Raw genomic sequence first — 72,089 nt, 5'->3', positions numbered from 1 at the left:
ATTCCCTGCTAACTGGTCCGGGGTCACATCACATCACTCCTGCCCCGAAGCTTTGACCCCCACCAGTTTGCGTACAGAGCGAATAGATCTACAGAGGACGCTGTAGCCACAGCTCTCCATGCTGCACTGTCCCACCTGGAGCAGCGGGGGAGCTACGTGCGGATGCTCTTTGTGGACTACAGCTCTGCCTTTAATACCATCCTTCCCCACAAACTGGTGGACAAACTGGGGGACTTGGGACTTCCACACTCCACCTGCATGTGGATAAATAGCTTCCTGTCGGGTCGCAGCCAGAGAGTCAGAGTGGGCCATCACACATCCACGGCCCTCAGCCTCAGTACCGGCTCTCCACAGGGCTGCGTGCTGAGCCCCCTGCTCTACACCATCTACACACATGACTGCACCCCCGCCCACCACAGCAACACCATTGTCAAATTTGCGGATGACACTACGGTGGTGGGACTCATCTCCGGGGGGGACGAGTACGCCTACCGGGATGAGGTGGAGCAGCTGACAGTGTGGTGTGGAGAAAATAACCTGCTCCTCAACACCTTAAAGACCAAGGAGATAATAATAGACTTCAGGAAGAATAAAACGGACATGGTACCATTAATTATCAGAGGGGACTGTGTGGATAGGGTGGCGGATTTCCGCTTCCTGGGAATCCATATTGAGGAGGACCTGACGTGGAGCGTGAACACCTCTGCGCTGCTGAAAAAGGTCCAGCAGAGACTGCACTTCCTGAGGGTGCTCAGGAAGAATAACATCACTCAGAGACTGCTGCTGTCCTTTTATCGGTGCTCCATTGAGAGCATCCTAACATACTGTGTATGCGTATGGTACACCAGCTGCACAGTGGCTCAGAGGAAAGCGCTCCAGAGGGCCATTGACAACGCCCAGAGGATTGTCGGCTGCCCTCTCCTTACCTTGGAGGACTTACACAGTTCCCGTTGCATCAAAAAATCCCAGAGTATTATAAAGGACATTTCCCACCCCGGACACTCCCTGTTTGAACTGTTACCGTCAGGCAGACGGTACAGTTCTACAAGGACAAGGACAAACAGACTTAAAAACAGTTTTTACCCCACTGCTATAAAGGCACTAAATGTAGCCGCCAAGGAACACAGGGGCGATACATACTAAGAGACTGTGAAATCGACAGAAGGATGTAGGGCTGGGTGTTTATGCGTGCTATTTTTATGATATTTATTTTAGTTGTTTATCTTTTTTAAATATTTTACCTTGTATGTATCGTTAGCTTTTAGAAATGTTTGAATGGTGCACTGACTGGCTGACATTTTACAATTTTGTTGTACATGGTTCATGTTACAATGACAATAAAGAAACTATTCTATTCTATTCTATTCTAAAAGACTCTTAAATGCCAATATCACATCTGCCTCCACCACCACCCCTGGTAGAGTGTTCTAGGCACCCGCCACCCTCTGTGTAAAATATCTTCCCCTTTGCGCTAACTATTGTACTTGAGTTTGGTTGGATCGTATTAACGTAGTCTTCTATATTTTGTCCATTTCCCTCTACGGATGCTGCCTGATTCTTCCAGTATTTAATGTTTCACTTAATCTTCCAGCATCCGCAGTCTCTTGAACTGATTGTATTCATGTATGGTATAGCTAATCTGTTTGGATAAAATACAAAACAAAGCTTTTTACTGTACCTCGGTACATGTGACAATAATGAACCTAAACCTAAAATATTGTCCTGCACATATCCTTTAAACTTTGCGCATCTCACCTTAAGGTTTATGTATAGGTTGATTACTCACTCGTGCCGAGGTACAGTGAAAAGCTTTGTCTTGCAAGCTATCCAACACATCAGATAATACTATACATAAATACAATCCAATCAAACTCAAGTAGAATAGATATACCTATGTCCTTATGTCTTCTGCAAATTTAATTTAGTAAGTGTGAGGATGGATCAAATCAGAATAAATATTGACAAGTATTGAGCGTTTGATGCACTGGAGTTTAGAAGGATGAGGGGAACCTCATTGAAAAATACCAAATAGTGAAAGGCTTGGATAGAGTGGATTTGGAGAGGATGCTTCCATTAGTGGGAGTGTCTAGGATGAGAAGGCACAGATATAGACTTAGACTACCAGAGACAATTTACCAAAGCCAATTAACCTACAAACCTGTACATCTTTGGAGTGTAGGAGGAAACTGGAGTATCCAGAGAAAACCCATGCAGTCACAGCGAGAACATGCAAACTCCGTACAGACAGCGTTCTTACTCAGGATCGAACCTGGGTCTCTGGCGCTGTCAGGCAGCAACTCTACCGCTGCATGACCGTGCCACCCAATCTTGATTCATTCTTGATTAGTACCAGGGTCAAAGGTTATGTGGATAAGGCAGGAGAATGGGGTTGAGAGGGAAAAATAGATCAGCCATGATAAAATGGTAGAGCAGACTCGATGGGCCTTATGGACTAATTCTGCTCCTATGGCTTATGAACTTATGAAATCTTCTTTTCGTAGCAATTGCTTTAAAATATGTTTGGTCTTGTGCTGTGCCAGTCACACTAGCCAGTGGGCAGTAGTGGGAAAGCACGGCTCCCACACGGCCAAATGACACCGCGCCAGGGTTAAACGAGGGGAAATGAGATGCGGCGCAGCGGCTGAGACACTGCGTTCTGCTGGGAAGCTACGTGACAACAGTCTCTGCAGTAAACATTGCCTGTATTAGCGCTCCCACTAACTCCTCATAAACTCAGCTGACCCCTGTGTGTGTAGTTGAACTTGGGACTGGATAGTTAGCCACGTAGGCTCTGCTTGCCAGTTCATTATTAAAGCTTGTCATTAAAGGCAAGAGTTCCTGTCCCACCCCCTCGCTGCCCTGCCTCGTGATGAGAGCTGTATTAATTTTGGAATGCAATGCCGTTCTCCGAGTGGTTTGCAAACAAGCAGCAGAGTGTGTCTGATCTTTCCAGGCCCTGATCTCATTCTTGCTCTCTCACAATAGATATCAAGCTTGGAGAGTTGACATTCTGGGCTGGTTGGATCACGGTGGCACAGCGGGTAGAGCTGCTGCCTCACAGCGCCGGAGACCCGGGTTCGATCCTGACCTCGGGTGCTGTCTGCGTGTGGAGTTTGCACGTTCTCCCTGTGACCGCGTGGGTTTCCTCCGGGTGCTCCGGCTTCCTCCCACAGGCCAAAGATGCGTGGGTTTGTAAAATTGCTCTCAGTGTGTACGGAGTGGATGTGAAAGTGGGATAATATAAAATCTAGTGTGAATGGGTGATCGATGGTCAGTGTGGACTTTGTGGGCCGAATGGCCTGTTTCCATGCTGTATCTCTAAACCGAAAAAACATTTTGGACTGGTTGAAGGCGAAACCTCTTGTTTACACATAGAACATAGATCTGTACAGTACGGCACAAAAACAGGCCCTTCGGTTCACCATGTTTGTACTGAACATAAGGCCACATTAAACTAATCTCCTCATCCTGCACGTGATCCATATCCCTGTGCTATCCTGTGCATATCTATTTAAACACATTTGTTTAAGCCTCTTAAATGCCACTATCGTATCTGCCTCCACCACTGTGTAAAAAAACTTGCCCTGCACATTGCCTTTAAACTTTTCCGCTATCCTTGATGGGACTTTGCTGGCTTTACCTTGCACTAAACATTATTCCCTTATCATGTATCTGTACACTGTGAATGGCCCGATTGTAAGCATGTATAGTCTTTCCGCTGACTGGTTAGCACGCAACAAAAGCTTTTCACTGTACCTTGGTACACGTGACAATAAACTAAACTAAACTGAACTCTCACCTTAAAGCTGTGCTCCTGAATCTTTCACATTTCTACCTTCGGGAAATGATTCTGACAGTCTACTCTTTCAAAGCCTCTCCTAATTGAAAAAGCTTCTATCGGGTCTCCACTCAGCCTCCGAAGCTCCAGAGAAATATTTACGTTGAAAACCTGGATTTAATTTAGATTGTTGATGATGAAGAAAAACATTTCCACTGGAAATATCCCTCTCCTTTGAAAACGGTCATGAATCGATCAGTAGATTTTCTCGGTCAGTATTTAAACAATTGTTGGCGAATGTTTCTTTTGTGCCATATGTTGTTTTGCTTCAGGTTTAGGTCTATTCTTGTCACGTAGATCTAGCTGCAATGAAAAGCTTTGTTTTGCAAGCTATCCAAACGGATCAGATAATACTATACATAAGTACATTCAAGTCAAACTCCTGTACAACAGGTAGAGCAAAGGGGAAGATACAGAGTGCAGAATATAGTTCTCAGCATTGTAGCGCACCAGTTCCATAGACGAAGTCCAATGTCCGCAATGGGGTAGAGGTGAATCGGACAGTACCCTAGCTTATGGAAGGACCGTTCAGAAGCCTACCTTTAATTGGACATTACTGGAATTTATCTTAATGATAGACACAAATAGCTGGAGTAACTCAGCGGGACAGGCACCAGGTCAATTTGTCCCTTGCAACCGCAGGAGATGCACACCTGGCCCATTATCTCCCCCCCCTTGACTCCATCCAAGGACCTAAGCAGTCTTTCAAGGTGAGGCAGAGGTTCACCTGCACCTCCTCCAACCTCATCTACTGCATCCGCTGCTCCAGGTGTCAACTCCTCTATATCGGCGAGACCAAGCGCAGGCTCGGCGATCGTTTCGTTGAACACCTCTGCTCCGTCCATCTTAACCAACCTGATCACCTGGTGGCCCAGCACTTCAACTCCCACTCCCATTCACAATCTGACCTTTCTGTCCTGGGCCTCTTCCATTGTCAGGGAGAGGCATTGGAGGAACAACACCTCATATTTCATTTGGGTAGTTTACACCCCAGCGGTATGAACTTTGATTTCACTAATTTCAGGTAGTCCCTGCTTTCTCCCTCCTTCCCCCCCTCTTCCCGGCTCTTCCACAGTCCTACTGTCTCTTCCAACTTTCTTTTCTTTTTTCCGCCCCCTCCCCCAAATCTCTCTGAAGAAGGATCTTGACCCGAAATGTCGCCTATTCCCTCTCTCCATAGATGCTGCCTCGCCCGCTGAGTTTCTCCAGCATTTTTTGTCTACTTTCGATTTCTCCAGAATCTTCAGTTCCTTCTTAAACTAAACTAAACTCAGCTAAACTAAACTAAATCTGTTAATAGAGGGAAAGAAGCTGTTTCTGAGTCTGGTGGTTCATGCTTTCAAGCTTTTGTGCTGTTGAGCTCAATATGGATAATCGCATTTATTTTAAATATATAAACCTCCGTACGTACAGTACGTACAGGGAGGCAGGTTTATAATGTTGCCTCCCTGACGTACTGCTACCCAGAGTAATGGTTGATGCAAAATACAAAGTGCTGGAGGAACTCAATGGGTCAGACAATATCCATGGTGGGGGAATTGGCAGGTGATGTTTCTGCAGACCAAGAAGGGTCGTGACTGAGCTGGGCGCTCCAGTGGACAGTGGGCAGTGGGCACCAGTGAACAGTGGGCTTCTCTGCATCTTGCCAGCTCTGCTGTGGTTCTCAGGCTGGCTTGCAGTGGCAACCTGGTGTGAATAAAGTAGAGTTTAGTTTAGATTCATAGAGTCACACAGTGTGGAAACAGGCCCTGCGGCCCATCGCGCACACCAACCAACATGTCCCATCTACACCAGTCCCACCTGCCTGCATTTGGCCCATATCCTTGTAAACCTGTCTTATCCATACACCTGTCTAATTGCTTCTTAAATGTTGCAATAGTCCCTGCTTCAACTACCTCCTCTGGCAACTCGTTCCTTACATTCACTACCCCTTGCATGAAAAAGTTACCCCTCAGATTCCTATAAAATATTTTCCCCTTCACCTTAAACCTATACCCTCTGGTTCTCAAAGTTTAGTTTAGTTTACTTTACTTTATAATGCAGTTTAGTCTAGTCTAGTCTACGTTAGTCTACTAGTCTAGTCTAGTTTAGTCTAGTCTAGTCTAGTCTACGTTAGCCTACTAATCTAGTCTAGTCTAGTCTAGTTTAGTCTAGTCTAGTCTAGTCTACGTTAATCTAGTCTATGTTAGTCTAGTCTAGTCTACGTTAAGGGCCTGTCCCACAAGTACGCAACTGCATGCGGCATGCGCGACCTAACGTGGTCGCTTGAGCCGTACGGCCTCGCGGGGCCGGTCCCGCTTCGATCGCCGGAGCCATATGGAGTTGTGCGGAGCTGGTCCCGACATCGCGCGGGGCTCCGAAAAACTGACCATGTTCAAAAATTTCGCCGCCAATGGCCTGCCGGCCAGCAGCCACATCGACGCCATACGCAGCGTCTTGACGCCGTACGTCACGTGCGAACTTCCCGCGGACTTCGCTCGAACTTCACGTCACTCACTCGACCTCCACGTGGCCCCCACTGCCGATTTGGTCGAGCTCGCCGCATGCAGGCGCATGCTGGTGGGACCGGCCCTGTACGGGGATCACTCGACCTCCGCGCGGCCCCCGCTTCCAGTTTGGTCGCACTTGCCGCATGCAGGTCGCATGCTCGTGGGACCGGTCCTTTAGTCTAGTCTAGGTTAGGTTAGTTTAGTTTAGTTTAGTTTAGTTTAGTTTAGTTTAGTTTAGTTTAGTTTAGTTTAGTTTAGTTTAGTTTAGTTTAGTGTAGAGTTACAGCATGAAAACAGGCCCTTTGGCCCACCAAGTCCATGCCCAGTTACATTTCCTAAGATGATGCCACAAACTCTGTTATCTACAGTAAAATCTATCTTTGATGCATTTAACAAAATTGCATCCCATTTACGCCCCTTGTACTTCGGCAATCACAGTCAATATTTTAGTTTAGAGATACAGCATAGATACAGGCCCTTCAGTCCACCAAGTCCACGCCGACCATCGATCACCCTTCCACACTAGTTCTTTGTTAACCCATTTTCAAATCCACTCCGTACACTCCAGGGGCAATTTACAGAGGCCAATTAACCTACAAACCCGCACGCACATCTTTGGGATGTGGGAGGAAACCGGAGCACCCGGAGAAAACCCAGACGGCCACAGGAAGAACGTGCAAACTGCAACCAAATGGCACCTAAGGTCAGGATCGAACCTGGGCCTCTGGTGCTGTGAGGCAGCAGCTCTACTAACTGCGCCACTGTGCAATAAAGGTAAATCACCTTGGAACATTGGTCGTTTAAAAACACAAACCATCATTTTCAGCACAAAGAGAAATAACTTTGAATACCAGCCCCAAATATCCATTCTACCAGAGAAAACAAGCAAAGAGGGATTTTCAATGCTGATGAAAAATCGATTCTAACATGGTTGTGTGAATCTTCCGCGGGCTATTTAGAAGGAATTGGATTTGCAGAACTCAAGTGATTCAGAAGACCACTGGAAACACCTAATACGTCAGGCTGCAAAAGAACTGCATTCAATGTCTGCCTGACTTGCTCAATGTGATCAGGTTTCCTGGCTGCCGTTCAGTCACTGCAGTGTTACATAAAACAGCCTGCTGGAGGAACTCAGTGGGTCGAACTGCATCAGTGGAGGAGGGGAAGAAGGAATTTAGTTCAGTTCAGTTTAGTTTGGTTTACAGCGCAGTGCAAACACAGGCCCTTTGGCCGACCAGCGATCAGCCCGTACACTATCACTATCCTACACACTAGGGGCAATTTACAATTTTTGCTGAAGGTAATTGCCCTACAAACTGTATTGGTTTATCATTGTCTTGCGTACTGAGTGAGATACAGGCATCCCCTGACTTACGTGATAGGTGACTTACATAAACTCGCACTTACATAAGCAGTTCTTTAAGCCCACTGCTTTATTTGTGAATTGCATGTGTCAATGGTGTCAGGAGCAGTGGGCTCCTGCCGTCACATCCACGATCCAGTCAGCTGTGAGAGTTCAGTTTATTTTTAATTTAGTTTAGAGATATAGCACGGAAAAAGGCCCTTCGGCCCCACCGGGTCCGCACCGACCAGCGATCCCCGCACATTAACATTATCCTACACCCTCTAGGGACAATTTTTACATTTACCAAGCCAATTAACCTACAAACCTGTACGTCTTTGGAGTGTGGGAGGAAACACGAGCAACCTGAGAAAACCCACGCAGGTCACGGGGAGAACGTACAAACTCCGTACAGACAGCACCCATATTTAGAATCGAACACGGGTCACCGGCGCTGTGAGGCAGCAACTCTACCCACGCGCCACCATGCCGCCCATGTTGAAGTTTCGGGTCGAAGCCCCGAATCAGGATCGAGAGGGGACAGAGTCGTAATGTGGAGGAGGGAGTAAAAGGTGGGAGACAGGGGCCAGAGGCGGACTGAGGAGGGGTGAAGGGTGATGAGAAAATTCATGTTCATAAGGTCAGAAGTGATAAGAGCAGAATTAGGCCAGTCGGCCCATCAAGTCTACTTCATGGCTGATTTCTCCCTCCTAACCCCATTCTCCTACCTTCTCCCTATAACCCTTGACACCCGTACTAATCAAGAATCTATCTATCTCTACCTTAAAAATATCCATTGACGCGATTCCTCCTAATGGATAAATCAGACCAATTCATAACGAGTTGGTCTCCATTCGTCGTTTTTTTGGAATCATATGGTGCAATACAATTGTAAAAAATAACTGTTTCAGGATTGGACGAGGGTTGGTCAAGACTATAAATAATGATCACCTTTTCCTTTTTTTTTTTTTTTTTCTTTTCTTTTCTTTTCTCTATTCTCTCTCTCATCTTTCTTCATTTACTCGTTTTCTTTTTTCACACACTATATATTTCACATCTTTCTATCCTTTACTATCTAACTTCTTTTTCTTATTCTAATCTTTTTTCAGTGTAATAAAAAAAAAAAAAAGAAGTTGTACATAAAATGTATTATGAAAATATATATTAGGCACGTTGGTGCCATATGACTGTACTTACTTCTAATAAAATAAAATATTAAAAAAAAAAAAAAAAAAAATCCATTGACTTGGCCTCCACAGCCTTCTGTGACAAAGAATTCCACAGAATTCCACAGATGCTGTATCTCTGAACTCTACAGTCTGAAGGTGAGATCAGTTTAGCTTGGCATGTTGTTCGGCACCGACATTGTGGGCCGAGTGGTCTGTTCCTGTGCTGTGCTTTTCCATGTAGCATGTTATATAAATGATCTGCCTGTGGCAGGGACATAGAAAAGATTGCAACACCCTCTGGCCGAGCTGTTCGAGAAATCTAGTCCCTTGCACATTTTCAAAAATCCCGTTTGTGCAACGACGTGTGAATCGGAGAAAGATATGTGGGTTGGCAGAGTCCTTCAGCCTGAAGACAGACACAAAAAGCTGGAGTAACTCAGCGGGATTGGAGTGAGGGAATGGGTGATGTTTTGGATCGAGACCCTTCTTCAGGCTCTTATCCACTGTGTACTTGGTATGTTGCATGTCACTGCATACCAGCCGGCTTGTCTTCAAACACCATGTCTCCATATCCTCAGCTACAAAGCTGCATACTCATTCACCATATCTGTAACGTCCCAACTTCCTGCAGCTGATAGTTAGAACCTACAGAGACCAGGTTCATACATTGTGAATCCAACAAAATTAAAATGTTCGATATTCATCAACCTTTTCAAAAGTGTCTGCTTACTAACTTGAGAATGTGACATTCAGTTATATTTACACCTGAAAGTGCTGAATGCTGATAAACTGATGAATATTTTGTCTTACCATACAGCACGGAAAAAGGCCCTTCGGCCCAACTCGTCCATACCAACCACGATGCCCCATCTAAGCTAGTCCCATTTGCCCGTACTTCATGACATCATAAGGTCATAAGTGATAGGAGCACAATTAGGCCATTTGGCCCATCAAGTCTACTTCTCCAATCAATCATGGCTGAACTATCTCTCCTTCCTAACCCCATTCTCATGCCTTCTCCCCATAACCCCTGACACCCGCACCAATCAAGAATCTATCTATCTCTTACTTAAAAACATCCACTGACTTGGCCTCTACAGCCTTGTGTGGCAAAGAATTCCACAGATTCACCACGCTCTGGCTAAAGAAATTCCTCCTCATCTTCCTAAAAGAATGTCCTTTAATGATGAGGCTATGACGTCTGGTCCTAGACTCTCCCACAAGTGGAAATATCCTCTCTACCCAAACCATATCCTCTAAACCTTTCCTCTCTGTGTACCTGCCCAAGTGTCTTTTAAAAGTTGTTAATGTACCTGCTCAACTACCTCCTCTGACAGCTGGTTACATATACCCATCACCTTCTGAGTGAAAAAGTCGCCCCTCGGTTTCCTATTCAATCTTTCCCCATTCAACTTAAACCTATGTCCTCTGGTTCTTGATTCACCAACACTGGATAAAAGTCATGGAGTCATCCAGCATGGAAACAGCCCTTCGGCCCAACTAATCCCTGCAGCCCAAATTGTCTTACATGAGCTAGTCCCGTTTACCCGCATACCCCTCTAAACCATTCCTATCTGTGAACCTGTCTGAATATCTTTTTAACAATAGACAATAGACAATAGGTGCAGGAGCAGGCCCTTTGGCCCTTCGAGCCAGCACCGCCTTTCAATGTGATCATGGCTGATCATCCCCAATCAGTACCCCGTTCCTGCCTTCTCCCCATATCCCCTCACTCCACTATTTTTAAGTGCCCTATCTAGCTCTCTCTTGAAAGCATCCGGAGAACCTGCCTCCACCGCCCTCTGAGGCAGAGAATTCCACAGACTCACCACTCTCTGTGAGAAAAAGTGTTTCCTCGTCTCCGTTCTAAATGGCTTACTCCTTATTCTTAAACTGTGGCCCCTGGTTCTGGACTCCCCCAACATCGGGGGCATGTTTCCTGCCTCTAGTGTGTCCAAGCCCTTAACAATCTTACATGTTTCAATGAGATTCCCTCTCATCCAACTGCTCCATTCTCTCAGCATGTGACAGTCCCGCCATCCCAGGAATTAACCTTGTAAACCTACGCTGCACTCCCTCAATAGCAAGAATGTCCTTCCACAAATTGAAGTTGTACCCCTCTCTCCCACTTCCTCTGGCAGCTCGTTCCACATACCCACCATCCTCTGTGTGAAAAACCAGCCTCTCGGGCCCCATTGAAATCACTCCCCTCTCATCTTAAATCTCTGCCCTCTGGTTTTAGACTCATCTAATCCGGGGAAAGGATTGTGACCTTGCACATTATCTATGCCTCTCGTGATTCTATAAACCTCAGTAAAGTCACCCTGCTACCTCCTTTGCTCCAAGCAAACTAACCAATCTCTCCTAATAACTCAAACCGCCCCAGTCCCTGTGAAGTCCTTGTGAACTGTATCTGCACCTATTCCAGCTTAATAACACCCTTCGTATAACTAGGCAACCAGAACTGCACTCAATACTCCAAGTGTGGTAAATGATAGTGGCGTTTAAGAGGCTTTTCAGATAGGCACATAGATAGATATAGAAACATAGAAACATAGAAAATAGGTGCAGGAGTAGGCCATACGGCCGTTCGAGCCAGCACCGCCATTCAATATGATCATGGCTGATCATCCAAACCCAGTACCCCGTTCCGGCTTTTTCCCCATATCCCCATATCAATTGATTCCCTTATCCCTAAGGGCTAAATCTAATGCTCCACAAACAAGTAATGGAGAGATATGGATCACTTGCAGGCAGTAGAGACACATTTAACTTGGCATCATGGTTGGTATGGACATTGTGGGCCGAAGGGCCTGTTCCAGTGCCATACTGTTGGTCTATCCAACATCTTGCATCGCTGTAAGATAACATCTCAACTCAACTAACACACACACATCACGCACAGACAACTAACACACACAACTAAGTTAGGATGGGGTAGAAGCCCAAAGGGTAGGATGGGGCTGAAGCCCAAAATTTAATGCCTGGACTGTTTTTTCGCCGATAGTTATTGGTTTTCCAGGATCTAGTTAATTAAATTACTTTTCTTTCATTTCACAGTCACTAAAACAAGTGGTATTGTAACTATGTACTTTTCAGAGGTGATCTACACATTTTGTTTGTTACTTGTAGGCTTACATGTATGCAATTTTATATTAAAATGTAGCTTAGATCTGTTTGGTCCATTCACTAACTCGCAGGCACTTTTTAAGCGCACATTTTGATTACTTTCCATTCTACCACAGAGATATAAAGTCTATAATAGACTTTATTTGTATTTCTATGATTCTACAGACTTTGGCTGGGAATCTGGGGCTCAGCAAAATTCTTCCCAATTGGGCCCTGCACCTCCTAAGGCCGGCCCTGCCTCCACCCATTCCTTCTCTCCAGCGATGCTGCCTGTCCCGCTGAGTTACGCCAGTATTTCGTGCCTACCCACCAACTCCTATCCTACCCATCCTCTACGCCCCCATATACCGGCCATCTTTCCTCTCTCCACCCAGACCTGATGCAGGGTTTCAACTCAAAATCCCTTTTGCCTCCACAGAGGCTGCCTGGTTCCTTTCAGTTCTTCCAGCCCTTCATATTTTGCTCCAGATTTTGGTGCATTCTCTTAGGCTTCTAATTTTTCAAATACATGGAGCTGTTCAGTAAAATAGCAATGGCATTTTGTATCAGTTATTAAGTGCTGCTCTGGTTAAATTAAGGTTACTATTTACAGCGTGATGAGGCATTTAGACATGGGTAGATAAAATTGCAAACGGGCCTGTAATGAAAACAAAAATAACCCTTAATATTAATAACTCTCAACATTCTGCAGACCCTTCACGATCTGGAAGTGTGTCAAATTGTTGAAGACTTGGAATTAAGAGTTGGCGATGACAAGAACTACTGAACTACTATCTACCGCTTGAACTATCCTTGATCGGACTTTACCTTGCACTAAACGTTAGTCCCTTATCATGTATCTATACAGTGTAAATGGCTCGATTGTAATCATGTATTGTCTTTCTGCTGACTGGTTAGCACGCAACAAAAAGCTTTTCACTGTACCTCGGTACACGTGGCAATAAACTAAATTGAACTGTAGAGTTTCAGCTGATGTTGATATGTAGATTAATAGAAACGTTTCTAATTTAATACATTTCTGCATCGTACATTAATCTTTGCTTTTATCTTGCCTTGCTTGCAATCTGCCTTCCATCAACACTAAATTAAGTTTTCTTCCTTTTCATAATCGGGCTGCACTGATAAGTTTATTCCTGGCAGGCAAGAGTTCAAATGCAGTGCGTGAGACCAAGCACATGGAAAGTGATGAAGTGTGAGAGTCATGTTCTAACAGATTTTCTACCAACCGGTGGTAGCCAGTGACATCTTCTTCACTGCCGAGTGCTGGGGCAGCAGGGCGAAGGCCGCGGACGACAATAGGATCAACAAACTCATCAGGAAGGCCGGCTCCATCCTGGGGAGCGGAGTTGGAGTTGGATTCACGGGAGGTGGTCTTGGAGGGGAGGATGCTCCTCAAAACTGCGGAGCATCCTGGACAATACAGCTCACCCCCTCCATGACACACTGGTCAACCTGAGGAGCACCTTCAGCAACAGACTGGTTCCACCAAGATGCAGCACAGAACGCCACAGGAGATTCTTCTTCCTTGTGGCTATCAAACTGTACAACCCCTCCCCCTTCTGTCGTGGGGTGGACTAAGACTGACTCCCCGTCCCCCTCCCCACCCTCCCCCATCACTTTAATTTCATGTTTCATGTATTTTGTATTTTTATGACTGTTTGCAGTTTAATTTCCCTCATGGGATAAATAAAGTTCTATCATATCGTGAAGCTTAGTTTAGTTTAGTTAAGAGATACTGCGTGGAAACAGGCCCTTCGGCCCACCGAGTCGGTGCTGACCAGCGATCCCCGCACGATAACACCATCCTACACACACTGGGGACAATTTTACATTCATACCCAGCCAATTAACCCACAAACCTGTATGTCTTTGGAGTGTGGGAGGAAACCGAAGATCTTGGGGAAAACCCATTCAATCTTTCCTACAACACGGTGCCCAGAACTGAACACAATACTCTAAATGCGGCCTTATACAATTGCAACAAGACTTCGCAACTTCTCAATACTCTGACTGATGAAGGCCAATGTGCCAAAAGTCTTGAACGTCACTCTGGTTCCTGATCCACCACCAGCCCACGGCGAAAATGATAACGGTGTTTAAGAGGCTCTTAGAATGGAGGGATGTGGATCATGCGCAGCTGGAGGAGATGACTTGACACCGTGTTCGGCATGGACATTGTGGGCCGAAGGGCCTGTTCCTGTACTACACGGTTCTACGTTATCTAAAATATAAAAGTGGGTAAGTCTCCAGGTCCTGACAGGATATTTCCTAGGACATTGAGGGAAGTTAGTGTAGAAATAGCAGGGGCAATGACAGAAATATTTCAATTGTCATTAGAAACGGGAATAGTGCTGGAGGATTGGCGTATTGCGCATGTTGTTCCATTGTTTAAAATGGGTTCTAAGAGTAAACCTAGCAATTATAGACCTGTTAGTTTGACGTCAGTGGTGGGCAAATTAATGGAAAGGATACTTAGAGATAATATATAAGCATGTGGATAAACAGGGTCTGATTAGGAACAGTCAACGTGGATTTGTGCCTGGAAGGTCATGTTTGACTAATCTTCTTGAATTTTTTGAAGAGGTTTCTCGGGAAATTGATGAGGGTAAAGCAGTGGATGTTGTCTATATGGACTTCAGTAAGGCCTTTGACAAGTTTACTCATGGAAGGTTGGTATAGAAGGTTCAATTGTTGGGTATTAATGGTGGAGTAGCAAGATGGATTCAACAGTGGCTGAATGGGAGATGCCAGAGAGTAATGGTGGATGGCCGTTTGTCACGTTGGAGGCCAGTGACTAGTGGGGTGCCACAGGGATCTGTGTTGGGTCCACTGTTGTTTGTCATGTACATCAATGATCTGGATGATGGTGTGGTAAATTGGATTAGTAAGTATGCAGATGATACTAAGATAGGTGGTGTTGTGGATAATGAAGTAGATTTTCAAAGTCTACAGAGAGATTTAGGCCATTTGGAAGAGTGGGCTGAAAGATGGCAGATGGAGTTTAATGCTGATAGGTGTGAGGTGCTACATCTTGGCAGGACAAGTCAAAATAGGGCATTCATGGTAAATGGTAATGAGTTAAGGAATGCAGTTGAACAGAGAGATCTAGGAATAACTGTGCACAGTTTCCTGAAGGTCGAATCTCATGTAGATAGGGTGGTAAAGAAAGCTTTTGGTGTGCTGGCCTTTATAAATCAGAGCATTGAGTATAGAAGTTGGGATGTAATGTTAAAATTGTACAAGGCATTGGTGAGGCCAATTCTAGAGTATGGTTTACAATTTTGGTCGCCAAATTAGAGGAAGGATGTCAACAAAATAGAGAGAGTACAGAGGAGATTTACTAGAATGTTGCCTGGGTTTCAGCAACTAAGTTACAGAGAAAGGTTGAACAAGTTAGGTCTTTATTCTTTGGAGCGCAGAGGTTAAAGGGGGACGATAGGGGTCTTTAAAATGATGAGAGGGATAGACACAGTTGACGTGGATAAGCTTTTCCCATTGAGAGTAGGGAGATGGATGGGAAAGGAATGGAGGGTTATGGTCTGAGCGCAGGTATATGGGACTAGGGGAGACTATGTGTTCGGCACGGACTAGAGGGGTCGAGATGGCCTGTTTCCGTGCTGTAATTGTTATATGGTTATATTATAAGGTTCAAACAAGAGGATATGACTTGAGAAATAAGGGACAGAAGTTTAGGGGTAACATGAGGGGGAACTTCTTTACTCAGAGAGTGGTAGCTGTGTGGAATGAGCTTTCAGTGGAAGTGGTGGAGGCATGTTCGATTTTATCATTTAAAAATAAATTGGATAGGTATATGGACGGGAAAGGAATGGAGGGTTATGGTCTGAGTGCAGGTAGATGGGACTAGGGGAGAATAAATATTCGGCACGGACTAGAAGGGACGAGTTGGCCTGTTTCCATGCTGTAATTGTTATATGGTTATATGGTTATATGGTTATACGTTAACTCAGCAGGCAGAGCAGCATGTATGGAGGCAAAAGGCAGGATGGACATTTAGGGTTGGGTGCCAAAACTTTGGCACTCCCTCAGGCTTCACAGATGCTGTTCGGCCCACCGAGTCCCTCCAACAGTGTGGAGATTTTTTGCTCCAGATTCCAGCATCTGCAGTCTTTTGTGTCTGTGTGTTTTGAAAAATGTGAGCCAACACATGTTTCCGTTAATCATGGCATGGCAATTCAAAAGGAAGTTATCATTAAATACTTCAGGAACATGAAAAGTCCATAAAATCCAATCAAGCCTATCTTTACAACGAGACAAATTATTGTCATCTTGACAACACTTGTAAAGCTGCTGCAAGTATGAATGTCATTCTTCTGTTGCGTGTACTTATGACAATTAAACACTCTAGACTCTTAGCTATCATAAACACTTGCTATCATCTTCTGAAACTGCTCGCACTGCTTGTAGCTCATGTTTTAGATTTATTATTGTCACTTATACCGAGGTTCAGTGAACAGCTCCGTTCTGCATGCTGTTCACTCAGATCACATAATACATTTGAGAGCTGTACAGTGGTGCAGCGGTAGTGTTGCTGCATTACAGTGCCAGGTTTTTCACCCAGAGTTGTGAATTTGTGGAATTCCTTGCCAGAGGGCAGTGGAGGCCAAATCACTGGATGGATTTAAGAGAGAGTTGGATAGAACTCTAGGGGCTAGTGCAATCAAGGGATTGCATTACAGTGCCAGGTAGTTGAGGGTGGGGGAGAGGGGGGGGGGGGGTGGGGGGGAGGGGGAGAGGTGGGGTGAGGGTGAGGATGAGTATGCACAGAAAGCGAGGATGCAAACCAAAAAAAAAAAATAAGCCAACATTTTCCAAATAAACCAATGGCACGTGACCATACCGCTATCGTGGTTACGTGATTTATTTTCAAATAAGGGGGGCCATGGCGTAGCGTTTAGTTGCTGACCCGGCCACAGCGCCAGAGACCCGGGTTTGATCCTGACTACGGGTGCTGTCTGAATGGAGTTTGCGCGTTCTCCCCATGACTGCGTGGGTTTTTTTCTGGGGGCTCCGGTTTCCTCCCACAGTCCAAAGACGTACGGGTTTGGAGGTTAATCAGCTGCGGTAAAATTGTAAATTGTCCCTCGTGAGTGTAGGGGTGATCGCTGGTCGTGCAGACTCGACGGGCCGAAGGGCCTGTTTCCGCGCTGTGTCCCTGAAGCCTAAAGTCTAAAACCTCTACTATGCATCGATACAATCAACACAAACTCATGTGCAATAGGTAGAGCAAAGGGAAATATATATGGGGCATAATATCATTCTCAGCATCGTACTGCACCAGTTCCAACAGTCTTTTCCTGCAACTAATTCCAGAAATACAGTCGCAGTCTCATACAGCGTGCAAACAGGCCCTTCAGCCCAACTTGCCCACTCCGACCAATATGTCCCAACTACACTCATCCCACCTACCTGAGTTTGGCCCAAATCCCTCTAAACCTGTCTAAATGTTTCTTAAACTTTGCGATAGTACCCGCCTCAACTACCTCCTCCGGCAGCCCACTCCAAACACCCACCACCCTTTGAGTGTAAATAGCAAATCGATGGGTGAGAAAGATTTATCAAACCTCTCGACTTGTGTTTTAACTGGGGGTACAACAGGTCCACTGGCCGCGGAGTTAGACACTCACGAAGGACTTGTATGTGCCCTACCACCAAGAATCAAAACTAGGCTAAAGAAACTTTGGTTCAGTGGCATTTGAAGAATTGTGTGCAGTTCTGGTTGCTCGATTACAGGAAGGATGTGGAGACTATTCCGTTTGTAACCCAGCAGCATGAATATCGACTTCTCTAACTTCAAGAAACTCTTGCTTTCCCTCTCTCACCATCCCTCCCCCATCCTAGTTCTCCGACCATTCTTACTGTCTTCCTGATTACATTTTATCTTTGTATGCTTCATTGTCACCTTCCCCTAGCTAACAATGATCTCTTCTATATTTTCCTGGATCCACGAGCCCTTTGATGTCTCGATTTTAAACCTTTTACCCGTCCATACCTCTGTGCCTCCCTTTCCCCTGACTCTCGGTCTGAAAAAGGGTCTCAACCCAAAACGACACCCATTTCTGTCGACACTTCTGTCCAGAGATGCTGCCTGTTCCGCTGAGTTACTCCAGCATTTTGTGTCTATCTCTGGATTGGAAAGTATTAGTTATAAGGAAGGATTGGACAAAGATAATATCCAGAGGTTGGATTGTGTTCTCTGGAGCATCAGAAGTTGAGGGGAGACCTGTCATGGAGTCATGGAGACTTAGAGCGTGGAAACAGGCCCTTCGGCCCAATTTTCCCACACCGGCCAACATGTTCCATCTACACAAGAAACATAGAAACATAGAAAATATGTGGAGGTGGCCATTCGGCCCTTCGAGCCAGCACCGCCATTCATTGTGATCATGGCTGATCGTCCACAATTAATAACCCGTGCCTGCCATCCCCCCATATCCCTTGATTGCACTAGCCCCTAGAGCTCTATCCACCTCTCTCTTAAATCCATCCAGTGATTTGGCCTCCACTGCCCTCTGGCAAGGAATTCCACAAATTCACAACTCTGGGTGAAAAAGTTTTTTCTCACCTCAGTCCTAAATGGCCTCACCTTTATTCTAACGCTGTGGCCCCTGGTTCTGGCCTAGCCCAACATTGGGACCATTTTTCCTGTATCTAGCTTGCCCAGTCCTTTTATTATTTTATATGTTTCTATAAGATACCCCCTCATCCTTCTAAACTCCAGTGAGTACAAGCCTAGTCCCACCTGCCTGCGTTCGGCCCATATCTCTCTAAACATGCCCAATCCATGTACATGTCTAAATGTTTCTTTAACATTGCGAAGGTACCTGCCTCAACTACCTGGCCTGGCAGCTCACTGCATAAACCTACCGTCCGTTGCGCGAAGAGATAGAAATTTATAAAATAATAAGAGGTATAGACAGTCAGAACCTTTTCCCCGGATGTGGATGTCAAATAGGGGAGGGTGATGCTTTAAGATAAGAATGGAAGAGCTTAAAAGAAATGGGGCAAGTTTTTTTCCACAGAGAGTGGTGGGTGCTTGGAGTACACTGCCAGCGGTCGTAGTGGAGGCAGATACCATAAGGGTATCTAAGATGGGCACTTGAATATGTTGGGGGTGCCTAGATACGGATTATATGCAGGCTGAAGAGGTTAGCATCAATAGATTATAGACAATAGGTGTAGGAGTAGGCCATTCGGCCCTTCGAGCCAGCATCGCCATTCAATGTGATCATGGCTGATCATCCACAATCAGTACCCCGTTCCTGCCTTCTCCCCATATCCCCTGACTCTGCTATCTTTAAGAGCCCTATCTAGCTCTCTCTTGAAAGTATCCAGAGAACCGGCCTCCACCGCCTTCTGAGGCAGAGAATTCCACACTCACAACTCTCTGTGTGAAAAAGTGTTTCCCCATCTCCGTTCTAAATGGCTTACTCCTTATTCTTAAACTGCGGCCCCTGGTTCTGGACTCCCCCAACATCGGGAACATGTTTCCTGCCTCCAGCGCGTCCAAACCCTTAATAATCTTATATGTTTCAACAAGACCCCCACTCATTGCCTGTACTCAGGTTCGGCACAACAATGTGGGCCGAAGGGCCTGTTCCTGTGCTGTACTGCTCCATGTTCTATGCTTGTTTGGATTAAGTCAACAAATCTCCCGGTGGCCAAACACTTTAACTCCCCTTCCCATGCCCACCCACCCTGACCTTTCTGTCCTAGGCCTCCTTAATTGTCAGCCTGAGGCCAAATGCAAATTGGAGGAGCAGCATCTCATATTTCGCTTGGGCAACTTGAAACCCAGTGGTTTAAATATTGATTTCTCTAACTTCAAGTAATCCTTGATTTCCCTCTCTCTCTCCATCCCTCCCCCACCCAAGACACACCAGCTTCAAAGACGTCTTGTTGAGTCTCAACGAGCCACAGTTAACAATATCCTGTTTCCTTTATCATCATTATATTTTTGCATATCTTTCATTCATTAGTTCTATATCTCTCCTTTCCCTTTCCCCTGAGGCTCAGTCTGAAAGGTCTCGACCCGAAACGTCACGTTTTCCGCTTCTTCAGAGATGCTCCCTGACTCGCTGAGTAGGGTTGCCAACTGTCTTATTAGCCGGGACATTCCGTATTTTGGGCTAAATTGGTTTGTTCCATACGGGGACCGCCCTTGTCCCGTATTTGACTGCTACTATTCGGATTTAGGGGACTGTCGGGTTGGAGTACAGCGTCCAGCCCCGCCTCACCCGTCCCGACGTAGTGCAGCCCATGGAGTGCAGCAGCAGCGCCTCGCCAGTGGCCCCGTCGGTCGGCAGCCCGGCCAGCTGTCTGACCTTCGGACCTTCGCTTACTGTTGACACCACCACCCCTCCTTCTCATGGCCGATCATCGGTTCATGAGTTGGATGGGGTGCCGGACTTTGTGCGCGATGTCGAGCGGGCCAAAACTCCTCAGCTGCCCGCCGGCTGGGCTTTATGTGCAGTCCTGCACCCGGGCCAACTCATCATTCACCCAGCCATGGCCGAGTCGGCCAACAAATTGCCGTCAGGAATTTTGACCTTTTGTCCCTTATTTGGGAGTGAGAAAGTTGGCAACCCTAGTGCTGAGTTACTCCAGCTTTTTGTGTCCGTCTTCAGCTGCTAGGAGTGTCGGCAGCTTTTTTCTTTGTATAACTACTGCATTTACGTGGCTGTCTGTGCAAAGAAGCGTGCTGGTTAGTGCAAGGTCATTTTTATACTAGCTGCATGAACTGGGGTCGCAATGACTAGGTATATGTCCTTTACTTATTCATGTCCAGCACAGACACTGTGAGCCGAAGGGCCTGCTCCTGTGCTGTACTTCAATATGTTCCAACACAAGGTAGTTTTAATTTGCAGCTTAACACCTAAGAAAATGCTTTTTCATGTTACAGAGGCAATCTCACAGAACCAATAAATTACATTTGAGGCAAGACCTTTAATGTAGTACGAAAGATATATTCACCTGTGGACATTTTGTCTTTCTCTTTCAACCAGAGAGAAAATTCTATTACATTCGTGCTTATATTGAAAAAAAATAATTCTGTAACTAAATCTAAAATAAATATCTGTTCTGTCATTGTCGCAGAATGTGAACAACACTGCAGTGGACTAACTTGCCCAAACCAGAGCTTCTGCAGAAATGACATGATCATTGATCCTGCCTTGACTAGGATGCAAATATAATTTACTGGGAAAAATTATGTGGCATCATTGCTGAAGGTATTAAACAGAATTGATGTGTGATCATATCAGTTTGCAGTTAATAGAAACCAGAACAGATATTCACAGAAATTCACTGGTACTGTCTCACTGTGAGGGATGAACTGATCTGGGAGCTTTTTTCATCACAGGTCTATTGTGCTATATGGATTAAAACATTTTTTTTCAAAGTTGGCTTTTTCACTGTTTTTGGCAGTAACACTCAATCTGCACAGCATGGGAGCTACTGCATTAACGGCCTGTCCCACTTGGCGATTCTTTTTGGCGACTGCCAACGTCATATCAGGGTGGGCAAAAGATTTTGATCATTTCAAAATCCAGCGGCGACAAAAAAAAACGTCGCGACATTGAGGAAACAGCGTGCGTCAATACGTTGTCACCCCGCGTCGCTGGGCATCACCGCCGCGTTATTGACTGACGTAGCAGACCGGAAAAGTCGCGGCGTGATGCGGCGATTTTATTGGCGACTTCGCCAAAACAAATCGGCCAAGTGGGACAGGTCCTTTACTGCGCCAGAGACCTGGGTTCAATCCCGACGACGGGTGCTTGTCTGTAGCAAAATCTAAAACTAAACCTACCCAACTTGGGTGGCATAGCGGTAGCGTTGCTGCCCTGCAGCGCTTGCAGCACCAGAGACCCGGGTTCAATCCTGACTACGGGTGCTTGTCTCTACGGGGTCCGTACGTTCTCCCCGTGACCTGCGTGGATTTTCTCCGAGATCTTCGGTTTCCTCCCACACTCCAAAGACGTACAGGTTCATAGGTTAATTGGCTTGGTTGGAAATGTAAAAAGTGGCCAAGAAAGAAGCAAGGACAAAAAATCGTGAGCCTGCAGATTCTCTGCGTGGATGTGTGGGCCAGGAACTGAACAGACTCTGGGGAATGAGAAACGGCACGTCTGTTTATTCCAAGCTTCACATCTGAATGATCTGGCAAGCCACATACCAGAGAGGAGTTAATCATCTGGCCCTGTGCTTCACGATGCAGTAGCCTTAATACTACAGTCACCCCTTAATGACTGAAACTGAACAGACTGCAGCGATACACAAATATCGATCCTCTGATCACTCACCCTGCTGTGATTGTCATAAGGTCATGGGATAGGAGCAAAATTAGGCCATTCAGCCCATCAAATCCACTGCCGTTCAATCATGGCTGATCTGTCTCTCCCTCCTAACCCCAATCTCCTGCGTTCTCCCCATAACCCCTGACACCCGTACTAATCAAGAATCTATCTATCCCTGCCTTAAAAATACCCATTGACTTGGCCTCCTGGCAAATAATTCCACAAATTTACCACCCTCTGGCTAAAGAAATTCATCCTCATCTCCTTCCTAAAAGAATGTCCTTTAATTCTGAGATTATGACCTCTGGTCCTAGACAATGGGCTGCTGGAATGAGATGAGGAATGAGATCCAGCTCCAGAGATGCTGCCTGTCCTGCTGTTCTAAGTGACAGCTGAGAATTTTATTTCATAGCTATTCATCCTCCTCTGAAAGTAAGAAGTTGAAAAGTGCTGGAGGTTGCAGATTCAGATGTCTCTCATTGTGCTCTCTGCATCTCAAGACAGCTGCATCTAACTCCCATCAGTACATCCTCTCTGTCCGTAGAGGAATCGCTTCTACCCAATGATACATGTTGAGGTTCCTCAGGCATCGGAGAATCAGTGAGCAATAATCTTCATGGTTTCCTGCACTCTGCAACAAGAAATAGCTTGCATTATTACAACCACTTCAACACCTGGTGTTGGGCAGCACGGTGGCGCAGCGGTAGAGTTGCTGCCTTCTAACACCAGAGACCCAGGTTCGATCCTGAGTACAGGTACTGTCAGTCCGGAGTTTGTACATTTTCCCTGTGACCACGTGGTTTGTCTCCGGGTGCTACAGTTTCCTCCCAGTCCCACACTATAAAGACGTACAGGTTTGAAAGTTAACTGGCCCTCAGAAACATAGAAACATAGAAACATAGAAAATAGGTGCAGGAGTAGGCCATTCGGCTCTTCGAGCCTGCACCGCCATTCAATATGATCATGGCTGATCATCCAACTCAGTATCCTGTACCTGCCTTCTCTCCATACCCCCTGATCCCTTTAGCCACAAGGGCCACATCTAACTCCCTCTTAAATATAGCCAATGAACTGGCCTCAACTACCTTCTGTGGCAGAGAATTCCAGAGATTCACCACTCTCTGTGTGAAAAATGTTTTCCTCATCTCAGTCCTAAAAGATTTCCCCATTATCCTTAAATTGTGACCCCTTGTTCTGGACTTCCCCAACATCGGGAACAATCTTCCTGCATCTAGCCTGTCCAACCCCTTAAGAATTTTGTAAGTTTCTATAAGATCCCCCCTCAATCTTCTAAATTCTAGCTAGTACAAGCCGAGTCTATCCAGTCTTTCTTCATATGAAAGTCCTGACATCCCAGGAATCAGTCTGGTGAACCTTCTCTGTACTCCCTCTATGGCAAGAATGTCCTTCCTCAGATTTGGAGACCAAAACTGTACGCAATACTCCAGGTGTTGTCTCACCAAGGCCCTGTAAAACTGCGGTAGAACCTCCCTGCTCCTATACTCAAATCTTTTTGCTATGAATGCTAACATACTATTTGCTTTCTTCACTGCCTGCTGCACCTGAATGCCTACTTTTATTGACTGGTGTACCATCACACACAGGTCTCGTTGCATCTACTGTTCATGTACAGGGTCGCTGGTCGGTGTGGGCTCGATGGGCCGAAGGGCTGTATCTCTAAACTCCAAAGGTCTAAAGGGTCTGAAGAAGGGTCCCGACCCGAAACGTTATCTATCCATGTTCTCCAGAGATGCTGCCTCACCTGCTGTGTTACTCCAGCACTTTGTCTTTTTTTTGAAACCAGCATCTGCAGTTCCTTGTGTTTACATTTTACTGCTCACCTGCGTAAGCTCCTCAAGGAGTTCTCTCCTCTCTCCGACAGGAGTTCTGTAAGACCCTCTCTCACTGCTCCCCCTTTGTGATTCTTGCCGCACTCCGGATCTACAATCATGTTCTGACCCAAATAGACACAAAAAGCTGGAGTAACTCAGCAGGTCAGGCAGCATCTCTGAGAAAAGGAACAGGTGAGACTGCTTCTGAAGAAGGGCCTCGACCCATTCCTTCTCTCCAGAGATGCTGCCTGACCCACTCAGTTACTCCAGCTTGTTGTGTCTATCTTTGGTTTGAAGCAGCATCTACAGTTCCTTCCTTCACATGTTCTGGCACAGACTTGCCACCACAGCCACGTGAGTTTCCAGTGAAGTACTGAATAAAGAATTGTATCTAATCGTCTTGTCTGTCATCGTCAGCGCTCCTCGTCTCTCTGGTCTTCGGGGCCGAGCTCGGCGACTGCACGTCAAGTCATCTGTTTATTTAGAACGGGTTGAATTTATGAGACTGTTCTTCTTGCTCCTTTCGATTGCTGTTAGCAGCCTCTACAGCAATGCACGGTAGATGACAAATGGATTGGAGCTGCGAGGAACTGAAGGTGCGAGTTTACAAAAAAAAAGACACAAGTTGGTGGAGTAACTCAGCAGGTCAGGCAGCATTTCTGGAGAACATGGAATAGTTGGTTTCGGGCCGGGACCATTCTTCAGACAGGTTTTAGTGGGATAGTAGCACATTGCACAGTAGCACAGTGGGATGACAGCGGAAAAAATAATTGGGACTTCTCTTCCTTCAATCATGGACATGGGGTACAAGCGCTGTCTGATTAGAGCTAAGGGCATTACCAGAGCCCCCACACACCCACAATTCGGACTGTTTATACTGCTTAACTGGGCGGAGGTACCGCAGCATGAAGAGCAGGACAACCAGGTTCTGCAACAGCTTCATCCCCCAGGCCATAAGATTACTGAACAATCAACAAAACCAAGGCTAGAACTTTTAAAATATCGACACTTTAAAAAAAAACTTTTTATATATATTTATTTTACAGAACCATGCACATGAGGCATTTTTATGGACGCACCTAGCACTTTTACTTTTACTATTTACCTGATTGGAGAGTCAAATGCAACGAAATTTCGTTCAAGGTGCACTGTGTCTAGGTGTATATCTGAATGACAATAAAGTTTTCATTCATTCATAATAGTAGCATTGTAAAACATGCTGGCATTGTCTAATCCCAAGGTGATGACTGGCCACTGGGTGAATTGCAATGGCCAGCTGGCAATCTCAAAGCAAAGCATGTGTGGAGGCACGGTGGTGCAGCAGTAGAGTTGCTGCCTTATAGCGCCAGAGACCCGGGTTCGATCCCGACTACGGGTGCTGTCTGTACGTTCTCCCTGTAACCTACGTGGGTTTTCTCTAAGGTCTTCAGTTTCCTCCCACACTCCAAAGACGTGCAGGTTTGTAGGTTAATTGGCTTGGTATAAATGTAAAAATGTAAATTGACCCGAGTGTGCGTGGGATAGTGTTAATGTGCGGGGACCGCTGGTCGATGCGGACTCGATGGGCCGAAGGGCCCGTTTCCGCACTGTATCTCTCAACTAAACTAGGAGCTGGAACTGTGCACACAGATCAAGGTGGCTTCCTGACTGTTGGAGGTGTAACTCAGTGTGACGAGAGTGCTTCAAGGGTGTGATGAAAGTGTCGCAGTCAGCAGAACTGTTTGTTAGTGAAGGCTGTGAAACAGAACAGAACATTTATTGAACGCAGCAAGCGATCAGATGCCTTGGAAAAAGATCTGCGTGTCTCCAGCAAGGCTGGAGTGTATGCCCCTTCTCACACTGTGGGCAGCACGTTCACACACACAGAAGAGGCAAGGATTTATCAGAGCATTTTCCCTCCTCAAGTCCGATAATGACTAACCTGCATTCCAACTAATTGGACAACCTAACCACTTCAGCACTGGCACAAAGCAATCTGTGTGTCACAAAGAATTTGAAACCCGATAGAAGGGGAATGGAAAAATAAATGTTATAATTTTAGAGATTCTGCTTGGAAACAAGGCCGTCGGCCCACTGACCACACACTAGTTCTAACGTGAACACAGGGACAATTTACAGAGGGCAATTAACCCACAAACCTGCACGTCTTTGGAGTCTGGGAGGAAACCGGGGCTTCTGGAGAAAACCCACGCGGTCACAGGGAGAACATACAAACTCTGTAAGACCCTCTCTCACAGCTCCCCCTCTGTGATTCTTGCTGCACTTTTGTCAGGATTGAACCCGGGTCGCCTGGCGCTGTCGGGCAGCTACTCTGCCACTGTGCCACCATTACTCTGCCATTGTGCCACTATATAATCTCATTCATTTTCGTTCCCTCTATAGTATGTATCACTTTAGTGGGATGGAGTTTAGAATTAAAAGCAAGACGTTTATAATCTCTGGATAGTTCAACAAGATTATCGGCAACTGGAGCTGAACTAAATCCCATTTGCTCATTATCACCCACGTAATTTCAAGTAGCCCTTGCTTTCCCTCTCTCTCCATCCCCTCCCCCTTCCCAGTTCTCCGACCACTCTTACTATCTCCGACTACATTTTATCTCTGTGCCTCCCACTCAGTCTGAAGAAGGGTCTCGACCGCCTATCCCCCTGAATTACTCCAGTATTTTGTGCCTTTCTCCCATTTATCACCAGTTACCTGACTAACGGCTGATATCATCCAGAGCATTTGCACTTGTGTCCTTTGTCCTTAGGCCATCCAGCCCCTTCGATCATGGCTGATCTGTTTCTCCTTCTCAATCAATTCAATCAAGGATGAGTCGCACCCCGGCCACTTCCTCTTCTCCCCTCTCCCATCGGGTAAAAACTACAGAAGTGTGAAAACACACATCTCCAGATTCAGAGACAGTTTCTTCCCAGCTGTTATCAGGCAACTGAACCATCCCACCACAACCAGAGACCAGTCCTGAACTACTATCTACCTCACTGGAGACCCTCAGACTATCTTTGATCAGGTTTTACTGGCTTTATCTTGCACTAAAGTTATTCAAGTTATTCCCTTTATCATGTATCTGTACACTGTGGATGCCCCCATTGAAATTGTGTGTTGTATTTCCGCTGGTTAGCATGCAACATCAGCTTTTCATTGTACCTCGGTACACGAGAAGCTAAACTACATAACTCAACTCAGTTGTTGGCGGCACAGTGGTGCAGCTGGCAGTGATGCTCTGCCTCGCAGCGCCAGAGACCTGGGTTCAATCCTGAACTTGGGTGCTGCTTTGTGGAGTTTGCACGTTCTCCCTGTGATCGTGTTGGTTACTCCGGGTGCTCCGGTTTCCTCCCATGTCTCAAATTCTTGCAGGTTTATACATTAGCATGCTTCTATAAATTGCCCCTAATGTGAAGGGAGTGGGAGAGAAAGCGGGATAACATAGAACTAGTCTAAATGGGTGATCGATGGACCGCGTGGACTCTGTGGGCCGAAGGGCCTGTTTTCATTCTGTAAATTCTAAACTGAACGTACCAAAAATACCATCCTCCTGCTTTCTATCCATAACCTTTGACACCCCACTTCCAGGTAAGGAACAGAAATTAATTTAGTTTAGTTTAAAGATGCAGCATGGAAACAGGCCCTTCGGCCCTCCAAGTCCGTGCCGACCTGCGACCCCCCCATATTAGGTATGTTGCAAAGCCTACCTGAAGCGTCTTTGAAAATCTGTCGTTGCGGGTGTGCGCGATTTTGGCGCCGTTTAGAGGGGGCGGGTTTAAAACGCGATTTTCTCTAGGCTGTTCAAATCGAAGATGTTCAGCCTAGTTAATTATTAACGAAAAATCGCTGGAAGACCCCGTCGCAAAAGCTATTATTAGTTTTAAAGGCCTCGTAAAATAGTTATAGTAGTTTAAAAATCAATCTCTAAACCCGTGACCGCCAGCAACCGCAGAGTCTCATAAAGCAAACAGCTGAAGTTAGGCTGTATATATTTACATTAAAAAGGGCTTCTAAAGATCCCTTTATACAAAGTTTAATATTGCGAGTAGCTCAATTTGGGCCCATTATATCGCGCAGTATTTTTCTCGGCATTTGGGGCACAAATCTACCGCAATGTGAACGTTCTAAACCAGCGCGTTCCACAGAGACCCACTGGAAAGCTGATTTAAATGGGCATTTATTTACAGCAATTGAACACTAAATTCCTTCCATTTGGCCTATAAATTAATGTAAATGAGATTTAAAAATCATGTTTTATTGTGAATTATTTGTGAATATTATTTGGACATTTAGGCTATTTAAAAATGTTAATCATTTATTAAGAAATGGATAGATGTTTAGATCTAGTAATTGAAGTCTGAAATTAGCTACAATTAGGTAACTAACTAATTATATGCTTTAATTTCAGGTCATCCAAGTAAGATTATTTTATATTTGTTTCAGAATGCTTCAATCTATGATAACTGAAAATTTCATTCAGTTTTCTTAATTTTTAAGAAAGTTATGGGCTTTTGACTGTTCAAGATCACAGCTTTTTTGTTATGTCCATAGAAAATCAATAGGGAACAAGATGCTCATTTCCCAGTATGAAAATGGCCATAACTTTTTAAATACTTGAGATATGAAAGTGAATTAGGTGTCAAATTAAACTTATTTTTATGCTTTATCTGATGGGATAAATTACAGACTTGATTTTTAAAATCTCAAAATTTTGTAACATTGCTACCCATATTAACACTAGGGACAATTTACAATTATACCGATGCCAGCTAACCTACAAACCTGTGCGTCTTTGGAGTGGGGGAGGAAACCAGAGCACCCGGGGAAAACCCACGCAGGTCATGGGGAGAACGTGCAAACTCCGTACAGACAACACCCGTAGTTAGGATCGAACCCGGGTCTCTGGCGCTGTTAGGCAGCAACTCTACCACTGTGTCACCATGAAATGAGGAAAAACTTTTTCATCCAGGAGTTGTGTATCTGTGGAATTCTCTGCCACATAAGGCAGAGGAGGCCAATTCATTGGATGTATTCAATAGAGTTAGATATTAGGGCCAACAGAATCAAGGGATTTGGGGAGAAAGCAGGAACGGGGTACTGATTTTGGATGATCAGCCATGATCATATAGAATGGCGGTGCTGCCTTGAAGGGCTGAATGGCCTACACTGGCACCTATTTTCTATGTTTCTATATTGTGAGTCTGTCGAATGACCAAAGGCCTGAGTGAGGATATCTGGGCTGACATTCCAACACAGAGCTGGGTGAGGGCCACTTAGTTAGAGGACCTGCGTTGGTTCAAATATTAAAACCACCTGCTGGTATGAAAAGTTTCAATTATGTTGTTTTGAAGAGAACTTGGGCAAGGAAAGAAGGGGTGAAAACTAAATTGTAGATGAGTTTGAGTTTAGTTTCTTGTCACGCGTACCGAGGTACAGTGAAAAGCTTTTGTTGCGTGCTAACCAGTCAGCGGAAAGACTATACATGATTACAATCGAGCCATTCTCAGTGTACAGAGACAGGATCAAGGGAACAATGTGAATAACGATCAGTGCAAGATAAAACCAGTAAAATCCGATCAAAGATAGTCCATGGGTGTCCAATGAGGTAGATAGTAGTTCAACACTGCTCTATGGTTGTGGTGGGATGGTTCAGTTGCCTGATAACAGCTGGGAAGAAACTGTCCCTGAATCTGGAGGTGTGCGTTTTCACACTTCTATACCTTTTGCCCGATGAGAGAGGGGAGAAGAGGGAGTGGCAGGGTGCGACTCGTCCTTGATTATGCTGCTAGCCTTGCCGAGGCAGAGTGAGGGGTAGATGGAGCCAATGTTGGTTTGTGTGATGGTCTTGGCTACATCCACAATTCTCTGCATTTTCCTGCGGTCTTGGATGGAGCTGTTCCCAAAGCGTGATGCGATGCATTCCGATGAAATGCTTTCTACGGGGCTGTGGCTGAAGACACTAAGCTCGAAGTCGTCCTCCCCCCCCATTATATATCTGACCAGGTTTTTAATGTGAAGCTTTGTGTCAGTTAGTGATTTGTTGACTGTCCCAACTAGTTATAAATTATCCACACATACCATGGTCAACAGTATGTTTGCCAAATGTAATAGAGATGTGGCTGGGAGTGAATAAACAAACTGCTTCAACAACAAGCCTGCCATCTCCCCCAGATGCTTAAAGTGGCCGTTTGGCACGTTGCTTCATTCCTCCGTATATGTTATCTACCTCCCTCTCACTGAGACGCTGGGTCAGTGAGATGGAAGGTCTCTGATCATCCGTGGGGATGAGGGAACTGCATTACGTTATACATTTGTATGAAGATAGGCACAAAATGCTGGAGTAACTCAGCGGGACAGGCAGCATCTCTGGAGAGAAGGAATGGGTTACGTTCCGGGTGGAGACCCTTAAGGGCGGTGGTTCTACCAGCGTCCAGCTACACCACCCAGAGTCTCGGCAAATTATGGGGGTCGGCAAATTACCTTTTGTGGGGAAACAGATGGAAAGAAGTGTGCAGGGAGGAACTGCAGATGCTGGTTTACACCGAAGATAGACACGAAATGCTGGAGTAACTCAGCGGGACAGGCAGCATCTCTGGAGGGATGAGCCTCGACCGGAGACTCGACCCATTCCTTCCATCCACAGATGCTGCCTGTTCCGCTGAGTTACTCCAGCATTTTGTGTCCAAACAGATGGAAAAAAAGTCATAGCCAAAGCTGAGTATTAAATCGACTGCCCTCCCACTATGGCACCTGAGAGAAATATCGAAGATGACAGTCGATAGCAAAATATTATTTCCTTCGCTCTGCAAGCCGGGAATATAGATTTTATATTATCTGAAAAATATCTAAACCAGACATAATGATTTGGGGTTTTTTTTCACTCAGCGCTTTTGGATGTCAAACTCTGTAGCTGGATAGGGAGTGGGAGCCCGTACTATTAATAACTTGAAGATAGCAATGTTGGGTGTTGTGGACAAAATAATAAGAGCTCCAACCACCCACACCTCCCCCCCCCCTCCCCCCATATCTCTGCCCCTCCCCCCATCTCTGCCCCCCTCCCCCCATCTCTGCCCCCCCTCCCCCATCTCTTCCCCCCTCCCCCCATCTCTGCCCCCTCCCCCCATCTCTGCCCCCTCCCCCCATCTCTGCATTATGTAAATTCTTCTCAGTGGGAATGCAGAACTTGTGGACTGAAGGGGTGGGGGGAGTATATTTCATTGCTGAACCAGAGGCTGAAAGCTAGCCTGGCTCTGAGAGGTCGAGTCCTTTTGATCCGTGTCAGAAAATGCCGCATTTTCAGAATTATATTATAAAATGAAGCACGTCTTTGCCAAGGGTACAGTGTAAAGCAAAGATCGTAGAAGGCTTGCTCGAGTATGTTTGGTGTAAAGGGTTGTGTCCAGTTCTGTTGATTTGCTAGTCACTTATCTGGGAATATTGGCTCTGTAACTGGACAGACCAGCTGCATCCTACAACTGGAACTTACTGAACTGTGCTGTTTATTAACTACTTACTTCACAGTTTGATGGTGAGCAGCCCTCTGCCTCCATCCTAACCAACGCCAATCTTTAGTTTCGTTTAGGAAGGAACTTCAGATGCTGATTTACACTGAAGATAGACACAAAATGCTGGAGTAACTTAGCAGAACAGGCAGGATCTCTGGGGAGAAGGAATAGATGACGTTTCGGGTCGAAACCCAGCATCTGAAGAAGGGTCTCGACCCTGAAGCGTCACCCATTCCTTCTCTCCACAGATGCTGCCTGTCCCGCTGAGTTACTCCAGCATTTTATGTCGATCTTTCATTTAGTTTGGTCTGGTTTAGTTCACTATTATCACGTGTAAATAGTACAGTGAAACGCAGTGTACAGGTACAGGATAAAGTCTATCATGTTTAGTGCAAAGATAAAGGGGGATTTTAGTTTCGTTTTAATTTAGTGATACAGCTTTGAAATCACCCTTTGGCCCATCGAGTCCATGCCGACCATCGACCACACCTTCACACTGGTTCTATGTTATCCCACTTTCTCATCCACTCCCAACACACCAGGGACAATTTCACAATTAACATCAAACCCACATGTTTTTTGGAACTTGGTAGCAAATCTGAGCACCCGCTGGAAACGCGTGCTTTCACGGAAGAACGTGCAAACTCCACACAGACAGCACCCGACGTCAGGATCGAACCGTCTCTGGCGCTGTGAGGCAGCTGCTCTATCAACTTTATGCCATAAATCCACAGTAAACCTTCATTATAACAGACCATGGGGGTGTGGCGGGGAATGGTGTCCGTTATTGCCAATTGTCCGCTATAACCAAGTAAGACATTGTCATTGTGTAAATAGTTGAAACAAACAACTGCAGTTGCTGTCTAGTACACAAAGGACACCAAGTGCTGGAGTAACTCAGCAGGTCAGGCCGCATCTCTGGAGAACATGGACAGGTGGCGTTTCGGATCGAGACCCTTCGTCGGACTCTCGGTCTGGAACTGGGCTTGGAATCCAGGTGAGTCTGGCGGCCGGAGGAGAGGCGAGGATCGGCGGAGTCGGTGGTCACGGCCCGCGGGCAAGTGAGGTGGCGGTGATGGCAGGTGCGGGCGATCTGGAAACAGCTGCGATGAGCGGAGGGCGACGTTGATAGCAGTCGCTAGGCGCGTCCGCTACAACCGTTATAAAGAAGTCCATTAAAACAATGGTTTACTGCAGTTAATATATCTTATATCCTAGGGCAGCTAACCACAGGGTAAAAGCAGATGACATTGCCTATTTATTTTATCTTTGTGCAACCCATGGGGTGGTAATTCTACTGGTCATAGAATCGTAGAGTCATAGGGCGTGGAAGCAGGCCCTTCGGCCCCACTTGCCCACACCGGCCAACATATCCCATCTACACTAAAGACAGACACAAAATGATGGAGTGTCTCAGTGCGACTGGCGGCATCTCGGGAGAGAAGGAATGGGTGACGTTTTGGGTCAAGACCCTTCTTCAGACTCTTCTTCATCCCATCAACACTAGTCCCACCTGCCAGTGCTTGGTCCATATCCCTCTAAACCTGTCCTATCCATGTACCTGTCTAAATATTTCTTAAACTTTGCTATAGTACCTGCCTCAACGACTTCCTCCATTTCATCTTGGATCTTGGTCCTTCAAAAATATTCCAAATGGAATTTAAACTGGAGGTGGCAGAGGGTGGACTTAAGCAAATAGGGTTCTTGCAGAAGAAGAGCTACCTTAAATTTAGTTGTGTCTGGTTGGGTAACTAAGGTAGGGTGAAGACTATTCCATGCTTTAATGGTGCCTGGGAAGAATGAATTGCTGTACACATCTGTCTTGGTCGCTGGTATCCGGCAGCTCTTTCCATACGCCCACTACCCTTTGTGTGAATATGGTATTTAATCTTTTTGCAAGTGTACATTTTTAGTTGTGACTTTAGTCTCAATAGATTGTGAGTTTTTCCTCACACTTGCACTGCCTCTTATCTCCCCTTTCCTGATATCTCTGGTACACTGAAGATGCAAAAGATATGTTTAGTTTTGTTTAATTAATTGTCATGTGTACAGTGAAAAGCTTTTTGTTGTGTGCTAACCAGTCAGCAGAGAGATTATACATGATTATAATGAAGCCGTCCACAGAGTACAGAAATATGATAGGGAGAATAATGTTTAGGGCAAGATAAGGGCCTGTAAAATCCAATTAAAGATAGCCCGAGGATCTTCAATGAGGTAGATGGGAGGGTCAGGACTGCTCTCTAGGTGTTGGTAGATAGTTCAGTTGCCTGATCACAGCTGGGAAGAAACTGACTGACCAATACGAGGTCTAAAAATGCAAAGTTGGCAGTTTCATTGTCTTTAGACATAATTTCGCCTTTGAGTTACAGTGTGGAAACAGGCCCTTCAACCCACCGAGTCTGCGCCAAAGCCCCATACACTAACCTACACACATTAAGTTTTTTTAAACTTACCAAAACCAATTAACGGATAAACCCGCACGTCTCTGGAGGAAAGGATGTAACCAGAGCACCAGGAGAAACCCCATGTGGTCACAGGGAGAATGTACAAACTCTGTACACACAGCACCCATAGTCAGGATCGAACCTGGGTCTCTGGCACTGTAAGGGAGCAACAATACCGCTGCGCCACCGTGCCGCTCCAAAGGCTCAGACCTCCTGCTGGGGAGAAAGCTACCTGTCTGCATCCTGGCTAATGAAGGAGAATTACAGGGAGGGTGATGCTGGCAAATGTTTCGCTTCTGCCCTTATAATGCACCACAAGGGTTTCCTCTCCAGAGACCAGCGTGCAGGTACAGCACGCAGTGAAGTAAGCTAATGGAATGTTGGCCTTCATAACAAGAGGATTTCAGTATAGGAGTAAAGAGGTTCTTCTGCAGTTGTATAGGGCTCTGGTGAGACCACATCTGGAGTATTGTGTACAGTTTTGGTCTCCTAATTTGAGCAAAGACATCCTTGTGATTGAGGCAGTGCAGCGTAGGTTCACAAGATTGATCCCTGGGATGGCGGGACTGTCATATGAGGAAAGATTGAAAAGACTAGGCTTGTATTCACTGGAGTTTAGAAGGATGAGGGGCGATCTTATAGAAACATATAAAATTATAAATGGACTGGACAAGCTAGATGCAGCAAAAATGTTCCCAATGTTGGGCGAGTCCAGAACCAGGGGCCACAGTCTTAGAATAAAGGGGAGGTCATTTAGGACCAAGGTGAGAAAAAAAGTTTTTCTCCCAGAGAGTTGTGAATTTATGGATTTCTCTGCCACAGAGGGCAGTGGAGGCCAAATCACTGGATGGATTTAAGAGAGAGTTAGATAGAGCTCTGGGGGCTAGTGGAGGCAAGGAATATGGGGAGAAGGCAAGCACGGATTATTGATAGGGGACGATCAGCCATGATCACAATGAATGGCGGTGCTGGCTCGAAGGGCCGAATGGCCTCCTCCTGCACATATTTTCTATGTTTTCTATGACCAAAGAGCATAAATTTAAGGTGCACGGGGCAAAGTTTAAAGGAGATGTGCAGAGCAAGTTCTTTATACATACGGTGTGTATCTGGAACACGCTGCCAGGGGTTGGTGGTGGAGACAGATATGATAGTGCTGTTTAAGAGGCTTTTAGATATGCAAAAAAATTCACAAAGCACTGGAGTAATTCAGCAGGTCCTGCAGGCAGTATCTCTGGGAAGGAACTGCTGATGCTGGTTTATCCAGAAGATATACACAGAATGCAGGAGTAACTCAGTGGGACAGGCAGCATCTCTGGAGAGAATGAATAGGTGATGTTTTGGGTTGGAACCCCATTCAGACTGAAGAAGTCTTCCAACCCAAATAGTCGCCTATTCTTTTTCTCCAGAGATGCTGCCTGACCCATATAACCATATAACAATTACAGCACGGAAACAGGCCATCTCGGCCCTTCTAGTCCTTTCCCATCCATATAACTATCCAGTTTATTTTTAAATGATAAAATCGAACCTGTCTCCACCACCTCCACTGGAAGCTCATTCCACACAGCTACCACTCTCTGAGTAAAGAAGTTCCCCCTCATGTTACCCCTAAACTTCTGTCCCTTAATTCTCAAGTCATGTCCTCTTGTTTGAATCTTCCCTACTCTCGGTGGGAAAAGCTTATCCACATCAACTCTGTCTATCCCTCTCATCATTTTAAAGACCTCTATCAAGTCCCCCCTTAACCTTCTGCGCTCCAAAGAATAAAGACCTAACTTGTTCAACCTTTCTCTGTAACTTAGTTGCTGAAACCCAGGCAACATTCTAGTAAATCTCCTCTGTACTTTCTCTATTTTGTTGACATCCTTCCTATAATTTGGCGACCAAAATTGTACACCATATTCCAGAATTAACCTCACCAATGCCTTGTACAATTTTAACATTCCATCCCAACTTCTATACTCAATGCTCTGATTTATAAAGGCCAGCACACCAAAAGCTTTCTTTACCTCCCTATCTACATGAGATTCCACCTTCAGGGAACTGTACACAGTTATTCCTAGATCCCTCTGTTCAACTGCATTCGTCAATTGCATTCCTCAATTCACTACCATTTACCATGTACGTCCTATTTTGATTTGATTTATCCTGCCAAGATGTAGCACCTCACACTTGTCAGCATTAAACTCCATCTGCCATCTTTCAGCCCACTCTTCCAAATGGCCTAAATCTCTCTGTAGGCTTTGAAAATCTACTTCATTATCCACAACACCACCTATCATCTGCATACTTACTAATCCAATTTACCACACCATCATCCAGATCATTGATGTACATGACAAACAACAGTGGACCCAACACAGATCCCTGTGGCACCTCACTAGTCACTGGCCTCCAACCTGACAAACAGCCACCCACCATTACTCTCTGGCATCTCCCATTCAGCCACTGTTGAATCCATCTTGCTACTCCACCATTAATACCCAACAATTGAACCTTCTTAACCAACCTTCCATGAGGAACCTTGTCAACCCGCTGAGCTACTCCAGCATTTTATGTCTATCTTCAATATTTGTAGGGACATGGATGGGCAATGTTTCGGGTCAGGATCTTTCTTCAGGCACATAATAGTGGGGGGGTGGGGAGAAGGCTGGAGAAGAGGGGTCAGGGGCAAAGCCTGGTAAGAGATAGGTGGATACAGTGAAGGTGGTTTTGATCAGCTGAAAGGGATATAAGTGGAACGGGTTGGTCTAAGGGGGGTGGGGTGTGGAAGCGGTGACTGTGAACCAGGGTGGGTCAGAGAGAGAGGGGGAAAGGGGGAGGGAATCTAAGTGCTGTAAACCACTTAAACAGAATACATGACACTCTGTAATCCAGCATCTGCAGTTCCTTTCAGATAGGGAATAGGGGGAAATGGATTGCACGCAAGCAGGAGGCTAACTTAACCTGGCACCATGTTCAGCACGGACGTTGTGGGCTGAAAGGGCCTGTTCCTGTGCCTTTAACCTAAACAGTACAGCACAGGAACAGGCCCTTCGGCCCACAATGTCTCCACCAAACATGGTGCCAAGACCAACTCTTATTTTTTCTTCCAATAACTTCTATATAAAATCGCCAGCCGATTCCACTCCCCGCCCAGAAGGGACAGTGATAATTGACTAATAACCAACAGATATACATTCTTTATTTATTTATTTGTCTCTGTACTCCACAGTTTGAGATGTGTAATAGAAAAAACCCACATGTGGTTAAAGTGGACATTGTCTGATTTTATTAAAGGCCATTTTTATACATTTTGGTTTCACCATGTAGATATTACAGCTGTTTTTATACATAGTCCCCCCCATTTCAGGGCACCATAATGTCTGGCACACATGGTTTCACAGGTGTTTGTAATTGCTCAGGTGTGTTTAATTGTCTCCTTAATGCAGGTATAAGAAAGCTCTCAGCACCTAATCTTTCCTCCAGTCTTTCCATCACATTTGGAAACTTTTATTGCTGTCTATCAACATGAGGACCAAAGTTGTGCCAATGAAAGTCAAATAAGCCATTATGAGACTGAGAAACAAGAATAAAACTGTTGGAGACATCAGCCAAGCTTTAGGCTTACCAAAATCAACTGTTTGGAACATCATTAAGGAGAAAGAGAGCACTGGTGAGCTTACTAATCACAAAGGGACTGGCAGGCCAAGGAAGACCTCCACAGCTGATGACAGAAGCAATCTAAGTATAATAAAGAAAAATCCCCAAACACCTGTCCGACAGATCAGAAACACTCTTCAGGAGTCAGGTGTGGATTTGTCAATGACCACTGTCCACAGAAGACTTCATGAACAGAAATACAGAGGTTAAACTGCAAGATGCAAACCACTGGTTAGCTGCAAAAATAGGAGGCTGGGTTACAGTTTGCCAAGAAGTACTTAAAAGAGCAACCACAATTCTGGAAAAAGGTCTTGTGGACAGATGAGACGAAGATCAACTTATATCAGAGTGATGGCAAGAGCAAAGTATGAAGGAGAGAAGGAACTGCCCAAGATCCAAAGCATACCATTTCCAACACTTCCCTACCGTTTCTTGACCTCACTATCTCCATCGCAGGTGATAGACTTCTGACCAACATCCACTATAAACCCACTGACTCCCATGGCTATCTAGACTACACTTCTTCCCACCCTGCTTCCTCTAAGGACTCCATCCCCTACTCCCAATTCCTCCGTCTACGCCGCATCTGCTCCCAGGATGAGGTGTTCCACACCAGGGCATCGGAAATGTCCTCATTCTTCAGGGAACGGGGGTTCCCCTCCCCTACTATAGATGAGGCTCTCACCAGGGTCTCTTCAATACCCCGTAACACTGCTCTCTCTCCCCATCTCCCCACTCGTAACAAGGGCAGAGTCTCCCTAGTCCTCACCTTTCACCCCACTAGCCGTCACATACAACAAATATTCCTCCGTCATTTTTGCCACCTCCAATGTGACCCCACCACTCGCCACATCTTCCCATCTCCCCCCCCCCCCCCGTCTTCTTTTCGCAAAGACTGCTCCCTCCGTAACTCCCTGGTCAATTCTTCCCTTCCCTCCCCGGGCACTTTCCCTTGCAGCCGCAAGAGATGCTACACTTGTCGCTTTACCTCCCCCCTCGACTCCATTCAAGGACAGAAGCAGTCGTTCCAGGTGCGACAGAGGTTCACCTGCATCTCCTCCAACCTCATCTATTGCATCCATTGCTCTAGATGTCAGTTGATCTATATTGGTGAGACCAAACGTAGGCTTGGCGATCGTTTCGCCGAACACCTCCACTCGATCCACATTAACCAACCTGATCTCCCTGTGGCTCAGCACTTCAACTCGCCCTCCCATTCCGAATCCGACCTTTCTGTCCTGGGCCTCCTCCATGGCCAGAGTGAGCACCACCGGAAATTGGAGAAGCAGCACCTCATATTCCACTTGGGCAGTTTGCACCCTAGCGGCATGAACATTGACTTCTCCAATTTCCGGTAGCCCTTGCTGTCTTCTCCCCTTCTCAGCTCTCCCTCAGCCCTTCTTCTCCCCCCCCCCCCCCCACACTACATCAGTCTGAAGAAGGGTTTCGGCCCGAAACGTTGCCTATTTCCTTTGCTCCATAGATGGTGCTGCACCTGGTGAGTTTCTCCAGCACTTTTGTCTACCTCCAAAGCATACAACCTCATCTGTGAAACACAGTGGTGGGGATGTTATGGCCTGGGCATGTATGGCTGCTGAAGGTACTGGCTCACTTATCTTCATTGATGGTACAACTGCTGATGGTAGTAGCATAATGAATTCTGAAGTGTACAGACACATCCTCATCCTATCTGCTCAAGTTCAAACAAATGTCACAAAACACATTGGCCTGCAGTTCATTCTACAGCAAGACAATGATCGCAAACATACTGCTAAAGCAACAAAGGAGTTTTTCAAAGCTAAAAAAATGGCCAATTCTTAAGTGGCCAAGTCAATCACCCAATCTGAACCCAATTGAGCATGCCTTTTATATGCACAAGAGAAAACTGAAGGGGACTAGCTGCCAAAACAAGCAGAAGCTGAAGATGGCTGCAATACAGGCCTGGCAGAGCATCACCAGAAAAGGCACCCAGCAACTGGTGATGTCCATGAATCACAGACTTCAAGCAGTCATTGCATTGAAAGAATATGCAACAAAATACTAAACATGACTACTTTCATTTACATGAGATTGCTGTGTCCCAAACATTATGGTGTCCTGAAATGGGGGGACTATGTATAAACACTGTTGTAATTTCTACATGCTGAAACCAAAATGTATGAAAATGGGTTTTATTAAAATCTGACAATGTGCACTTTGACCACGTGTATTTTTTTCTCTTACAAATCTCAAATTGTGGAGTACAGAGGCAAATAAATAAATAAATTAATTATGGGTCTTTGTCCCAAACATTACTGTAGCAATATCGACAATGTACTCACCTTAAACGTTCAATCGTGTACTTAACTTTTGAGACACAGCGATAGAGATTTAGGAGACAGGCCGATCGGCCCATAGAGTCCGCACCGACCCGCAAAATCTCCATAAACTAGTTCTATCCTGCACACTCGGGTCAATTTATAGAAACCAATTAACCTACAAACCCACTTGTCTTTGGATGTGGGATGGAACCGGAGCAACAGGTGTAAATCCACGCGGTAATAGGGAGAGCGTGCAAACTCCACATAGACAGCACATAGATCGAAATGTGTAGGAAGGAACTGCAGATACTGGTTTAAACCGAAGATGGACACAACAAACTGGAGTAACTCAGCGGGACGGGCAGCATCTCTGGAGAGAAGGAATGGGTCGAGATCCTTCTTCTGCCTGTTCTCAGCTGCCTGTTCCGCTGAGTTACTCCAGCATTTTGTTTCTATCTTCAGCACATTGATAGAACCCGTTTGGTGCAGCGCGGAAACAGGCCCTTCGGCCCACCGAATACGCGCCGACCAGCGACCCCCGCACACTAACACTACCCCCCACCCCCCCTCCCCCCATTCACACACTAGGGACAACGTTATATTTGTACGTCTTTGCAGCGTGGGAGGAAACTGAAGATCTCGGGAAAACCCACGCAGGTCACGGGGAGAACGTACAAACTCCACACAGACAGCACCCGTAGTCAGGAACGAACCCGGGTCTCTGGCGCTGTCGCCGGGGCAGCAGCTGGATCGCTACGCCGCGGCCCCGCTCGTTTGGAAATAAATCACTGAACTGAGATAGCGGTATCGTCACATGCCGTTGGTTTATTTGGAAAATGTTGTTTTTTGTTGGTTTGCATCCTCGCTTTCCGTGCACACTCTCCCCTCACCCTCACCATCTCCCTCACCCACCCTCTCTACTCTCACCCTCCCCCGCCCTCACCCTCACACCTCACCCCAACCTCACCCTCACCCCTCACCCCTCACCCCACCCTCACCCTCACCATCTCCCTCACCCACCCTCTCTACTCTCACCCCCCCCCCGCCCTCACCCTCACACCTCACCCCACCCTCACCCTCACACCTCACTCCTCACCTCACCCTCACCCTCACCCTCACCCCACCCTCACCCTCACCGTCACCGTCACCTTCACCCTCTCCTCCTCTCCCCACCCTCTCCCTCACCCTCTCCTCCTCTCACCCCACCCTCACCCTCACACCTCACCCCTCACCCCACCTTCACCCTCTCCCTCACCCTCTCCTCCTCCCCCCTCACCCTCACCATCTCCCTCACCCACCCTCTCTACTCTCACCCTCCCCCGCCCTCACACCTCACACCTCACCCCAACCTCACCCTCACACCTCACCCCTCACCTCACCCTCACCCTCACCGTCACCCTCTCCCTCACCCTCTCCTCCTCTCCCCCCCACCCTCACCCTCACACCTCACCCCAACCTCACCCTCACACCTCACCGTCACCCTCTCCCTCACCCTCTCCTCCTCTCCCCACCCTCTCCCTCACCCTCTCCCTCACCCTCTCCTCCTCTCACCCCACCCTCACCCTCACCCTCACCTTCACCCTCTCCCTCACCCTCACCTCCTCTCCCCTCACCCTCACCCTCTCCCTCACCCTCTCCTCCTCTACGCACCCTCTCCCTCACCCTCACCTCCTCTCCCCTCACCCTCACCATCTCCCTCACCCTCTCCTCCTCTCCCCCCCCCACCCTCACCCCCACGCTCTCCCCTACCCCTACCCTCACCCTCACCCTCTCCCCTACCCTCACCCTCACCATCTCCTCCTCTCCCCACCCTCATCCTCACCCTCACCCTCTCCTCCTCTCCCCTCACCCTCTCCCTCACTCTCTCCTCCTCTCCCCACCCTCACCCTCTCCCTCACTCTCTCCTCCTCTCCCCATCCTCACCCTCACCCTCTCCTCCTCTCCCCCCCACCCTCACCCTCACGCTCTCCCCTACCCCTACCCTCACCCTCACGCTCTCCCCTACCCTCACCCTCACCCTCTCCCCTACCCTCACCCTCACCCCCCACCCCCACCCTCACCCTCTCCTCCTCTCCCCTCACCCCCACCCTCTCCCTCACCCTCACCCTCTCCCCCACCCTCACCCTCCCCCCCCTACCCCCACCTCACCCCTCCCCCCCCCCGGCTCTGCAAGCTGCCGCCTACACGCGGTACAGAGAGCCCTTGGTTTCCCGGCAGAGGATCCTCCTGAAGGCTCTCCTGAAGTCCTGGTTGAAGATGGTGTAGATGACTGGGTTGAGGGAACTGTTGCAGTAGCCGATCCAGAAGAAGAACTTGAAGATGGCGGGGGGGATGGAACAAGTGGCCGGGCAGATAGCGGTCAGGCTGTAGGAGAAAAAAAACGGGAACCAGCAGAGAACGAACACGCCAATGACCACGGACAAAACGAAGGTGAATCTCTTCTCGCGGTTCTGGATGGCTTTCTTCCTGATGGCGTTGGGCGTCAGTGGAGCTTGCCGCTTGGCTAAGTGCTCGGCTTGGCTTTGGCAAGTGCAAGCCGCCTGCTTGTGGGACCCCACAGCTTCAGTCCTTGTCTGAGACTTCCCTTGATTGGAACAATCCTCCTGTTCCGAGGACGAAGAATCTCCAGCTCCCTCCTTCCCCTCGCCTCCGATCTCCTGAACCTTGTCTCCGCGGGACGGCTCGGTCGGCTCGGTGGACCGACGCTTGTTGGAGGCGGCGGCGGCGGCGTTGGCCAGCTCCGCTTCTCGGCCGCCCGGCGACCGCCTGGTCCTGGTCTTGGCCACCTGGTAGATCCTGATGTAGACCAGGACCATGATGACACACGGGGCGAAGAAGGAGCCGATGCTGGAGGACAGGATGTACCAGCGCTCCTCGTTCAGCCGGCACACGGGGGTCTCCTCTCGGCCCAGGTTTTTGTCCATGGAGATGAGAGGGGGGAAGGAGATGACGGCCGCTATGAGCCACACGGTGAGGATCACGCAGCGGATTCTCTTGGGCGTCCTCTTGGAGTTGTATTGAATGGCCTGGGTCACAGACCAGTACCTATCCAGGCTTATGGCGCAGAGATGGACTATGGAAGACGTGCAAAACAGGACATCCAGCGCCAGGTAGACCTCGCACCAAACCTTCTTGAAGTACCAGTAGCCCATCAGTTCATTGGCCAAGGAGAATGGCATCACCAAGGTGGCCACCAAGATGTCGGCGGCGGCGAGGGACACCAGGAAGAGGTTTTGAGGGGCTTGTAGCGACCTGCTGGTCAGCACGGCGATGATGACCAGGACGTTGCCAATGATGGTGACGCCGATGATGAAGCTGATGGCGGTGGCGATGCCCGCAGTGGTGCGGGCCGAGTAGGGCAGGGAGAGGAGGCGCTCCCCCAACACCACCTGCTGGCTCCCGTTACACAGCGAGCTGGCGTTGGCGCGGGTGGCGGGGCACTCCATCGCTCCTCCGGCCGGGAGAACTCACACCGGTCCAGTCACTGCTCCATCCACAACGCGGCTCAGCCCGCAGCCCAACAGCGGGCAACTCATTGCAAAGTGTACGTCCCGCTCTCCTGTCCCATGCCGACTCGCAGCGCACTCGGGCTAAACTCTGCCGAGCACCGCTAGCGGAGCGGATCTGGCAGCGAAACCCTGCCTGCGCTGCCTGATGACACGCTCTGGTTCATTGACTCCACTGCTTCCACAAGCTGCTTTAAGAGGGGGAGCTCCGCACTCACACACACACACGCTCACACTGAGACACACAAACGCACACACTCACACACACTCACACGCAGACACACACACTCACACACTCGCACACATACACACTCTCCCACTCACTTACACACACTGACACACTCACACACAGAAACACACACTGAGACACTCAGACACTCACACACACACGTTCACACACCGAGACACACGCACTCACACACACTGAAACACACACAGAGACACCTACACACTCACATACACACACACACACACACTGAGACACGTACACACTCACAGACACACACATACACTCACACACTCACACACTCACACCCTCAACTCACACGCTCACACACACACACACACGCTCACACACACACACACACACACACACACACACACACACACACACACACACACACACACACACACACACACACACACACACACACACACACACACACACACACACACACACACAGCCCCTCACACTAACGTAAGAGATCACGTTGGCTTTTCAGTTTAACCTCCCCAACTGTTAGCAGAAACCTTCCCTTCCACGCTTTCAGTATTTGGTGCAGAATTATCAGCGAGTCGAGGAGATGTTTGAACTCCGCTCCGCTCGACTGTCTTGTTAGGTCCCACAGTGTACCAGGCGCTGCGCACGGCAGGACCGCCGGGGCTTTCCAAATTGCCTCGCAGCCGATGGAACCGACCGGGGATCACGAGAGAGAACATGCGCTGTTTGCATCGACTTTCCCTGCATTTTTAACTCCAGGTTGTATGTAAATACTCGATTATCCGCCGTGTTCGATCCGAAAAGGCTGTAGCTGTAGAGATAGTGTGTGATAGAGAGACAGAGGGAGAGAATTCACTCATTCCATGAACCAGATACGCAATAAATAATTCTGATTTATAATTTGTACGTAGATAGATGTATCGGACGTTTAAGTAAAATATTTGATTGGAGCTTTCACCAAAGTCAAATAATCAGTAATAATGTAATCTGAAGTGTTATTTCAGTTTTAGTTTAGTTTAGTTTAGATTTACAGCACGGTAATAATTTAATCTGAAGTGTTATTTCAGTTTTAGTTTAGTTTAGTTTAGATTTACAACAGGCCCTTCGGCCCACGCCGACCAGTGATCCCCGCACATTAACACTATCCAACACACACTAGGGACATTTTTTACATTTACCAAGTCAATTAACCCACGTCTTTGGAATGTGGGAGGAAACTAGAAGATCTCAGGGAGAACCTACAAAGTCCGTACAGACCCTCCTCTAGAACCTTTGGTACAGACAGCACCCGATATCGGGATCGAACCCAGGTCTCCGGCGCTGCATTCGCTGCAAGGCAGCAACACTACCGCTGCGCCACCGTGACTGGGGGATTCTGATGGAATCTCTCCGTTATAGGCAAATAGACACAAAATGCTGGAGTAACCCAGCGGGTCAGGCAACTTCTGTGGAGAAAATGAATAGGTGATGTTTCGGGTCGAGGCCCTTCTTCAGACCGGGAGTCAGGGGAGAGGGAAACGAGAGATGTGAAAAGGTCCCTGGGATGGCGGGACTATCATATGAGGAAAGATTGAAAAGACGGCTTGTATTCACTGGAGTTTAGAAGATTGAGGGGGCATCTTATAGAAACTATCAAATTATAAAAGGACTGGACAAGCTAGATGCAGGAAAAATGTTCCCAATGTTGGGCGAGTCCAGAACCAGGGGCCACAGTCTTAGAATAAAGGGGAGGTCATTTAAGACTGAAATGAGAAATCACTTTTTCACCCAGAGAGTTGTGAATTTATGGAATTCCCTGCCACAGAGGGCAGTGGAGGCCAAGTCACTGGATGGATTTAAGAGAGAGTTAGATAGAGCTCTAGGGGCTAGTGGAGTCGAGGGATATGGGGAGAAGGCAGGCACGGGTTATTGATAGGGGACGATCAGCCACGACCACAATGAATGGCGGTGCTGGCTCAAAAGGCTGAATGGCTTTCTCCTGCACCTAGTTTCTATGTTTCTATGGTACATAGAACAAATCAGAACCCGCATCGATGCCCAAGGAAAAATGGAGCTCACAATGGTCCATTGTTGGCCGTGGGGAAGGTGATAACGAGTTAAAGAGACAGTGAAACTCAGCAGGCCGACTCAGTCCGAAGAAGGGTCACGACCCGAAACATCACCCATTCCTTCTCTCCAGAGATGCCGCCTGTCCCGCTGAGTTACTCCAGCATTTTGTGACTTCTCCAGTGTAAACCAGCATCTGCAGTTCCTTCCAACACAGCTCGATTATAGTTTTTTTTTCTCTGATCTCGGGGGGTGGGGGGGGGGGGGGGGGGTCGGTTTATGTAGCTAATACCCCTTCTCCTTCACCTTCCTGCCTGCAATCAGTCTGCGGAAGGGTCCCTGCTGACCCGCTGAGTTACAGAGTCAGTTTGTGTCCTTTTTTCACACAGAGGTTAGTGGGTGCATGGAACACACTGACGGTGGAGGCTGGTGCCATAGTAATGTTTAAGAGGCTTTTTGGATATGCACATAATGGAGTCAATGCAGAAGGGAGATCCTTCTTCCCGGTGGCTATCAAACTGTACAACTCCTCCCCCTTCTGTTGTTGGGATTAGACTGAGACTGATCCCCCCCAAATCTTTGCACATCCCTAATCCTTTCCACTCGTCACTTTAATTTCATGCTTCGTGTATTTTGTTTTTATGATTGTCGGCAGACCAATTTCCCTCCTATGAAAAATAAAGTTGTATCGTATCGTATCGATATGGATTATGTGCGGGCAGATAAGCATTGGGTTTGGCATCATGTTCGGCACTGACAACCTGCCCCTCTGCTGCACTGTTCTAATGGGAGGAAGTAACTGCAGATGCTGGTTTAAACCAAAGACAAACACAAAAAACTAGAGCATCTCTGGAGAGAAGGGAATATGTGATGTTTTGGGTCATAGGGAGAAGGCAGGAGGATGGGGTTGAGAGGGAAAGATAGATCAGCCAAGATTGAATGGCAGAGTAGACTTCATGGGCCAAATGGCCTAATTCTGCTCCTATCACTTATGACCTTAGGAAAGGAAACAAGAGATATTGCCGCTCCCCATCCAACCTGACATAGCTTGAGAGGATCTGCAGAGAAGAATGGGAGAAATGACCCAAATACTGGTGCGTCAAGCTTGTAGCATCATACCCAAGAAGACTAGAGACTGTAATCGCTGCCAAAGGTGCCTCAACAAAGTAAAGGGTCTGAATACTTATGTAAATGTGATATTTCAGTTATTTCATTGTAATTACTTTGCAAACATTTCTAAACACCTGTTTTCGCTTTTTTATTATAGGGTATTGTGTGTAGAATTATGATTAAAAAAAAGAATTTAATCCATTTCAGAATAAGGCTGTAACGTAACAAAATGTGGAACAAGTGAAGGGATGTGAATACCTTCTGAATGCACTGTATATTGTATAAGTGACAAGTATCGTGTGAGTGGGTACAGCTTGTGATTGATTTGAAGTGGATATTGTGTTAAACGTCATTGCTGCAACTCTGTATAAATATGTGATCATCTCTACATCAGGTTGCTTGCTCTGCAAGGTCTGTGAAGAGTCTGGTCGGAGTCCGAACAGATACATTGGAGTTAATACACGCGGACGGTAAAATCTGTTGGGCTCGACCACTGTATTCCACTCAATTATTATTGAACCAGACTAAAGGTAAATGGAGCGGAATTCACATTTGGTGACAGAAGTGGGATCTCAATGGACAAGTCACTGCGAGTTGGCGATTAAGGAGCAGAGTGGTCTCGGACCGTAGAGAGAGGTAATTGGGCCCCCATTGTAAATCATTTTCTTTTGCCACTTCGGTTTTCCTATAAATCCGCTGGTCTGACGACAAATCGGCCATTCGCTAACTCTCGTGTGGTGTCCCGGCGAGATTCAGGTTAGGCTGACGAATACTGGAAGAGGCAGATAAATAGGTCAGTGCTCCTAGTGGCAGCATGCAGTAAAGGTTGTAACTTTGTTTGCTCCCTTAACTTTTAACTTCTTGCTTACCACTCTTTCAATGTTATTTGTTATTACTTGGTTTCAAGGCACGGTCTAGCCTTTCTTAAAATGTTGATAACACTTTTATACGCTTCAATTGTGTAAAGGATGGGGACAAGAGGAAAAAGAGCTTCTCCAATGAAGGAGCATGGGGAAGGCACAGCTTCCGACTCTGGTATCTTAGAGCCAATATCGAAAATGAACGGAGAAATGAAAACAAGATTCTGCAGTTTGGAAGAAGTGATGAAAGGAATTTCAAGCATATTGAAGGAAGTTCAAGCCAAGCTGGTTATGTTACAAGATGAATCTCGTGAACAGAAGGTACAAATTGATAACTTGCAAACCTTGGGCCAAGAAAGAGATTTGAAGATTGAAACACTGGAATGGAAAATGAATTAAAATACTTGGGCACACCAGCAATCCAAGATTAAAAACATGGATCTGGAAAATAGAAGCCGTCGACTGAATTAATGTTATAAAATATGCCTCTAAAATGATAAAGGAGACTTTCAACAACGAGCACTATGAAAATCTTTCAATTTTGGATATCGCACACAGGATCGGGAGGAAAACTGGTCCCCAAGATAAACCGAGACATTTGATCGTTCGGTTTCACTTTTTGCAGATGAAGGAGAATATCCTCCGAGCAGAAAAAAAGTTGGGCAAGGTTGAATATGGAGGATGCAAGTTTCGGTTTGTTCCTGATTATAGCCATGAGCTTATGGGATTGAGAAAGTCTTTCCATAATGTAATGTCTGAGTTGTTTAAGAAACAGCTGTGCTCCGCCTTGCTCTATCCAGCTGGACTGTGTATACGACTCTTTAATGGTAACAACTGATTTTTTAACAATCCGTAAGAAGCTTCCAGCTTTCTGGAGGCTTATGTGGCTGAAGCCCGACGGGGAGTTACTGATAGTTGACTAAGCTACAATTGGAGATTTATTGTTCCTATTTTGACAATGAATTTAATTGGATGAGTTATTCTTTAATTCTTTTTTAGAATTTTAGTATGATGGTATCAAACCTAACTTTTACCTTCTCTAAGATACTGTTAATTTAATGGTATATATTATATATTTAATGGTATATATTATATATTAACTTTTAAGATCTTCTTTCTTAGCGGGGACTTTTGCTTTCAGTTTAGTTTTTTCTATCTGGGCAGAATTTGAACTACAAAAATGTCTGAAATGTCGTCAATTCTGGCTCCGCAGATTCTTCTCCTTCCAGTATCATGATCTGTTATGCTCTAGGAAATTAACCATTAACATTCCCCATGTACAAACAATATGGATACAGTTATTATCATGGAATGTGAATGGTCTGAACCATCCCATTAAGAGGAATAAATATTTTAAAGTTCTTCATAGATTAAATGCTCAGATTATCTTTGTTCAGGAAACTCATGTAAGGAAAGACGACAATCAACGATTCTTTAAGTTTTGGAGAGTTTTGGGGAGGACAGCAGTTTCTTTCAAATTCACAGGCAAAGGTGAAAGGAGTCTCTATTTTTATAGACTCCTCAATTTCATTTGTTTATTATGAAACAATTTCTGATCCATATGGTAGATTTTTGATGATCGCTGGTGTTCCTCATAACCAAAAAATTGTTATGGTGAATGTTTATGCACATAATATTGATCACCCTGAGTTTTTTAAACAGTTAACCGCATCCTTTCCTAATTTAAATGGACATCTTTTGATAATGGGTGGAGATTTTAACTGCTGTTTGAACCCCTCGATGGACAGATCTGCATCTGATCATGTGCTTACAAACAAATCAGCTAGTTTTATTAATAATTCTTTTTTACTTGACTCTGGAATGTTAGAAGTCTGGACATTCCTACACCCAAATGACAAAGAATTTTATTTTTTCTCTCATGTATGCCAGTTACTCTAGGATTGACTACTTTATTATAGATTCTCGGCTAGTTTACGGAAGATCACTGACTTTGGTGCCTTCCCTCACAGTGGGAAACCTTTGATTCCGCTGGGTGGGGATGTTTTGTGTTGAAATCTATCGCGTGTTGTGTTCTTTATTTTTTATTGTATGGCTGTATGGTGATCACACATTTCACTGTGCCAACTGGCACGTGACAAATAAGTGTCTCTTGTTTCATCGGTCACTGCGTGAGTATGATGCAATTGCTATTTCTGATCATACACCATTGAAACTATCAATTAAACTACCTGATTCCAAGTTTAGTGCTAAACAATGGCGATTTAATACTACTCTGCTTCAAGATCTAAATTTTGTTAATTTTATTAAAGATCAGATTGCTTTTTTGTTCTTACCAAACTCTACTGGAGAAATGTCCAATAGTGTAGTCTGGGATGCTTTTAAGGCACATATTCGTGGACAAATTATTTCATACTCCGCGGGATTAAAAAAACAAAACTCAAAATGAAATACGTATATTGGCTGATGAGATTAAAGAAATTGATAAAAAATATTCAAAAGCTCCAAGTCTAGAACTCTATAAGAATAGAGTTGAACTTCAATTGAGACTTGATTTGTTATTAGTATCACCGATTGAGAATCAGCTACTTAAAACCAAAAGTCAATTTTATATACATGCTGATAAATCTGGCAAATTACTCGCCAATCAGTTGAAAGCTGTGTCAGCCAAACGTCAGATTATTAAAGTGAGTAAGCGGGATGGTACATGGTAGACCATGATGAAATTAATAAATCCTTTCAGGAATTTTATACCTCCCTATAATAATCAGAATTTCCTACTGATTCCAATATAATGCATCAGTTTTTAAAGAAACTGAACTTGCCAAACTTAGCACATAATGAGTCTCTGTTGTGAGATGAACCCATCACGGAGGAAGAAATATAGAAAGCAATCCTCTCGATGAATTCTGGTAAACTCCTGGTTTAGATGGGTTTACAGTGCAATTCTTTAAGTATTTCTCAAGTTAACTGTCTCCCTGGCTATGCAAGGTTTTTAAAGAAGCCTTTTTAAAATTTATTTATTTATTTTATTTTATTTTTATTAGTACAGTAAATTACAATAATACATCAGATATATCTTATTACATTTGTTGTACCACTTCGTTTTTCGAGCTTTAAAAAAGATAGAAATAAAAGAAGTAAGGAAAGTGAGCAAGAATCGTGAAGGTGCAGGAAAGTGTTGGGGAAAGAAAGCCCCTTAGGGAAGAAGTTAGAGAAGGAAGTAAAGAAAGGAAATAAGACCCTAGAAAGAAAAGAAAAAAAAAAGGAAAAACAATCGCTCTATTGTAACACAAAACTCCGCAAAAAAGGATATACCAACCGTATTTGTTTTTAAAATAATTTATTTTATACCCCCCGTTACCAGATCCTGGTACCATTTATATTTTAAATTACTATTGCACCTTATGCTTGTAATAGTTCCATAAATGCAGACCACGTCTTTTGGAAGTGGTCTGCTTTGCCAGCTAGGAGGAGTCTCATCTCTTCCAAGTGTAGTGTTTCGAACATGTTTGAAATTCACATTTTTATTGTTGGTATTGGAGCATTTTTCCAAAATTTGAGTATAAGCTTTTTTTCCCATTATTAGCCCGTAATTAAGTAAGTTCTTTTGAAACACGTTTAATTCGGGGTTACCTGCCGATATTCCAAAAATGATCCATTCTGCTTTTGGTACAAGTTTTATTTTAAATAATTTTGTGAAGATTTCAAATATTTCGTTCCAGAATTTTTGCCTTTTTAATGAATAGATTACCACAATCCTTTTATGAAGCATCTATTTCTTTCATTCTTAGAAAAGATAAAGACCCTACTGAAGTGACATCATATAGATCTATATCACTGTTAAATGTAGATTCCAAAATTCTTTCCAAAATATTAGCTATGAAATTGGAAAATATTTTACCGCAAATTATTTCTGAAGATCAGACAGGTTTTATTAAAAATCGTTACTCAAACTTTAACGTTAGGAGGTTAATGAGTATCATATATACAGCGTCAAATGAAACTTCAGAATGTGTGATTTCACTTGATGCTGAGAAGGCATTTGATAGAGTATATTGGGAATACTTATTCAATACACTTGAAAAATTGAAGATTGGCCTAAAATGTATCTGTTGGATCAAGCTGATATATCATACACCTCAGGCTTCTGTACTTACCAATAATCAGATACCCTTTTTTCAGGCTCTTTCGATGTGCTAAACAGGGCTGTCCTTTAAGTCATTTACTGTTTGATATTGCTTTGGAACCTTTGGCCACAGCTATTAGGGTATCCCCTAATATTTCAGTATTGTCCATGGGAATAAGGCACATAAGTGATCTCTCTATGCAGATGATGTGTTATTATTCATCTCTAACCCTGAGGAATCTATTCCGGCAATAGTAGCACTACTTAGTCAATTTAGTAGTTTTCTGGTTATAAAATAAATCTTAGTAAGAGTGAGCTTTTTCCATTAAACAATCTAATTCGAATTATGGACAGTTTCCATTTAGATTGACTACCGAATGTTTTACTTATTTAGGCATTAAGATTACCAAGAAATGCAAGGATCTATTTCAAGCCAATTTTAGGCCTCTAATTGACCATATCAAACAACAGTTTACTAAATGGTCACCAATGTCCTTATCTTTAATCGGCCGAATCAATGCTATTAAAATGTTTATCCTACCTAAATGTTTGTATTTATTTCAGACGATACCAATTTTTATTGCTAAATCTTTCTTTGATATTATTGGCTCCACAATTTCTTCATATATATGGCAGAATAAAAATTCCAGACTAAGTAAAAAATACTTACAGAAATCAAAAAAAGATGGTGGTTTGGCAATGCCGAACCTTAGATTCTACCATTGGGCAGTTAATGCTCGCTATCTAACATTATGGACAAAAGATTTAGAAGATACCCAATGACCAGGATGGATAAATCTTGAACGTGATTCTATGCAAGGGCTATCACTGGCTTCTATTCTAGGGGCCTCATTACCTTTTACAATTACGAGATTGAATAAATATACGATTAACCCAATAATAAGACATACATTCCGAATATGGTTTCACTTTCAAAAGTTTTTTGTATTTAATGATTTTATCTTATCGAGTCCTATCATATCTATTTTTTTCTCCGAACCTTCTAGTACTGATCAAGCCTTTCTGTTATGGAAGATGAAGGGATTATCAGCTTTTCGTGATTTGGATGGTCGTTTTATGTCTTTTGAACAACTCTCCAATAAATATAATCTACCTAACTCACATTTCTTTAGTTATTAGACATTTTTTGAAGCCTACTCTACACATTTTTCCGTTACCACGTCAAACTGAAATCTTGGAAAAATGTTTACGTTTGAACCCTTATCAGAAAGGTTTAATAACGACTATTTTGAGTTGATTTTGAAATTACAAAAAGCTACATTTGATAAAATTAAGAATGACTGGGAAAGAGAACCCCAAATTTCTCTACCTATAGAGAAATGGGAGAGGATTCTTCAATTAGTTAATACTTCCTGAATGTGTGCAAGACATACTCTGACACAATTCAAGGTGGTTCACAGAGCTCATATGTCAAAAGATAAGTTCGCTAATTTTTATGGTCATATAAATCCTACCTGTGACAGATGTAATTCTGAAGTGGCCTCATTGACTCATATGTTTTGGTCCTGCCCACTTTTGGAAAAATATTGGAAATAAATTTTTGATACTATTTCTGTAGTTTTACGTATTGATTTACAACCTCATCCTATTACTGCAATTATTGGGCTACCAATGTTAGATTCTACTCATTTGTCCCGTTCTGCCCATCGGCTGTTGATTTTACCACATTAATTGCCAGAAGATCTATTTTATTTAAATGGAAAGACTCTAATCCTCCGACCACACTCCATTGGTATTCTGAAACGATATCATGTTTAAATTTAAAAAAAATTAGGAGTGACATTGTTGAACCCTTGGTTAAATTTGATAGGACTTGGGGAAGATTTATTCAACATTTTCACACAACATACATTGCCCCCTCTCCAACTGTTATAATAATTATTTTACCTTTATACCACACACGGTGCCTCAGGAAGGCCGTCAGCATCCATAAAGACACCTCACACCCTTGTAATGGACTGTTCAAACTGCTTCCCTCCGGCAGACGTTACAAGGCCTTCTACGCCCGCACCTCCAGACTCAGGAACAGCTTCATTCCCAGAGCTATAGCGGCTCTGAACCGGCCCTGCTGAGTGCCCCCCACCCCCCCCCTGGACTGTCTCCCTCGGATGGCCTCGTCGCACAGACACATCTGCACTTTAGTCTGTTTGAACTGTTTTACTGTTATAATGTTATTTTTACAAACCATGTTTCTCAGGGTATCTAAATCTAAATTTTATTAGTTATTTAAGTTATGACATTGGATGGAAGCTGCAAACCCAAATCTCGTTGCACTTATGTGCAATGACAATAAAATATAATATTATTATTATTATTATTATTATTATTATTATTATTATTATTATTATTATTATTATTATTATTATTATTATTATTATTATTATTATTATGTGGAACGGATTTGACGACAAACAGGGACTTAAATTGTTGAAATTCTTTGCAGCCCAGATTCTGTTTAGCTTTTTTTTTCTAGTTTAGGGGGTATTGTTTTTCTCTTTTTTCTCTTTTTTTTTCTTTTTATCTTTTTGTTTTTACATATACAAGTTCTCTTTTAAACATTTAACTATATTTACATAGAGACCGGGAGGTCTATATTCAATGTGTATTTTGACACTGGACTCATATTTATGTTATGCCTGTTATTAATGTAATCCTGATCCCTATGTATCAATATCATTGTTATGTTTGTCATTTTTTGTTGTTGTTTTGTTTTTGTTTTTGTTTTTGAAAAAAAAGAATAAAAAGATTTTAAAAGAAAAGAATGATAAATAGGTCAGTGATCAAATATCGCTGAAGTGAAAATAAATGGCAACTGTGTTTGATCTGAAATAAGTTGAAACAATAAGTATCTGTGTCGTTTGAAATTGTAAAGTAAGCAGAATGGGTAATTGTGTAGATATTACGACCGAACCAGGCAGTGCTTTGCAAATCCTATGAGAACGACATCCTGAGAAATCGAAACACCTCAGACAACTGTCGGAGCGATTAACTACAAAATTGGGAAATGAATTGTGGCCATTGGGAGGAACTAAGGATTTAGATGTTGTTAAAAAGCATCACGAGATAATTTGGAAGAATAATAGGGGTACCACGGCAAAGGAACTTATTGCCCTGAGGAAACTGCAGATGCTGGTTTAAATCAAAGATAGTCTCCTCTTTTTTAGTTCATGTAGCAAGCTGCCTGGGGTCAGGGAGAAACAAATAGAAGTACATGTTAATAGGGAGAGTTGCAGTGATGGGACTGGTATAAAGGCACAAATAGCTGCATTAACCATTAGAGTTAAACAGTCTGCTTCTGTGCTATAAATACTATGTCGTTCTGAAAGCTTGCTCAGTCGATCGTTCTTCTGGGCTCAGCAGGGCTTGCGTGAGGAGATGAGGAGATATCAACTGCGGTACAAAGAAGAAGCGTCACATTTTTTTAGGAAAATATTTATTAATATTTGTTTTACGAAATTGATGTGCGATGTGCAAGAGAGGAGGACTAAGGCTGTAGGAAGGAACTGCAGATGCTGGTTTCAACCGAAGATAGACAAGAAATGCTGGAGTAATTTTGGGTCTGACGAAGGGTCTCGACCCGAAATGTCACCCATTCACCTCTCTCCAGAGATGTTGCCTGCCCCGCTGAGTACTCCAGCACTTTGTGTCTATCTTCGGAAGAATAAGGCATGTGTCTTTGAATCGGTGATGATAAGCACGGGCTTTTCTTTCCAGCATATCCCGACCTCAGTACCTTACCGGCTGTAGAATGACACTTCACTGTTGAAGACAATGGTGGATTTGCTTTATTTTCTGTTCTTGCCAACTGTACTCTCGCTGTAAACAGCCGAGAGGGTGATAAGCATCTGGGCCAAATAATAGGTGGCCGCGATCATTCCAGAGTGGTACACCGGGAAACAGAAGACACTGACGGTGTAGGTGAAATCGGAGACCGCGAGGAGCATTCCTCCAACAGTGGCAAACAGTTTGACCCAAGACCACTGGTGGTTGAACAGTGCCCCAGCACTGGCACGCCACACCATGGTTCCAATCAAGCCGATGTAGATGTAGGCTGCCCACTGCAATGTCTGGTGCTCCCACAGGCATCTACTCAGGAACAGCAAGTAGACGGTGCCTATAACCAGCAGGAAAACGCCCGCCAGCAGGTTCAAAGGCTTCAAACCAAACATCCAGATGTAGCAGATGTGTGCGAGTCCAAACATGGAGTCACCTGAAAGAACAACAGAGTTAACAGTGTCGGAAGGAACTGCAGACACTGGTTTAAACCGAAGATAGACACAAAATGCTGGAGTAACTCAGCGAGACAGGCAGCATCTCTGGAGAGAAGGAACGGGTGACATTCCGCATTGAGACCCTTCTTCAGAATTACCAGGTGTTTCCAAGGGAGTTTCATTGATAAATGTACCGACAAATGAACTATGCCATTCTTACTTGCAGCAGCATAACAGCAGCAGTAAACACAATACAGGAGCAGGGAACTGCATGAAGCTGGATCACAGCAATAGAAAGACCCAAAGCGCTGGTCTCTGGAGAACATCTCTGGAGAACATGGATAGGTGACGTTTCAGGTCGGTACCCTTCTTCAGACTCGAAGATAGACACAAAATGCTGGAGTTACTCAGCGGGACACTGCCATTCAATATGATCAAGGCTGATCATCTAAAATCAGTTCTCCGTTCCTGCTTTTTCCCCATATCCCTTGATTCCTTTGGCCCCAAGAGGTAAATCTACCTCTCTCTTGAAAACATCCAGTGAATTGGCCTCCACTGCCTTCTGTGGCAGAGAATTATCCAGTTATTTTCCTTATCTTAACTGCCTCACATAATTGGGCAACATTGTGGCGCAGCGGGTAGAGCTGCTGCTTCAGGGCGCCAGAGATCCGGGTTCGATCCTGACCTCAGGTGTTGTCTGTGTGGAGTTTGCACGTTCTCCCTGTGACCAGGTGGGTTTCCTCCCACTTCCTGAAGACATGGTAGGTGTATGAGACGAGCTGCCAGAGGAGGCAGTTGAGGCAGGGACTATTGCAACAGTTAACAAACATTTGGACAGGTACATGGACAGGAGAGGTTTAGATGAAAATGGGCCAAATGCAGGCAGGTGGGACTAGTTTAGATGGGGCATGTTGGCCGGTGTGGGCAAGTTGGGCCATGTGTGCTGCATGTGTATGACAGAGAGACGTCTATAAACGGGTGATCGGTGGTCGGCGTGGACTCAGTGGGCCGGATGGCCTGTTTCCATGCTGTAGCTCTGAAACTAAACTAAATCACTCTTAAAATGTTCATCCTTGTGGACATTGAACAAGATGGATGTGGGTCTCTGATCAGAGGCTAAAGCCTTCCATTCTTGTTGCTATCAATGCGGGTCAATACTCGATCTATCTGCCTTGAAATCCCTGCATCATAAACTATGGCCTTACCAGTACAAAAGTGTAGATTGTCCCCAGTGTGTGTAGGATAGTGTGTGGTAATGTGGGGGGTGAGATCACGGACTCGATGGGCCGAAGGGCCTGTTTCCACGCTGTGTCTCAAACTAAAACAAACCTGTGTGCATTTGCTAATGCTTTCCCCCGCTTACCGTGCAGGAGATGGAACTGCGATGAGAGGCTGCGGAGGATGTCTCCAACTGCGGAAAACAGCAGGCCGGCAAGGAGCTTTGGAGCCTTCGAGTGTGTGTGCAGATCTATCCGAAGGGTCAAAATATAGGCACAGAGGAGTAATATCGGCAAACATTTCAGGAAGGCTCTCAGCCAGACGGGACAAGAAGACTGCGACGCCAATGCAAAGTAAATGAAGACACTCAGCAGGAAAGGTGCCAACCTGGAGATCTCCTTCAGTACCTTTAGTGAGAAAAAGAATAGTCAGATTTAGAGACAATTATTTAGGGCAGTTTTATGATATTGCAATACTCAAACTTAATTGTATAAACTGTAGTTTAAGTTCCAGGATTTACCAAAGGATAACAGTGCATAGCATTGCTGAACTTGCTTTTAATACCAGTGTTGCAGCTGGTAGAACCACTGCCACAGCACCAGAGACCCGGGTTCGATCCTGACCTCAGGTGCTGTCTGCATGGCGTTTGCATGTTCTCACTGGGACCACATGGATTATATGCGGGCACCATGTTCAGCACAGACATGGTGGACCAACAGCCCTGTTCCTGCGCTGTACTGTTTTATGTTCTATATAGTACCAGGAGGAGGCCATTTGGCCCTGCTAGCCATTCTATATTCAGGACGGCACAGTGGCGCAGCTGGTAGAGCCTCTGCCTCCCAGCCTCAGAGACACGGGTTCAATCCTGATGGCGGTTGCTGCCTGTGTGGAGTTTGCACGTTCTCCGTGTGACCGCGTGGGTTTCCTCCGGGTGCTCCGGGTTTCCTCCCACATCGCAAACATGTGCGGGTTTGTCGGTTAATTGATCCTCTGTAAATTGCCCCCTAGTGTGTAGGGGATGGGATTACATAGAACTAGTATGAACGTGTGATCGATGGTCGGCATGGACTCGGTGGGCCGAAGGGCCTGTTTCTATGCGGCATCTCTAAAACTAAAACTGAAACTAACTTCAACATTTTTTCATCTCTTCACTGTTCTCCCCTTCAGGTTATATTGTTCTCTGACTGTGGGTCAGCTCCACAGATGTAGCCCCCCCCCCATTAGCATCTTGATGTTCATTTTTTGATAGGTACACTTAGGTAGTAGGTGTTATCTTAGTGGACCATCGCAGGGTCACAGCTGGTAGACTCATAGAGTCATACAGCATGGAGACAGGCCCTTTGGCCCAACTTGCCCATGCCAAAGGATGTCCCATCTACATTAGTCCTGGTGTTAAACAAGGAACTGCAGATGCTGGAAAATCGAAGGTACACAAACATGCAGGAGAAACTCAGCAGGCTCCATAGATGCTGCTGCACCCGCTGAGTTTCTCCAGCATTTTTGTGTCCAGCATTAGTCTTATCTGCCCGTGTTTGACGCATATCCCTCGAAACCTTTCCTATCCATATACCTGTCCAAATGTCCTTTAATTGTTATATAACCTGCTTCAACCACCTCCTATGGCAGCTTGTTCCATACACACACCACAGATCTTGATTCAGTCCACTCTCACTCTCTATGTCTCTCATTTTAAAGCAGGGGTCACTGAAAGCAATACTAGAAGACTAGCGACCTCTGCTGGTCTCTGGGGCTCTTTACAACAGTAGACAATGTATTTATTCCATGAATTGGCATTTATTGTATTTGAAACAATGACAACATGTCGTTCAAATCAGGACCAAGGATCTGAGCTTATAACCTTACAGATACAAAATGGGATTTATGGTAGGTTTCAGAACAATATGTAAAGACTTTGGTGAGAAACACAAAATGCTGGAGTAACTCAGTGGGACAGGCAGCATCGCTGGAGGGAAGGAATGGGAGACGTTTCGAGACCCTTCTTCAGACCCGAAATGTCACCCATTCCTCTCCAGAGATGCTGCCTGTCCTGCTGAGTTACTCCAGCATTTTGTATCTATCTTCGGTATAAACCAGCATCTGCAGTTCCTTCCTACACAAGACATTGGTGAGGCTGCATTTGGAGTATTGCGTTCAGTTTTGATCACCGCGCTATAGGAAAAATGTCATTAAGCTGGAAAGAGCGCGGAGAAGATTTACGAAGATGTTGTCGGAACTCTTGCTTGTAGCTTGAGCTACAGGGAGAGATTCTATACTGTTCTATGTCACGGCCTGAATGGCCTGATAGTGGATGATCAGTCATGATCACAGTGAATGGCAGTGCTGGCTCAAAGGGCTGAATGGCCTACTCCTGCACCTATTTCCTATTGAATGGAATAATCAGTAAAGTATCTGCCCAATCTGCATCTATTTTCCCCAATGTTTAGTGTAGTTTAGAGACCTACAAACCTGTATGTCTTTGGAGTGTGGGAGGCAACAGGAGCTCCTGGAGAAAACCCACGCAGGTCACGGGGAGAACGTACAAACTCCGTACAGACAGCGCCATAGCCAGTATCGAACCAGAGTCACTGGCGCTGTGAGGCAGCAACTCTACCGCTGCACCACTTTGCCTCCCCTATGTACTGTAAACCACACTGTCAGCACCTATATTGCTGTATGTTAAATTGGAAGATAATAATAAATGCTAAAATTGACCAAAACATTTTTAAACTGTTCCAGCAGGGGGCGCTTGCTAACCTGGCCCAGAAGGTGGAACTAGTCACTTCCAACACGGACCACAGAGAAGAAAGCTCAACCTTTAATGCATCACACGTTCAGGACCCAGCCAGTGAGGCTGGGATGTGTAGGAAGGATCTGTAGATGCTGGTTTAAAGTAAAGATAGACACAAATTTCTGGAGTGACTCAGCGGGTCGGGCAGCATCTCCGTAGAATAGGAATAAGTGACGTTTCGGGTCAAGACCCTTCTTCCAACTGAGAGTCTGGGGAAAGGGAAACGAGAGATATAGATGGTGATGTAGAGAGTTATAGAACAAATGAATGAAAGATATGCAGAAAAGTAACGATGAGAAAGGAACAGGCCATTGTTCGCTGTGGGCTGGGTGAGAACAGTCGAGTCTGGGTTAAAAGGTGGTCGTAGAGTCGGTGAGAGCAGGAGGAATCACAGAGGGGGAGCAGGGAGAACACACGTCGGAGAGAGGAGGAGAATGTCTTCAAAGGAGGCAGAACTTAAGGAGATTTCACAGTGGAGCAGACGAAATGTGTAGGAAGGAGAGAAGTGTGTGAACACCATGGTATTAAAGCAGAAGGTTAGGAAGCAGAAGGATCCCCCAGTGTAGAAACACATCGATGTAAATCAAAATATAGATACATTAATCAGAATGGACCCAGGATTTATGGATGGCTAGCACCTCGTTTAAAAACATGCTGTTTCACTTGCTGCTCAATTTAGTTTAGCTTAGCTTCATTTCATTTAGTTTAGTTAGGTTAGGTTAATTTAATTTAGTTAATCTTAGTTTAATTGAGTTTAAATTATCTTATCTTAGTTTAGTTTAGCAGTGATACAGCATGGAAGCAGGCCCTTTGGCCCACTGTCACTGGCCATCAATCTCCATACACTAGTTCTATCCCACACACCAGGGACAATTTACAGAGGCCAATTAACCCAAACTCACACGTCATTGGAATGTAGGAGGAAACCAGAGCACCTGGAGAAAACCCACACGGTCACAGGGAGAAGATACAAACTCCATACGGACAGCACCCATGGTCAGGATCAAACCCGGGTCTCTGGCGCTGCGAGGCAGCAACTCTACCGCTGTGCCACCGTGCCACGATCTTGAAAAGCAGAGAGTAAAACTGATACCAGTGCAAGGTAAGGTGAACTGGAGGCGTTTGCGCGTCTCATTAGTGGATGATTATTAATTCAGCCTCCACAGTTGAATTCAGGATAAGTAATGAACCTGGGAAAGAGAACATCCATTTACAAAGCTGCAGGATGGATACATAGTAGAATTGTGTCGGAAGGAACTGCAGATGCCGGTTTACACCGAAGATAGACACAAAATGCTGGAGTAATTCAGCAGGCCAGGCAGAATTTCTGGAGGGAAGGAATAGGTGACGTTTCGTGTCAAGACCCTTCCTCTCAACCCAAAAGGTCACCCATTCCTTCTCTCCAGAGATGCTGCCTGTCCTGCTGAGGTACTCCAGCATTTTGTGTCTATCTTCATAGTAGAATTGTAGTGAGTTCTGGTTGGCGACATGTGCTGGTTGGCACAAGGAGCTCACAAGAGCATAAGGGGGCGATTAGATAGCTCTGGCAGATAATGTCAAGGAACATCCAGAGATTTTACAAACACAATAAGGGAATGAGAGTGTCTACAGACTGAATAAGGTCCCTTAGAAACCAAAGCGCTCATCTCTGTGTGGAGCCAAATAAGTTGGGCAAGGTTGTGAAGACTGGGGAACTTGGGGCAGTCCATGAAAGTGTCTTGAGGATAGTCAGGATTACAGTCGAGGAAGTGCTGAACATCTGAAAGTGTATGAAGGTGGATAAATCTCCTGGGCAAGATTAGATTTATCCAAGGACTCTTGTGGGAAGCTGGAGAAGAGATTGTGGGCTTCCTGGCTGAGATTTACAAATCAACATTAGATACAGGTGAAGTGGCGGAAGACTGGAAGTTGGTTAATATTGTGCCTCTACACAAGAAGGGCTGCAAGGAAAAGCCTGGGAACTATAGGCCAGTGAGTCTAATATCTCTTCGATATCCCACAGCTCTGCTCACTCCACCCCCCACCCCCATTGACAACAGGGACAGTCCCCCTTGTCTTCACCTTTCATCCCATACAGCACATAATCCTCTGACATTTTCGTCACCTCCAACGGGATCCGACCACTAGCCACACCTTCCCATCTCTGCCCCTTTCTGTTTTCCGCTGAGACCGTTCACTCCGCAAATCCCAGGTTCACATCCCTCCCACCTAAATCACCTCCTCCGCAGGTACCTTCCCCTGCAACCCAGACGATGAAACACCTGTCCCTATACCTCCGCCCTCGACTCCATCCAAGGACCCCGACAGTCTTTTCAGGTGAGGCAGAGGTTCACATGCACCTCTTCCAACCTCATCTACAGTATCCGCAGTTACCAGTTGTAGACTCCTATATATCAGCGAGACCAAGCGCAGGCTCAGCAATCATGTTGTTGAACACCTCCGCTCAGTCCTTCTGAACCTACCTGATCTCCCGGTTGCTAAATACTTTAAGTCCCCCGCCCATTCCCACACTGACCTTTCTGTCCTGGGCCTCCTCCACTGTCAGAGTGAGGTCATCCGTAAATTGGAGGAACAGCACCTCATATTTTGCTTGGGCATCTTACACCCCAGAGGTATGAACATTAACTTCTCCAACTTCAGGGAACCGTTGCTTTCTCTCTCTCAACTTCCCTCCCCCTTCCCAGTTCTCCGACCAGTCTGATTGTTTCCCTGAATACATTTTCCCTCAGCTTTGTTGTCACAGAAACATAGAAAATAGGTGCAGGAGGAGGCCATTCGGCCCTTCGAACCAGCACCGCCATTCATTGTGATCATGGCTGATCGTCCCCTATCAATAACCAGTGCCTGCCTTCTCCCCATATCCCTTGACTCCACTAGCCCCTAGAGCTCTATCTAACTCTCTCTTAAATCCATCCAGTGACTTGGCCTCCACTGCCCCCTGTGGCAGGGAATTCTATAAATTCACAACTCTCTGGGTGAAAAAGTTTTTTCTCACCTCAGTCTTAATTGACCTCTCCTTTATTCTAAGACTGTGGCCCGTGGTTCTAGACCCGCCCAACATTGGGACCATTTTTCCTGCATCTAGCTTGACTAGTCCTTTTATAATTGTATATGTTTCTTTAAGATGCCCCCTCATCCTTCTAAACACCAGTTGTCACCTTCTCCCAGCTAACAATGATCTATTCTATATTTTCCTTGATCCTCATCCCTTTCGATCTTGTTTTGACACCTTCCCCTTCCTTATCTCTGTGTCTCCCTCTCCCCTGACTTTCAGTCTAAAGAACGGTCTCGACCCGAAACGTCACCCATTCCTTCGATCCAGAGATGCTGCCTGTCCCGCTGAGTTACTCCAGAATTTTGTGTCTATCACATCAAGATGTGAGCAGGGAGAGGCCAAATATCCAGGAATCCTGGATGTGACATTTCTCCCTAACCACTTGTCTGGTCAGAGCCAGTCTAGGATACCTGTATGATCATGATTAACGCTACACTACATGTGTACAATACATGGTTTGCACCCAGTCAGAACTAGGTCCTGTGAAGGTCTGAAGAAATTCAGTGAATCAATGTTCACCAGTTCATACCAGTGTGTGGAGTTCTGGTCGCCTCCTTACAGGAAGGATGTGGAGGCTTTGGAAAGGATGCAGAAGTGGTTTAATACAATGATGGCTGGATTAGAAGACATTAGTTACAGGGAGAGGTTGGACAGACTTGTATTGTTTTCTCTGGAACACCTGAGGTTGCATGGAGACCTGATAGAACTACATCACACGATGTGAAGTGTAGATAGGATAGACTGCCTGAAACTAAATCCCAGGGTGGAAATCTCAACTCGACACAAAAGGACACAAAGTGCTGGAGTAACAGGATGTGGAGAGGATGTTTCCACTAGTGGGAGAGTCTAGGGCCAGAAGTCACAGCCTCAGGATAAAAGAACGTTCCCTTAGGAAGGAGATGGAGGAATTTCACAGGAATGAGTCACAGGGTGGTGAATCTGTGGAATTCATTGCCACAGAAGGCTGTAGAGGCCAAGTCAATGGATATTTTTAAGGCAGAGTTAGATAGATTCTTGATTAGTACGGGTGGGGAGAAGGCAGGAGAATGGGGTTAGGTGGGAGAGATAGATCAGTCATGATCAAATGGGGGAGGAGACCTGATGGGTTGAATGCCTAAATTCTGCTCCAATCGCAGAATTTGAACATAAACTCAACTGGTCAGGCAGCATCTCTGGAGAACATGGATAGGTGATGTTTCGGGTCGAGGTCCTTCGTTAAAGACTGTTGGTCTGGAACTGGGCCTGGAATCCAGGTGAGGATTGGCGGAGTCGGTTGTCGTGGCAGGTGAGGGTGGGTGGTGGCGGTGGCAGGCACGACCTGGAAGCGAATGAGGAAGTCGTGGTGGCTTCCCCACCCTGGAAGGTTCATAACAACAAGGGAGACTGTATATGCTGGTGTTGCGGGGGCTAGGCAGGAGTCCAGCCAAAAACTAGCTGGACACAAGTGTGTGCTCTGGACGTGTTTATTCTTCTGCATACTCCTCAAAAACGCCTGGCCTCAAACAACAACTCAGATACCGCCCCGTGACTGGCGACTCGCCGCTACACTGGAGTCTTTAGCAAAAAAAAACAAAATGCTGGAGGAACTCAGCAGGTCAGGCAGCATCCATGGAGGGAAATGGACAGTTGACAGTGCAGGTCGGGACCCTTCTACAGAGTGTTGGGTGGAGAGCTGGTAGGGAGAAGTCAGGGTGAGGGATGGGGCTGAGCTGCCAGGTGATAGATAGAGGAGCAGGCAAGCACCGAGACAACACACGTGCCTGGGGCAACAGGTCTGGGTTACAACATGGTGGTAGAGTCGGGGAGCAGGAGGAATCACAGAGGGAGAGCAGCGAGAGAGGATGTTGCTGAACTCACGTCGGAGAGACGAGGAGAACGTCTTCAAAGTAGACACACCTTGAAGAGATTTCGCAGTGGAGCGGACAAAATGTGCAGGAAGGAACTGCAGACGCTGGTTATGCACCGAAGGTGGGTCTAGGTAACGAGGTTCGACACAAAAAGCTGGAGTAACTCAGCGGGTCAGGCAGCATCTCTGGAGTAAAGGACCAAGTGACGTTTCTGGTCGAGACCCTTCGTCTTAAGGTAAGGAGGGATTGATTGGCAGATGATGGGACAGAGTGGGGGTGGGGGGTGGAGACGGGGATGGGTGCTGAAGACAGTTGTCTGTACTTGGGAACATTAACGTCAGTGCCACTCAGACACAGGCAGCTAAAATTCATCCAGAGTTCTTGCTCCTGATCCCGGTTCTCCGGCTCTACTTCCAAGACTGAGTATCACAGCAAAGGAAAAACGTTCCTGGCACCGCACTGTACTGCATTTCGCAAGAAATGAACTCTCGAAATGAATTGACGAGAGAGAAAAATCAGAGTGAAAAGCACAGCTGGCATTCATTTGGAGAGAAGCCAGCAGAGCTGGGCTAGTCCTGGCCGTGACATTATGGGTGGAGCAGGCACATAGTTTAAATGCATTCCTTACTTGGAACCAACATCTGGGCCACTTCACCCCCATCGTTGTCTGATCATCTCCTTGCACGGACAGGACCCCCCGACAAGATCAGAACTACCTGTTGATGTCTGTCAGCGTCTCGGTCCCGTCTCTGCTAATGTTTGCTACAGGTTCAGGCAGGAAGCAGAGCTCCGGGAGTCTGTCTCTGGCAACTGGGTTAACTGCGGCACGGAGCTCACTCACACCCTGGCCTCCAGCAAGCTTCTGCTCATAAGATGTTTGCATTTGTGGGTGTTCCCTCCGTGGGCCTGGGGATTGGCTCGGCCTGCACAAGGCAGGGCTTGTTCCAGCAGATTGGGAGCAAACTGAATGCTGATTGTAGTGCTGTCCTGTACCCTTTTGGCGTAATTTGACGACATCACCGATTCAGAGATCACAGACAGGCACGCACACACTGACATAGAAACAAACAAGAGGAGAGTTTTAGTAATATACTACATTAAATGGGACCCGTTGGGTCCCTGTCACACGGGAGGCCTGGTCCCCCAATGCAACCCGTTCCCCAAGTGCGCAAGGGCGACTCATTTCCCCTTATTCACCCTCCCTCATTAAACCTTAAAAAAAAATCCTTGCTGCCAGGAATATAAAAAAATGATAGCAACATTGTAGTTTGCAATTGCACGTGCCAGGGCTGGCAGGACTCAGTGTCCTGGGGTAGCAGCATTGTACCGTGCAGGGCTACAATCCTATCGTGACGTCATAGCTGTAAGTGCTAGTGCAGAGGGAATTTTTTTTTCTCAAATTTGAGTTTTGTAAATTAAAAAATGTGAATAACTTGTGAAATATACCATCAACCTGAAGGAAAATTGATACAAACCACCACATGACAATTGTGAGTAAGGTGGTCCAAATTTTGTAGCAGTATCATGTACCATTTTGGCATAATTTGATGACATCACTGAATCAGAGATCACAGACAAGCATGCACGCACACACACAAACACATAGAAACAAACACGATGACAGTTTTGGGGCGGGCAGGTGGGACTAGTGTAGCTGGGACATGTTGGCCGGTGTGGACAAGTTGGGCCGAACTGCATGACTCTATGACTATGATTCTAGAAGTTCATAAGTTCCAGGAGAATTAGACCATTCGGCCCATTAAATCTACTCTACCATTCAATCATGGCTGATCGATATTTCCCTCTCAACCCCATTTTCTTGCCTTCTCCCCAAAACTCTTGACACCCTTACTAATGAAGACTCAGTAAATCACCACCTTAAACATATTAAAAATATTCCCCCACCGTCTGTGGCAATGCATTCCACAGATTCACCAGCCTGTGACTAAATAAATTCCTCCTCGTCTCCTTTCTAAAGGGACGTCCTTTTCTTCTGAGGCTGTGACCTCTGGTCCAAGACTCCTCCACAAGTTGAAACATCCTCTCCACATCCACTCTATCCAGGCCTTTCACCATTCAATAAGCTTCAATGAGGTCCCTCCTCATCCTTCAAATGAAGGCCCAGTGCCTTCGAACGCTTCAGGGATGCTGCCTGCCCCGCTGAGTTACTCCAGCACTCCAGTCCTGTCTTTCCAAATGTAACTCCCTACTCTGCCAGACTGAAGAAGGGTCCCAACCCAATATGTTGTCTGTCCGTTCACTCCACAGGCTCGCTAAGTTACTCCAGCACTTTGTATCTTGCACAAAAATAACACGGATAGGTTATGTTTCAGGTTGGGACCCTTCTTCAGACCGATTGTAGTAGGGGGAGAAAACTGGAAGAGAGGTGGGGTGTGGGACATAGTTGGCAAGTGATAGGTGGATACAGGCTACCGCTGCACCACCGAGCCTTTGCTTATTATCCCAATCGGATCCATTTTCCACAAAGGATTTAAAAATTCATTCTTGCGATCTCCGTGACACGGGAAGGGAAGCATTTATTTCCCATCCCCGTCAATACTTCATCCCTATTAATAAAACACATAGTTACACAGTGTGGTCCATTGTATTGTGTTTATTCACAGTGGCCAGATGAGTCATCGTGTGCTTGTATTATGTACACTACGTCATTAGATGTTCAATCCCAAACATTCCACAGTCATTATCTTGAGGGTTCTTGACACAGGGCCAGTGTCCCGACTACGGATGCTGTCTTGATGCCCCTCAGTGTCCGAGCCGACTGCCTGCCCCTGTTCCTGGGTTATGTCGGTGCCCGCATGTCCCGTGAGAATGAACACGTAATGTCTGCGGGCACCATGGGTGGTTTCCGGGACCGCTGGGCACCGCAGGGGGTTAACTGGATCCTGGATCAGGATTGTAGTTTAGTTTAGAGATACAGCGCAGAAACAGGCCTTTCATCCCACCCAGTCCGCACCAACTAGCAATCCCCACACTAGGATAATTCACAATCTTTACCGAAGCCAATCAACCTACAAACCCGCACATATTTGGAGTGAGGGAGGAAACCGCAGCATCTGGAGAAAACCCTTCCAGACAGCACCAGTAGTCAGGATCGAACCTGTGTCTCTGACGTTGTGAGGCAGCAACTCTACCACTGCGCCACCGTGCCGCCCTTAGTAATAATCATTTAATATTTAGTAATAAGATTATATTTGGTAACTTTGTATTATGGCGGTAGGTGTGTCGGTATTGTTAGTTTTGTAAATATTATCATAAATAGTTGAATAAATTTAGTTTTGATGAATAAAATTAAACGTGTTCATTAACAGGAGAGCGTGAGGCTGCATCCTTTCTCCAAACAGTGCTTGTGACATCTGTATTAAACCTTAGCTCATCTCTCAGCGGGAACCTAAAAACGTAGCGAACAACAGCCTTTAGCTGCACATATTTCCTTGCATTGAAACTCCAACAATTGTTGGGTGCATGCCAAAGTTTGTCCTTCTCCAATTAGATAGAGTCATAGAGTGATACAGTGTGGACACAGACCCTTCGGCACAACTTTCCCACACTGGCCAACATGTCCCAGCTATACGAGTCCCACTTGCCTGCGCTTGGTCCATATCCCTCAAAACCTGTCCTATCCATGTACCTGTCTAACTGTTTCATCTTCTTCTTATCGGATCCAAACACAAGATTAGAAGTCGTTCAGCCAGAACACACTTCTCAGCATCTGCATACATAGAAACATAGAAACATAGAAATTAGGTGCAGGAGTAGGCCATTCGGCCCTTCGAGCCTGCACCGCCATTCAATATGATCATGGCTGATCATCCAACTCAGTATCCCGTACCTGCCTTCTCTCCATACCCTCTGATCCCCTTAGCCACAAGGGCCACATCTAACTCCCCTCTTAAATCTAGCCAATTGAACTGGCCCTCGCTACCCGCTGGGCAGGAGTTCCAGAGATTCACCACCTGTGTGTTGAAAAAAAAGTTCTTCTCAACTCGGCTTTAAAGGATTTCCCACCTTATCCTTAAGCTGTGACCCCTGTCCTGGACTTCCCCAACATCGGAGCAATCTTCCTGCATCTAGCCTGTCCAACCCCTTAAGAATTTTGTAAGTTTCTATAGATCCCCTCTCAATCTCCTAATTCTAGAGAGTATAAACCAAGTCTATCCAGTCTTTCTTCATAAGACAGTCCTGACATCCCAGGAATCAGTCTGGTGAACCTTCTCTGCACTCCCTCTATGGCAATAATGTCCTTCCTCAGATTTGGAGACCAAATTTGGATACAATCTGTCTGTCTTGCGATACTTGTGCTTCTTGTGCGTGGTGGTGGAAAGATTGGTGGAAACAGGGCTGCAACGGAACGCTCTTTCCTTGACCCCAACTGTTTCTTAAATGATGGGATAGTCCCAGCCTCAACTACCTCCGCTGGCAGCTTGTTCCATACACCCACCACCCTTTGTGTGAAAAAGTTACCCCTCAGATTCCTATTAAATCTTTTCCCCTTCACCTTGAACCTATGTCCTCTGGTCCTCGATTCCCATACTCAGGGCAAAAGACTCTGTGCATCTACCCGATCAATTCCTCTCATGATTTTATACACCTCTATTAGATCTCCCCTCGTCCTCCTGCGCTCCAAGGAATAGAGCCCCAGCCTACTCAACCTTCCCCTATAGCTCCCTCTAGTGCTGGCAACATCCTTGTAAATCTTTTCTGAACACTTTCAAGCTTGACAATATCTTTCCTATAACATGGTGCCCAGAACTGAACACAATATTCTAAATGCGTTTTCACCAACGTCTTATACAACTGCAACATGACCTCCCAACTTCTATACCCTGACTGATGAAGTCCAAAGTGCCAATAGCCTTTTTGAGCATCTCATCTACCTGCGACTCGAACTTCAAGGAACCATGCACCTGTACTCCTAGATCCCTCTGCTCTACAACATGACACAGAGGCCTACCATTTACTGTGTAGGTCCTGCCCTTGTTCGACATCCCAAAATGCAACACCTCACACTTTTCTGTATTAAATTCCATCAACCATTCCTCCACCCACCAGGCCAATCGATCCAGATCCTGCTGCAATCTTTCACAACCATTAATTTTTGTATCATCAGCAAACTTGCTAATCTTGCCTTGTATGTTCTCATCCAAATCAATGATGTACATGACAAACAGTAATGGGCCCAACACCATACTCTGAGGCACACCACTAGCCAAGGCCTCCAGTCCGAGAAGCAACCTTCCACCATCATCCTCTGCTTCCTTCCATGGAGCCAATTTGATAAACATTCAGCTATCTCCTCTTGGATCCCATGCAATCTAACCTTAATAGAAGTTATATAGAATGTATATAGAAGAAACACGTTACTTCTTAATTTTACCAATATGATTAAACCATTTAGTAAAGCTCGCAGATGTCAGCTATTTTTATGTGATCAGAAGTCAAGGCCCAAAAACATGTTATTGCTTAGATTATTTTGCTTTAGTTTAGAACATAATGTTAACTCAGAGATTGGAGATAAAGGGCAAGGACAGTGAGAGGTTAAAGTTAGTAAAAACATGCATGCTAAGCAGCCAAAGATAAGAACTGAAATTGTAATAAAACGCTGCTTGAAATTATGGATCAGAGAACATTTGGAGAGTGACCAAGCTGTTCTATCTCTGAATGTTCCAGACCCAGATTTGTGCAAATTAAAGGCTTCTCGTCTTCTTGAAGAATTCTCCGTGTCTGTGTCATCTTATATTTAATTTGAGTCTTGTAAACCACGACACCTTCCAGAGCAGACTACCGTGCGGCACCTTGTCGAACACTTTACTGAAGTCCATGTACACAACATCTACAGCTCTGCCCTCATCAACCTTTTTGGTCACGTCTTCAAAAAACTCAATCAGATTTGTGAGTCACGATCGTCCACGTACAAAACCATGCTGACTATCCCTAATCAGCCCTTGCCCATCCAAATGCCAGTATAACCTATCCATTAGAATACTCTCCAGTAACTTTCCAATTACAGATGTTAAGCTCACCGGCCTATAGTTCCCAGCATTTTCCCTGCAGCCCTTCTTGAAAAGAGGCACAACATTTGCCACCCTCCAGTCTTCCGGCACCTCTCCTGTATTTAACTTTCAACCAGGACTCCCGCAATTTCTTCTCTAGTTTCCCACAATGTCCTCGGATATATCTGATCAGGCCTTGGAGATTTGTTTACCTTCATACATGACAGTACCTTCAGTACTTCTTTGATGGTAACATTGACTGCTCTCAAGACACTTCCAGTGACTGCTTCCAATTTCCTCTGTCCTATTTCTCCTCTGTAAATATCGAGGAGAAATGCTCATTGTGGACCTTGCTCCTGTGGCTCCACACGGAGGTGACTGCTTTGATTCCTCAGAGGTCCCCTCTCTCTCTAGTTACCCTTTTCCCCCTTTGTAGAGTATTTATAAAATATTTTGTGATTGTCTTTGATACTACCCCCTAAAGCTATCTCCTGGCCCCTTTTTATAGTTTACTCCTTAGTTCGCGAAACTCCGCCAGGGATGTACTTGATCCCAGCTGCCTACACCTGGTCCCATGCATCCTTCTTGTTTTTGACTAATGTTTCAATTTCTCTCGTCAGCCAAGCTTCCGTACGTTACCTGCTTGGCCCTTCACTCTAATGGAGACGTACAAATCCTGAGCTCTCTTCAGTACACTTTAAAAAACATCCCACTTGGCCGATGTTACTTTACCCTCTAATACCTGCTCCAGTCAACTTGAGCGAGACCTTCTCTCATACCCTCAAAGTTGGCCTTAACCCCAGTTGAGCATTTTAACACATGGACCCTCTCCGTCCCTATCCATAACTATCTTAAACCTAATCAAACTGTTGTCACTGGTCCCAAAAGGCTCCTCCACACACACTTCATTACTTGCCCTTCCAATTTCCCAATACTAGATCCAGTGTTGCCCTCTCACATGTGGGGGTCTCCACATACTGCTTGAGAAACTCTCCTGAACACTTTTGAGGAATTGCACCCCATCTAAACCCTTCACTCTATGATTTTCCCAGTCTATATTGGGAAAGTTAAAGTCGCCTACTAAAAACAACCTTATTTGACCTGTAGCTGTCTGCAGA

At 45.6% G+C, this 72,089-nt stretch overlaps 2 protein-coding genes across 4 annotated transcripts; both read right to left on the bottom strand.

Moving 5' to 3' along the window:
- Positions 1-42,159: 42,159 nt before the first annotated feature.
- On the bottom strand, positions 42,160-43,747 carry LOC116967399 (alpha-2C adrenergic receptor-like). The gene has a single exon (XM_033013919.1). The coding sequence runs from the start codon at positions 43,435-43,437 to the stop codon at positions 42,172-42,174; it is 1,266 nt and encodes a 421-aa protein (XP_032869810.1). The 5' UTR covers positions 43,438-43,747; the 3' UTR covers positions 42,160-42,171.
- A 3,570-nt stretch (positions 43,748-47,317) lies between these two features.
- Positions 47,318-65,828, bottom strand: LOC116967278 (lysoplasmalogenase-like protein TMEM86A). 3 transcript variants are annotated; one of them, XM_033013767.1, is made up of 4 exons: positions 65,589-65,828; positions 57,416-57,677; positions 55,580-56,051; positions 47,318-47,645 (listed from the first exon to the last, which is right to left on the bottom strand). In XM_033013767.1, exons 1-3 carry the CDS (start codon positions 65,619-65,621, stop codon positions 55,627-55,629), a joined length of 720 nt encoding a protein of 239 aa, XP_032869658.1. In that variant the 5' UTR covers positions 65,622-65,828; the 3' UTR covers positions 47,318-47,645; positions 55,580-55,626. The 3 variants fall into 3 exon arrangements, with proteins under 3 accessions (XP_032869658.1, XP_032869659.1, XP_032869657.1); XM_033013768.1 differs by lacking the exon at positions 47,318-47,645 and adding an exon at positions 54,721-55,022; XM_033013766.1 differs by lacking the exon at positions 47,318-47,645 and having other exon boundaries at positions 55,258-56,051.
- Positions 65,829-72,089: the final 6,261 nt, after the last annotated feature.

Source organism: Amblyraja radiata, chromosome 39 (genome assembly GCF_010909765.2).
Source record: "Amblyraja radiata isolate CabotCenter1 chromosome 39, sAmbRad1.1.pri, whole genome shotgun sequence".
Taxonomy (NCBI): Eukaryota; Metazoa; Chordata; class Chondrichthyes; order Rajiformes; family Rajidae; genus Amblyraja; species Amblyraja radiata.
Note: the sequence above shows the minus strand (reverse complement) of the source record. Positions and strands in the feature narration are given on the sequence as shown.

Excerpts from the sequence above, each read along its gene's own strand:
- LOC116967278 (XM_033013767.1), bottom strand. The coding sequence starts at position 65,621 with ATGGGGGTGAAGTGGCCCAGATGTTGGTTCCAA. Across the intron at positions 57,678-65,588 it reads GGCCCAGATGTTGGTTCCAA|GTACTGAAGGAGATCTCCAG; the intron begins GTAAGGAATGCA and ends TTCTCACTAAAG. Across the intron at positions 56,052-57,415 it reads GCAGTTCCATCTCCTGCACG|GTGACTCCATGTTTGGACTC; the intron begins GTAAGCGGGGGA and ends TTGTTCTTTCAG.
- LOC116967399 (XM_033013919.1), bottom strand. The coding sequence starts at position 43,437 with ATGGAGTGCCCCGCCACCCGCGCCAACGCCAGCTCGCTGTGTAACGGG.